Source organism: Engystomops pustulosus, chromosome 6 (assembly GCF_040894005.1).
Source record: "Engystomops pustulosus chromosome 6, aEngPut4.maternal, whole genome shotgun sequence".
NCBI classification, from domain to species: Eukaryota; Metazoa; Chordata; class Amphibia; order Anura; family Leptodactylidae; genus Engystomops; species Engystomops pustulosus.
In genome coordinates, this window is record NC_092416.1 from 10,622,482 (window position 1) to 10,688,068 (window position 65,587).

The window sequence follows — 65,587 nt, forward strand, 5'->3', positions numbered from 1 at the left end:
TTATTGTACAGGGACGGGGAGGAGATAAGCTGTGACATCATCTATTGTCAGTAGTGATGTAATGATGGGTCAGTGTTATCTATATAGAGGTCATTGTACAGGGACGGGGAGGAGATAAGCTGTGACATCATCTATTGTCAGTAGTGATGTAATGATGGGTCAGTGTTATCTATATAGAGGTTATTGTACAGGGAGGAGGAGGAGATAAGCTGTGACATTATCTATTGTCAGTAGTGATGTAATGATAGGTCAGTGTTATCTATATAGAGGACATTGTACAGGGAGGGGGAGGGGATAAGCTGTGACATCATCTATTGTCAGTAGTGATGTAATGATAGGTCAGTGTTATCTTTATAGAGGTCATTGGTCAGTGAGGGGGAGGAGAGAAGCTGTGACATCATATAAAGCCAGCAATGATGGGTCAGCAGTGTCTTAAGAAAACAATCCTGCACAGAATTAGAAGTGTCAGAGTAGGGCTAAGTTTACTGAGTGAGAAATGCAGGATATAGCGTGTTCACCAATTATAGACTTTGTTGTGAAAACTTTAAAAGAGGACAAAAAAAGTCAGACAAGTAAAGTTCAAGATAAAAAATCTTCTAGTGAACTCTCCCAGGTCAGTAGACACAGCTCTGGTTACATGATGGAGAAATACTTTCTTGGTTCCTTCATTTGATGAGAATAGACTGTGAAGTAACATAGAAGGGAAGTTTTTTTCATTTCAAAAATAAAAACCACTTCCTCATTTTCTTGATATGCAAAACTCCAGTCCCGGCTTTGATTAAGTAGCGATCGGACATTAGATGCACATCCACCAAATCTAAAGCAAAAGCCCCAGTGTGTATATAACACAGGAATTGTAACATTGAAGAAACTGATGTCCACCCCAGGCAACTCAAGGTAAGATAACACTGAGGGCAATAACAATTTAGAACGCGTAGCACTGCTGAATATTCTGTATAAGGATCATCACTGGATAAGTAATGTCATGTATGTACACAGTGACTGCACCAGCAGCAGAATAGTGAGTGCAGCTCTGGAGTGCAATACAGGATGTAACTCAGTATCAGTACAGGATAAGTAATGTCATGTATGTACATAGTGACTGCACCAGCAGCAGAATAGTGAGTGCAGCTCTGGGGTATAATACAGGATGTAACTCAGGATCAGTACAGGATAAGTAATGTCATGTATGTACAGTGACTGCACCAGCAGCAGAATAGTGAGTGCAGCTCTGGAGTATAATACAGGATGTAACTCAGTATCAGTACAGGATAAGTAATGTCATGTATGTACACAGTGACTGCAGCAGCAGCAGAATAGTGAGTGCAGCTCTTGAGTATAATGCAGGATGTAACTCAGGATCAGTACAGGATAAGTAATGCCATATATTTACACAGTGACTGCACCAGCAGAATAGTGTGTGCAGCTCTGGAGTATAATACAGGATGTAACTCAGGATCAGTACAGGATAAGTACCGATCTCGTATTGAGAACTGGCGTCCCATAGCGCTTCTCAGTGCAGACAGAAAGGTTTTGGCAAAGGTGCTGTTTAATCGGCTGGTGTAGTTTGCGCCCCAGCTCCTTTCGGGGGCCCTGCACTGCTCTGTTCCAGGCCGCAGTACATTTAGTGCTGTGCTTTGTGTCCAGGAGGCAGTGGAGCAGGGCAGGGCTGATAACTGGAAGGGGTATCAAAAAGTGTTTGATCGGGTTAACCACGAGTACCTCTGGTCTGTCCTTCTGAGATATGGCCTGCCGGGGGAGTTTGTCAATTGGCTAAAAGTTTTGTACGCAGAGGCAGAGAGTTTCCCGCTTGTGAATGGTTGGATTGCCAGCTCTTTTGAGGTCGGGTCTGGCGTTCGCCAGGGTTGTCCTCTGAGCCCACTACTGTACGTGTTCGCGATCGACCCATTCCTTAGGAGGGTTGATCGTGGGCCATTGGTGGGAGTCGGGATGGATCAGATAGCACTGGAAGACGCTCTTAGAGTGATAGCGTATGCCGATGATGTCACTGTTTTCGTGTCCTCGGGAGGGGAGGCACAATGGGTGATGTCAGAGGTTGACTGCTACTCAGAGGCTTCTGGGTCCAAGGTCAACCAGGATAAGTGTGAGAGTCTCTGGCTGGGAGAGGGAGGTCCAGGCTTTGATCTCCCGGAGACTCTTCCAGGGCCCCAGGACTTCACCAAAGTTCTGCCAAGTTTGGCCAGGGGGATTACCCCATGCAAAACTGGGATGGCAGGCTTAAGATCGCCTGCCATCCCAGATTGGTCTTTGACCCTCAGAGAAAGGGTGAACCTGATTTCCTGCTCCCATTGCTGATTTATCTGGGCAGTGTGCGCATCTTACCAGAACCCCTCTGGACTCGGGTGTACAGTCTGTTCTTCCAGTTGTTACGGGGGAAAAGGCTGAACCTAATCAAGAGGGAGATTACTTACCGCACGAGGAGACAAGGAGGGTTGTGTATGGTCAACCCTGTGGTATTCCTAGTGAATACCTTTCTTAAGATCAATGTTGCAAACCTCTGGAAAGAGAGGGCTCCTCCGTGGGTATACTCCTGCAGGGGATGGTTTCGGCCTTTCTTCCAGGAATGGGAGACAGGAGGGCAAGTGAAGGATCTTCGCACACCGCATGGGCATCTTCCGGCTTACGCTACCCCGGTTCTGAAGGTGATTCGCCGGTGGGGTCTGGGAATGTGGGAGATCAGGACCATGTCGAGGAAACTCCTTGACAAGAGGGTTCTGTTGACCCATTTCCAGAAGCCTCTGGCCCTCAGGGATTGCCCAAGTCGGGATCTGAGGGTGGGTTTGAGTTTATTGAATTCCATCAGGATCCCCTTGAAGTTTTGGGACGTGACTTGGCGCTGCTTCCATGGAAAGCTGTGTGTGAGGGACAATCTGAAGTGTAGGAGCTCTGAGGAAAGGGGTTGTCCCCGGGAGGAGTGCGGTGGCCTGCTGGAGAGCATGGACCACTTCCTGCTTCAGTGCCCCTTTAACACAGAGGTGTACAACCGGGTGGGCGCTTCCATCCATTGGCCCGGGTTGGCCGGTCTCTCCTATGCGGAGTGGGCCTATGGAGCATTCAGAGGCCTGGGTGGCCGGGACCGCTGCACGTTATTCCTAGTTAGTCTAGTGGTCAGGTACCACACGTGGAACGCACGGTGTTTAGTATCGACGCAGCGTAAAATCCTCCCGGTGGATGAGGTGGTTAGGAACATTGTGGGTGACCTGGTGAAGGTGCGCTCTCTGGAGTATGAGAGGCTGGGCACGGGGAGGGCCTCTCTCCTTTGGAGGGGGTTCTCCTTTAGTGTCCCTTAGTCTGTCATCTCCTCTCCTGGTGTTGGGCTGATGCTGCACTGTAGATTTTTGTTTTGTGTCCTGAGGTTATAGTGATGTAGCGCTTGCAGGCGCCGAACCTGGGCTTTATGTGGTTTGGATTGATGTTGTTGAGATTTTATTTGTATTCTGTTTTCTTTATGTTGTGTTGTAAATACTGTATATATTGTATATAGTGGGGTTTGGGATTAGTGTTAGGTTGGGAGGGGGGTGATGGTGGTTGGGAGGGGGGTGATGGTGGTGGGATTTACGAACTGTTGGACTCTATGACCCTGGGCACTGGTCTGGACTACTTAACGCAAACTTTGGACGTTAGACCAGTGTCTGGGGGGAAGGGGAGGGTGCGGGCGAGGGATTTAGTTTAGTGTAGTGTTGTGTGTATTTGTTATTATATATTGAAAAAAAAAAAAAAAAAACGGGTGTGGGATGTGATCTGTGTGGGGTGGTTTGTTATTAGAGGGTGTGGGGTGGGTTTATGTATATTTATAGTCATTTATGTTTTATTTGTGGGTGTGGCTTGTCTTATTGTTTATTGGTTTGGTTTAGGTTGTGATAATCAGTTGGGTGGGGGTTGTGGTGTTTATTCATTTTAGTGTATTGTAAGTTATTGTTTTTACTAGGTGTGAATGTGGCTGGACCAGCAGGTAAGATATTGTATATATTGTATATAGTGTATATTATGTTTTGTTTGTATTGTTATGTTTTTTACTTTTATATAAAATAAAAGATCTACAGGATGTAACTCAGTATCAGTACAGGATAAGTAATGTCATGTATGTACACAGTGACTGCACCAGCAGCAGAATAGTGAGTGCAGCTCTGGAGTATAATACAGGATGTAACTCAGGATCAGTACAGGATAAGTAATGTCATGTATGTACACAGTGACTGCACCAGCAGCAGAATAGTGAGTGCAGCTCTTGAGTATAATGCAGGATGTAACTCAGGATCAGTACAGGATAAGTAATGCCATATATTTACACAGTGACTGCACCAGCAGAATAGTGTGTGCAGCTCTGGAGTATAATACAGGATGTAACTCAGGATCAGTACAGGATAAGTACCGATCTCGTATTGAGAACTGGCGTCCCATAGCGCTTCTCAGTGCAGACAGAAAGGTTTTGGCAAAGGTGCTGTTTAATCGGCTGGTGCAGTTTGCGCCCCAGCTCCTTTCGGGGGCCCTGCACTGCTCTGTTCCAGGCCGCAGTACATTTAGTGCTGTGCTTTGTGTCCAGGAGGCAGTGGAGCAGGGCAGGGCTGATAACTGGAAGGGGTATCAAAAAGTGTTTGATCGGGTTAACCACGAGTACCTCTGGTCTGTCCTTCTGAGATATGGCCTGCCGGGGGAGTTTGTCAATTGGCTAAAAGTTTTGTACGCAGAGGCAGAGAGTTTCCCGCTTGTGAATGGTTGGATTGCCAGCTCTTTTGAGGTCGGGTCTGGCGTTCGCCAGGGTTGTCCTCTGAGCCCACTACTGTACGTGTTCGCGATCGACCCATTCCTTAGGAGGGTTGATCGTGGGCCATTGGTGGGAGTCGGGATGGATCAGATAGCACTGGAAGACGCTCTTAGAGTGATAGCGTATGCCGATGATGTCACTGTTTTCGTGTCCTCGGGAGGGGAGGCACAATGGGTGATGTCAGAGGTTGACTGCTACTCAGAGGCTTCTGGGTCCAAGGTCAACCAGGATAAGTGTGAGAGTCTCTGGCTGGGAGAGGGAGGTCCAGGCTTTGATCTCCCGGAGACTCTTCCAGGGCCCCAGGACTTCACCAAAGTTCTGCCAAGTTTGGCCAGGGGGATTACCCCATGCAAAACTGGGATGGCAGGCTTAAGATCGCCTGCCATCCCAGATTGGTCTTTGACCCTCAGAGAAAGGGTGAACCTGATTTCCTGCTCCCATTGCTGATTTATCTGGGCAGTGTGCGCATCTTACCAGAACCCCTCTGGACTCGGGTGTACAGTCTGTTCTTCCAGCTGTTATGGGGGAAAAGGCTGAACCTAATCAAGAGGGAGATTACTTACCGCACGAGGAGACAAGGAGGGTTGTGTATGGTCAACCCTAGTGAAATCCTTCATTAAGATCAATGTAGCAAACCTCTGGAAAGAGAGGGCTCCTCCGTGGGTATACTCCTGTAGGGGATGGTTTAGGCCTTTCTTCCAGGAATGGAAGACAGGAGGACAAGTGAAGGATCTCTGCACACCGCATGGGCATCTTCCAGCTTATGCTACCCCGGTTCTGAAGGCGATTCGGGGGTGGGGTCTGGGAATGTGGGAGATCAGGACTATGTCGAGGAAACTCCTTGACAAAAGGGTTCTGTTGACCCATTTCCAGAAGCCTCTGGCCCTCAGGGATTGCCCAAGTCTGGATCTGAGGGTGGGTTTGAGTTTATTGAATTCCATCAGGATCCCTTTGAAGTTTTGGGACGTGACTTGGCACTGCTTCTATGGAAATCTGTGTGTGAGGGACAATCTGAAGTGTAGGAGCTCTGAGGAAAGGGGTTGTCCCGGGAGGAGTTCGGTGGCCTGGCTGAGAGCATGGACCCCTTCCTCCTTCCATGCCCCTTTAACACAGAGGTGTACAACCGGGTGGGCGCTTCCATCCATTGGCCCGGGTTGGCCGGTCTCTTCTATGCGGAGTGGGCCTATGGAGCATTCAGAGGCCTGGGTGGCCGGGACCGCTGCACGTTATTCCTAGTTAGTCTAGTGGTTAGGTACCACACGTGGAACACACGGTGTTTAGTATCGACGCAGCGTAAAATCCTCCCGGTGGATGAGATGGTTAGGAACATTCTGGGTGACCTGGTGAAGGTGCGCACTCTGGAGTATGAGATGCTGGGCACGGGGAGGGCCTCTCTCCATTGGAGGGGGTTCTCCTTTAGTGTCCCTTAGTCTGTCATCTCCGTTCCTGGTGTTGGGCTAAAGCTGCACTGTAGATTTTTGTTTTGTGTTCTGAGCATGTAGTGATGTTGGGCTTGCATACTCCGAACCTGGGCTTTATGTGATTTGTATTGATTTTGTTCAGGTTTTGTTTTGTACTATATTTTATTTATGTTATGTTATAAATACTGTATATAGTGTATATAGTTGGGTTTGGGATCTAGTGTTAGGTTGGGAAGGGGGTGATGGTGGTGGGATTTATGAACTGACCTTGGACACTGGTCTGGACTACTTAACGCAAACTTTGTACGTTGGACCAGTGTCTGGGGGGAAGGGGAGGGTGCGGGCGAGGGATTTAGTTTAGTGTAGTGTTATGTGTATTTTGTGTTTGTTATTATATATTTAAAAAAAAATAGGTGTGGGGTGGGTTTATGTATATTTATGGTCATTTATGTTTATTTGTGGGTGTGGCTTGTCTTTGTTTATTGGTTTGGTTTAGGATGTGATAATCAGTTGGGTGGGGGTCGTGGTATTTAGTGCTTATTCATTTTATGTATTGTAAGTTATTGTTTTTGCTAGGTGTGAATGTGGCTGGACCAGCAGGTAAGTTAATGTATATATTGTATATTATGTTTGGTTTGTGTTATATATTGTTATGTTTTTTACTTTTTTATAAAATAAAAGATCTACATGATGTAACTCAGGATCAGTACAGGATAAGTAATGTCATATATGTACACAGTGACTGCACCACATTCACTCCACCTCTATAATCCAGGAACAGGTTGTAGTCTTTGAATTGTATGGTTTAGGGTTTTGGAAAGTATTAAACTATTGTTTATAAGGTCTCATAGGATTAGAAATGCAATGAAATGACTAATGAGCTACACAATGGGCTTGTTTGGCAGCCACATACCCGGGCACTTTGCCATCATTCAGTCAAACATGAACTTCTATCTTTAGAAAAGTAATATACAGTAAGTTATCACATGTTTATCTAAAACCAGGACCGTGATCCTAAAAACAGAACCAAATATACAGAAAGAATAAAAACCAAAGATTCGCTGTGTTTTGATGTCCCAGCCACAAAACAGACTTCAAACCATTAGAAATGCATTGGCTCAGGAAGAAGGAACTTAGATACCCTGGATTATGAATCCATTTGTAACACAGGGGCAGATTTACTTACCCGGTCCTGTCTCGATCCAGCGGCGCGTTCTCTATCGAGAATTCGGGTCTTCCGGCGATTCACTAAGGTAGTGCGCCCGATGTCCACCAGGTGTCGCTGCTGCGCTGTAGTCTGTCGGAGTTCGCTGGAGTTCACGTCCTATCTTGGGTGCAGGTAAGCGCGTGTCAAGTGACACATTTTTAAAAATATTCCACGTTTTTTCCGAATCCGTTGGGTTTTCTGATGGCCACGCCCCCCGATTTCCGTTGCATGCATGCCGGTGCCGAGGCACCACAATCCAATCGCGTGCGCCAAAACCCCTGGGCGATTTGGCGCAAATCGGTAATTTTTGGAAAACCTGACGAAACAGCGATTCAGGCCCTGAGTAAATGACCCCCACTGAGTCCTCTTGGGCCCATTGGACCGTTTCTCTGAGAGCCCTAAATGCAAATCCTACCTGGGGAACAACATTTCCAATCTTAGAATAAAACACACACCCAACCCTCCCACCAATCTCCTCCCCTCCCACCAATCCCCCCCCCCCCTCCTCTTCACCTGTAAGTTTCTCCTTCTTGTTATTTCCTCTTATTTCTCCTTTGTCAGATAACATTAAAGGGATAAGTTACACTTGTTTCATCCGACAATAACACTGTGTATAATGTTTTGTGTATCTATATCATTGCCACTTACTATGTGTAATAATTATTTCCCTCCGTGTGCAATACAGCGCAAATCTGACCATATTTTTTTTCACAAATCAATAACTCTTGGGAGCTAGAAAAACTTTGCCTATTATCCTGGTGTGCAGCATTTGCTATCCTTGCTATCCTCCTCAGTTTACCCTTCTCTAGCACTTGCTTGTCTCCCGGCTGTGCTGTTTTCTCTTATGATCTGTAGAGTTGTAAACAAGATACAGTCTGACAAAGGGGAGGGGCTGTGACTGTGCTCTGTGTGTGTGGCAGAGAGAGATGTAGAAGAGATCTGCCCGGTTCCCTATAATTCTCTTCATCCCAGTCTTTGTTTCTACAGCACTTTCTCTTTCTCACTTTCTGCACCTCATACTGCACCCCACCCCGCACCTTCTATTCAGCACTTTCTGAACAGTGCAGGAAAGTTATTAACACATAAACCCTTTCCCAACACATGCCATAATAGTATGGAGCGGTAGAAGAGTACTCAACTGCGTGCACCATACTATTACAGTGCCGGTGGACCAGTGGGCTTTTGTTGCCCCCCCAGTTCATGATCGCTGCTATTGGATGATCAATGCTGACCAATAGAGTTACTGCATCTCTTTATTCCTTGTGGTTTACAGAAATAAGGGGTAAAAGTGACCTTTATGGAAAAATGTTCACCTTTTCTTTTTAGGGTGTACTTTTCAAATTGGTGACACTTGTTTTGTTCTACTCCGGCTCTCCAAATGCACATGTAAAGGGTTTCTGTCAAATTTGGCTTATAAAAGGCCGACATCCCTCTTTCCCTTCTGAGCCCTACAGAGTACCCATACAACATTTTATATACACATGTGGGGCAATTAGGGGTAAAAGTGACTTTTTCGGAAAAATGTTTATCTTTTTCCTTTTTGGGGCCTAATTGAATCAAGCAATCAAACACTTGTTGGGTAAAATACACATATTCCACTTTGTTAAATTCTCCAAGGGGTGTACTTTCCAAAATATTGTCGGGGCTTTCCTCTGTTTTGGTACCAATAGGGCTCTTTAATTGCATCCTGACATAAGAAAACTTTTTCAGCCATATTTGTCCTCCAAAAACTAAACAACGCTCTTTCCCTTCCCAGTGCCCCCCTGTGCCCGTAGAGCAGGGTACAGTGACACAATGGGTATTGGCACAATTTTAGGGTTCAATGAATATATTGTAAAATAAAATTACATTTCTGTCATATCTCTTCCATTTATTTTTCACCCTCATGAAACACTCATAGGGTTAACAAACTTTCCAAAGGTTGTTTTGAATATTTTGAGGGGTGCAGTTTCTAAAATGGGGTCATTTGTGGGGGGTTTCTATCATATAGGCCTAATAAGGTCTCTTCTAACTAAATTGGTCCCTCAAAAATCTGGTTTTGATCATTTTTGTGAAAATCTGATAAATCACATCTAAAGTTATAAGCCTCCTAACATCCTAAAAGTAGGGAAGATTTTTCAAATCATTTTATGGAGACGTATAGAAAATTTAAGTTATCAAGTAATTTTGGTGCTATAACTACCTTTCCAAAATGTAAAAAAAAATTGATTAGGAAAATATTTTTTTTTTTTCCACATTTTCAACAAATTTCCAGTTTTTTAAAATAAATAAATACTAAACATATTGCTTAAATTCCTGAACCAACATAAATTACAATGTGTCAAAAAAACCAGTCTCAAAATCACCAGGATATGTCAAAGTATTCCAAAGTTCTGACAACTTATAGCATAGACTATACACTTCAAGTACTGTTTTACTGCTGGTTTTTACTACTTACAGAATGCTCCATACTTCCCTATGTGCTAAAAGCTGCCAGGTTAGTCATCACATACATCCTGAATGTCCACTCTGCAGTGTTCAGTGGATTTACTTGTAGGAATTGGCTGCTAAATCACTGAATGTTAGAACTCAATGTATAATGGGAATTGAGGGCAACCTCAATTTTACTCAATTTCATGGCAGATACAGGAAGAGGTCTAACAAGTTTTCTTCAGAAAATAATATTCAAGAAAACAATATGTGCCAATATTAAGTAAAAATCATTGTAACATCAGAGATAAACTTTAAGCATTTTTTGCTTTACTGTAAGGTCCTACAGTGACCACTTTGTTCTCTTTTAATACATTTATAACTGTTGTTATCATATGCAATTTGCATGTTTTAAAAAAGAAACGAGAGAGCGAAGTAAAAACAACTGTACACAAACCTCAATCACCTGGAGGAACATTTGAACACCAGAACAATGAGAGTCAGATAAAGTCATAGAGAGAACCAGGACTGCGAGTTATTGGTGGTTGTCCATGGTCCTACAAGATGTGGGCAGTTAGTTTTTGGATAGCTGTTGCTCGTCCACTTGCAGTTTTATTAGAGATCTTGTGGCCCGAAATGATCTCTACCTATTCTCAAACTCTAAATGAGTAAGGGGCCTCGGTCGCTAGCTTGGACCCACGGCAGTGAATGCGATCCGCCTAGTGCGCCAATTCTGGTAAGCGGAACTGACGCAGCCGGATGAACTATAACAGTGGTCCTACAAGATATGGAGCGATGTGGGAACATAGACTTCCACACATTGGTTTTTCATTTTGGAGTTTTTTATGATCAGGGAAATCATTTTCAGTGTCTTCTCTCTTCTATTTTAACCTAGGTCATAGAAGAACAAAACACCACGATGCTAGTGAAAACATTCAAGGTTTTGGTGGATAATTATTTGGTTTTAATTGTTTTTATATCGCGGCTGTGGAGAGGTAAGTACTTTTTATATGATTGCATATTATATTTGGTTTACCACCAGTGCCCTGTATCAATAGAATCTCCGGTCTCTGAGCAGAAGCTTCACTCTGTCTCCCTGTTAGTTCTTACAAATAGGAACAGCAGGCCCATGGGTGACAGAGCCTCAGTGGGCCCCTTTGCAGTGAACTAATGTGATGGCATTAACAATTCAGAAGCGAAAACAGTCTCCAGTCCTTTAAAATATTCCCTAGTTTTTCATCCCAAGAAGTATAGTCATGGTCAAGGCAGTTTTGAGGTAATTTAACCAACAGGACAAAACTTTATATTTTGCCCCCCTCCCCCTGTTACAGGCAATCCTTTTGATTATGCATTAGCTTATACCCTGCAATACATCAATTCATAGCGGGACAGGTAAAAAGATATAAAAAAAAAAAAATTAAACTAATAAATTGAACCTGTTACACTTGTATATACAACAAAAAAAGTCCATAATGACCCGAACAATAAGAAAACCATAATTGCACCCACACGATGAACGCCGTACGATGAAAAACGTAACAAAATAAGGAAATTTGTAATTGCGGTAATTTTACTGACATGTTGAATAAATGTAACATATTACTTCGGGTATATGGTAAACACACACAAAAAAAAAATCAATTACATTGTTGACGCTTTTTCTACAACCCCCCCCCACAAAAAAAGTTAATACATTTTCAGCAATAAGGCATAACCACCCCAAAATAGCACCACTGCAAAAATGCATCTCATCCCGCAAATAATAAGCCCTCGCAAGGCAACATTAAGGGAAAAGCAAATATTGTAAAGCTCAAAAAATTGCGCCATGAACCAACTAACTGGCAGCTACTGGGCGCTCCTTCCCTTCTGCGCCTCGCTGTGTGCCCCTACAACATGTAATGTCCACATGTGGGGGGGGGGGGGGTCTCTGTACTCGGAAGAAATTGTAGAACAAATTTTATGAAAATTTTTTATCTTTTGTGAATGTGTAAATTTTACGGCGAAATGAACGTATAACCGACAAAATGTGACCATTCTAAATTTAACCTCTATTTTGATTACTATGAAGATCTCAAGCTTCTAATGTTATATATTTAAAATTTCATTAAAAACAGTAATCACCCCCAAAATAGTCAACTCTGAAAATATGGGAAACCGATGTCCAATTTGTAAGCCGTGTGGCATCAAAATAAATTATCCAGACATTTCAATAATTATGAAAACATAAAGCGGACTCATGGAAAATGTTATACAGCAAATTATTTAGGTGGTAAATCTATCTGCCTGAAAACTAGGTAATTTTGAATTTTGAAAATGGCAAATTTTTCTTAAAAGTCATCATTTTTTAAAATATTTTTTTTAAATAAACGCAAAACTTATCAGCCGAAGTTTACCACTAAGATGAAGTACAACATGTGATGAAAAAACAATCTAAAAATCGCTTTGAAAAGTAAAAGTGTTATAACCATATAAAGCGAAACAAGTCAGAATACAAAAAATTGGGCTGAGCCTTAATGGGGTTTTCCCATCTGGGCATTTACATTTAATTGGATTCATTTGCCAAATTTAAACATTTCTTCAATTGGATGTTATTAAAAAAAATGTTCCTGTGTGAAGATAATTTCTCATAAATGTTGCCATGTTGTCCCTTAGAAACGATATAGCTTCCTTGGATACGACCACCTCTGCTGGAGGGATTGCACAAAGAAACAAAAGGTGTTTGTATATGAAATGTCCAGGAGTTAGTCCAGGTCCTGCAGCCGTCCTGTGGTAATGATTGCTGAAGCCAGGAGGTCAGACAGGGCTCAATAGCGCATGTCTGGCCACTGCTGCCAAAATGTGAGGTGGTCGTATCCGAGGAAGCCATCTTGTTTCTAAGGGACAGAATGACTACATTTATGAGAAATTATCTTCACACGGGAACATTTTTTTAATAACATCCAACTGAAGAAATGTTTACATGTGGCAAACGAATTTATTTAAATGTAAATGTCCAGATGGGAACATCCCTTTAAGCTATGAACTGGCTGAAGGAATTAAAGAGCAGAATAAGGAACTACTGGGGGTTTGTGGGAAAGGAGTAAAGAGACAATGTTTTCTAGTAATACATGACATGAGGGAAATGTTGTCTTTTGACATATAAATAACAGTTTTATACTTCTCTAATAAATAACGTTCCTAAAATACTTTAGGTATGTAAATCAACAATTAATGGTAATCAATGAGTAATCAAAGGATCAATAATATGCAGAAACATACAAAAACGTACGAAACATGCTAAATAATTTACATAAATATACATATACACAGGTAGACACATCATCACACACACAAAACACTCATTACATGGGCTTTGGTCTGTAGACCATTGGGTTGGTAATCCAGTGGGTTGGGGAAATGGGAGGAACCATCTCAGGATTCCTACATTTGGTCCACAGCAAACCTGACTTCATAACGAAACCACTAATTTGTTGTTTTTTTTTTAATTTTGTCCAGGTAATGTGTGTGAGAGGTACCCTGGATATAAGATCACCACGAGTCCATATGTGACGGTTCAGCGCGGTCTTTGTGCTCACGTCCCCTGCTCATTCACCGTACCCAGTGACCAGAAGTTATCCAGGAATACTGTTGCCATTTGGTTTCATTTCATCAATCGATATGCAGTTATTTCTGCAAAGAAATCGAGTAAATTCCATCAGGCATATGGTCGCCTCTTCCTGAGCGGAGACGTGTCCAGCGGAGACTGCTCCTACTACATAGAAGATCCAAGACCTGTAGATCAGACTACATATTTTTTCAGATTTGAAGATGGTTCCTTAATGTTCTCCTATGGAGATATCAAGCCTTATGTAACGATTACTGGTAAGTGTCATGTCAACCAGAGGTGGTCACGTGTAGCTACACGTGATGTCTCTGACTATATTATTACTTTCTCCACGCTCTACAAACTCAGGATTGGCTGAGATAAAAATAAATGCTATGCTAGGATATATCATGAATACCTTGAAACATATCTATATCGAAAACAATGGTCTACTCCAAGCCAGACACTTATGGTTGGTGCTCCTCGCATGTCCGTTGGTGGCAGCCATCAGCTAGCCACAAAATTGGCAGCTAGCTCACGGCTGCTGTAGACATGCATTACACTTGGACGGTGCAGTGAAGACACTGGGGTACCTTTACTTAACCGGTCCTGCGCAATCCCCGATTCAGGATGTCCGCCGGAATGCACATCTGCCACGATTCACTTAGATTGTGCTCCCGATTTCCTGCTTGTGCCGATCAGGTCCGCCGGAGTTCACCTTCTTCTTCGTGGTGTGTGTAAGTGCATAGCTTGCGACACAAATTTAAATGTTAAATCCCGCGCTTAGTCCGAATCCGTCGAATCGTCCGACGGCCCAGCCCCTGATTTCGGTCGCATGAAAGCCGGCGCTGTTGCACCAAAATCCGATCACGCGCGACACAATCCCCAGTGCGTCCCCGAAAAGTCGGAAAACACAACGAAAATGCGGCTGCGGGAACCTTAGTAAATAAGCCCCACTGTGTCTCACGGCACTGTGTCTGAGCCATCCACAGCTCCCTATGGAGAGTTTGAGGGTTGAGCAGCACCTCAGGTCATAGCTCACGGCTCATGTTTGTTTACACGGATGTGTGAACAGCAGGGGCGTAACTTGAGGGGGTGCAGAGGTTGCGGTCGCACCCAGGTCCAAAAGGTTTATGGGTCCCTTATGGTGTCACTTACCCATATGAGAAGACTATTATCATAAACCATACATTATAGTCGGGGGCCTGGCACAGTCTTTACACTGGGGCCCTTCAGCTTCTAGTTACGCCACTGGGGAACAGAGCTTTATACTTTTGAGTTGTGAATTGGTTTTTGAGGAGTTACAAACCAGTTAATCACTCGAGAGTTTAGAGGATATAAATATTAAAATATTAATACTATAGCGGCGGGCTGTCTAGAAGATACCATATTGGGTACTAAAGCTCTGCTGTATGTCGGATGGTCATGGGCTGGAGTAGACAAACTGGCACCAACATCTAATAGTAGATATGTAAAAATATTGACATTGATGTTTTTGGGGAACAACAGGGACTAGAAAAGTGAACCGGAATCACTGAAACTTTATTACAAGGTGTGAATGAGTAGGAAGGCTGCTTATCCACCTTTCTATTCTTTTTCAAATTACTTTTTACATTTTTTTCTTTTTAGAGCTCACAGAAAAACCTACAATCTCTTCCGCACGGCTGGTGGAGGGGAAGGAGGTGACATTGACCTGTACAAGTCCTGGGAGATGTCGAAATGTTACATCACAAATTTCATGGTCAGGAAACGTGTCCGGTATAAGACTGATGAACTATAACCTAACCCATGATGACGGCAGCCGATCCTTCCACTCCAATATCACATTCACCCCAGGAAAATCAGACAACAACTCCCCATTATACTGTACGGTGACCCTACAAACAGAAGACTCCACAACGGAGACCCAAACCTTGAATATTGAATGTAAGTCCAACATGTTGTATGATCACATATTGCAAATCGAGTTCTAGAGAGGTATATAATACATATCCCACTCCTAAAGTGGGTGCAACAGATAATGGGACCACCAGGGTCGGGTAAGCACCCTAAAAGTGCAAAAAGTGCAAAAGTTACATTATTAGCAAACAAGTTTTGCTTATTGATCTTCATCATTTAAAGATGAGCCTATTGGCGCACCATCATACACTGGTGCACTTATCTATCAGACGCTGGTGCACTTAGTGTATCTATCAGACACTGGCATGAAGTGCACCATCATATTATGGTGACCCCTCCCCCCAGCACGTGCACTGGCCTCCGGATAAATCCTTGTGGGCGGCTGTGGTGCCCTGTGCCATTGGGAACTTGTATGCCAGGTATGACCTGGTGTAGAAATGCAGCATAGCCTGCACCTGTAACGGGCACACGCTATCGACAGAAATGCCCTGTGCCGGCCCACCGAGCCAATTACCGTCCACCCCCCCCCCCCTTACACCCCTCCATGCTTACGGTGGTGTAATGGTGAAAATAAGAGCAATTCTGTATCATGCACCAAGAATTGTGCCTTTATCGGGGCTTCTACTCCAGATTTTAGGCGTTCAAGCCCTGATAAAGGTGCCCTATTATGTCTTGTATATTTCAAATAACATTTTTCATACAACTTTATTGCATTTTTTTTGTCTCCTAGATTCTCCTTCTATAAATATCACAATTGAAGGTAAATTGATGGTAATGTAGCATTCATAGTTAAAAGGGTTTTATGGGCTAAAAATAGGTAAGAATAGGTGATCAGAATGGGGGGACCACTATAGGGTGATGCTCCATGGCAAAACTCAAACCCAGACGGATCCTAAAGGCAATCTGAATTGAATTGTGCTCAATCTGACCTAAAGAATAAAGGTTATGTGTTACTTGGAACATACATTGAAAACCAAAATTGCACAACAGTGTTTTTTTTCCCAATGTACTGCATTTGGAATTTTTCGAGCAACTCATGCAATGTTGCATTGAATCTTATGGTGAACTACTCAGCTGAAATTGACATAAAAAAGGCTACCAGTATATTGTCGAGCAGCTAGACACCTTTTTAATCATGTTTCTTTTATGATACTGTGTGGGGGGAATCATCCAGAAAATCTAATTTAAACTGTGATTTAATATTGTTGTATAAAGTAATGGGGGTGGAAAAATTGGCACTGAAGTCAAGCTCTCCCTGCCTCAGGATACCCCCTTTGCTTTAATTGGCAGCTCCGTGTATGGGGTTATCACTAGTCCCTCTCCTGAAGGCTGTTGAATTATGTGAATCACAGCAGAGGTGGGGAGAGCTTGACTTCAGTTCTCCGCCTCCATGACTTTATGCCACCAAATTAAATCTCCCTTCAAAGCCGGTTTTCTGGATGATGTGACTACACTGGGCTCTGTAAGGACCATAATCTGGAAGATGTTACGCTGCTTGACGACATACTAATAGTGGTGTACTTGGTTGATTTCTGCTGACGGGTTCCCTTTGAATACTGATACAAGTAAGTTTAATTTGCCCTCATACAGCTCCGTAAAAGAAAAAGGTTACTGCTTTTGGAAGGTGCAGAAGGAAAACACATAAAAGGTTGTGTTAAGTTCAAATGAAGAAAAGTTCAAGGGGTATTAATATTTTTGCCACCACTGTATAAAGGGCAGAGATAGACAGAGGTAGATGTAGATCCATAGATCTATGGATATATAGATAATTTCCTATATTTGGCTCTCCCAGGTGTGGAAACAAATGAAACCACCGTGACTGTGAAGGACGGGGATACTATTACTATGAGATGCTATGTAGACAGTAACCCCAAAGCCTCCATCACTTGGTATAAAGAAGACGCGGTGGTCAACCGGACTAGAAGCTTCCAGACCATCAGCCTCACACTCACCAATGTTACCCCAAGTGATGCTGGGAGGTTTCTATGTTCTGCCGAGAATGAGCATGGGGTCGCACGTAGGATGGTTCACATCATATATCACAGTAAGTATATAGCGTCCTGGACATGAATTATGACTTACCTGTGACTTTAACCCATGGACTTGTATGGGGGGTGTTCCGTTCATTTACTAACTGAATGGACAGATGTGGTCAATATTTGTAATGGAACATACTGCTAGTGTAGGAGCGTTAATTGAAAAAAAAAAATCTAAAAACTGCAGGAAAGAACCGTCAGCAGAAGCCTTTGTTTACCATCTACCATGAGCTTATGCAATCCAAAGTCAAAGGTTTTTTCCATCATGTGCCAGTCTTAATAAATACCCCCTTTATCTGTAGTATCCGCTCCAGTTTTATTACTAACAAATACTGGGGTAAATTATTGATCAGAATAATTTTGTCTGAAACTGGTCTCAAACTCATAGGGACTTGCACTTATCTACACAATAATTATACAATTTTTTCTTGCCATTCCAATCTTTGTGAAAACTGGCTAAAAGATGTATCAATTTTAGTAATATGTTCCTGAATAATAGGCATCTCTGAATAAATGCAGGTTTATGCCGGGTTACAGAATGACTTGGCTGGACGTGAAGGATCGACAATGATAGTGAGATAGTGAGCTGAGGTTAAACGCCCTTTCTAGCCTTCCCTGCCTAATTGCCATACCTACCTTAAGAGGTAGGTAACAACTGGTTGACGAGACTAAGACTAGACAATACAAACATCTAAGCAAAGTTGACAATATATGGGTCAGAACCAAGCGGACAAATACAGATTTTATGTACGGAAACACAAATGGGCACAGATGTTACACAAAGTGGACTGAGAAACAGCAACCTACTAATGTATTCATGTGTTGGTCAAATATGACAAAATAAATATTGATGACAAAATAAAAAGAATGCAAAAAATTTTTAAAAATCTAACAGAAATAAATATAATATATTATAAAATATAACATGAATGTTGTAATTTACCTTGAATATTCCTCTTTTATAGTAAGCAAATAGGAACTTTGCTGCAAATGTTCATTTTGAAATGGAATTTAATTTTAAATAAAGTTGTGAAAAAGTCTTTTTGTCTTTTTTTTTTTTTTCAGGTACCAAGTCCCGATTTAGCAATGTGATGTTGGGGGCAGTAGGTGGAGTCCTTCTGCTGGTTCTGATAATAATAGTAGGAGCTGTGATAATCATATACATCAGAAAGTAAGTCTGGAAACAGTTGTTCTATGTAATCCTGATACAATAGTGTAGATAAACCTGCACCCTGATAATCTAAACACATACCCAGCATACAGCATCTCACAGCGCAGAGGGATCATGAAGTGTCTGCTCAAAGAGTCTCCGGTCACATTCTGGAATATTACACTGACCATCACTGAGTGATAGGAGCTAAAAGAGCAATAACACTGAGTAACATTGTAAAGTTTGGGGTTAAAAATTATCTTTATTTCGCAAAAATCACTAGGGGATTGAAATTTGATAATTTTCTTTCATAGGCGTTTTCTTCTGTGTGGCCTATTTACCAGTCTGTTTTGGAGAAAAAAAAATCGAAGTATAGTTAGTAGAGATGAGCAAGCATACTCATCCGAGCTTGATGCTCGTACTCGAAACGGGTCGTTGCTCGGACACATTTTATGGCAGAGCCTTGGTCCCCTTGGAGAATGCTCGAGTCTCCCATTGACTTCAATGGGGCTCGTTATTCGAGACGAGCACTCGAGCATCGGGAAAAGTTTGACTCGAGTAACGAGTACCCGAGCATTTTAGTGCTCGCTCATCTCTACAAGTTAGTAACAAAAGGATGAAAATATAATGTCATTTAACAAAGGAAATCTAGGAAATAAGCGCCAAATTGTAATATTTTTTTAATTCTGAGAGCATTTTGCTTTATATCATTTTCAAACACTATTTTTAAAACATTAATGAAGAGACAAATTTTTCCATCATAAAACACATCTGGTCCAGCTAAGACAATAAAAAAGGTATAAAAAAGTAATGAATTGCGGAGAAAGGGACAAAAAAATATAAAATAACCAAATAAAAAATTTAAATATTATTGTATTTTACCTTATATCATGTTTTTTCCCTTTCAGAAAAAGACAACTATATGTTAATGAAAACGTGAAAGATGTTAATTTGAATGAAAAAGATGATATATACTGCAGTCTAGGATTCACTACATCTGTAAGTGCTCCTCATCCCTAACTTCAGCTTTAAAAATGTTCTTCTGCACAAAAAGGGGGAGGGGAAAATATGTCACATAACCTGTAAAAGTATAAAGCCTTACTATAGAGCCAAGAATACAACTACTATAATACTGCCCCCTATGTACAGGAATATAACTACTATAATACTGCCCCCTATGTACAGGAATATAACTACTATAATACTGCCCCTATGTACAGGAATATAACTGCTATAATACTGCCCCCTATGTACAAGAATATAACTACTATAATACTGCCCCCTATGTACAAGAATATAACTACTATAATACTGCCCCCTATGTACAGGAATATAGCTACTATAACACTGCACCCTATGTACAGGAATATAACTACTATAATACTGCCCCCTATGTACAAGAATATAACTACTATAATACTGCCCCCTATGTACAAGAATATACCTACTATAATACTGCCCCCTATGTACAGGAATATAACTAATATAATACTGCCCCCTATGTACAAGAATATAACTACTATAATACTGCCCCCTATGTACAAGAATATTACTACTATATTACTGTCCCCTATGTACAAGAATATAACTACTATAATACTGCCCCCTATGTACAGGAATATAACTACTATAATACTGCCCCCTATGTACAGGAATATAACTACTATAATACTGCCCCCTATGTACAAGAATATAACTACTATAATACTGCCCCCTATGTACAGGAATATAACTACTATAATACTGTCCCCTATGTACAGGAATATAACTACTATAATACTGCCCCCTATGTACAGGGATATAACTACTATAATACTGCCCCCTATGTACAGGAATATAACTACTATAATACTGCCCCCTATGTACAGGGATATAACTACTATAATACTGCCCCCTATGTACAGGAATATAACTACTATAATACTGCCCCCTATGTACAGGCATATAACTACTATAATACTGCCCCCTATGTACAGGAATATAACTACTATAATACTGCCCCATATGTACAAGAATATAACTACTATAATACTGCCCGCTATGTACAGGAATATAACTACTATAATACTGCTCCCTATGTACAAGAATATAACTACTATAATACTGCCTCCTATGTACAGGAATATAACTACTATAATACTGCCCCCTATGTACAAGAATATAACTACTATAATACTGCCTCCTATGTACAGGAATATAACTACTATAATACTGCCTCCTATGTACAGGAATATAACCTCTATAATACTGCCCCCTATGTACAGGAATATAACTACTATAATACTGCTCCCTATGTACAAGAATATAACTACTATAATACTGCGCTCTATGTACAAGAATATAACTACTATAATACTGCTCCCTATGTACAGGAATATAACTACTATAATACTGCCCCCCTATGTACAAGAATATAACTACTATAATACTGTCCCCTATGTACAAGAATATAACCTCTATAATACTGCCCCCTATGTACAAGAATATAACTACTATAATACTGCCCCCTATGTACAAGAATATAACTACTATAATACTACCCCCTATGTACAGGAATATAACCTCTATAATACTGCCCCCTATGTACAGGAATATAACTACTATAATACTGCCCCCTATGTACAGGAATATACCTACTATAATACTGCCCCCAATGTACAAGAATATAACTACTATAATACTGCCCCCTATGTACAAGAATATAACTACTATAATACTGCCCCCTATGTACAAGAATATAACTACTATAATACTGCCCCCTATGTACAAGAATATAACTACTATAATACTGCCCCTATGTACAGGAATATAACTACTATAATACTGCCCCCTATGTACAAGAATATAACTACTATAATACTGCCCCCTATGTACAGGAATATAACCTCTATAATACTGCCCCCTATGTACAGGAATATAACTACTATAATACTGCCCCCTATGTACAGGAATATAACTACTATAATACTGCCCCCAATGTACAAGAATATAACTACTATAATACTGCCCCCTATGTACAAGAATATAACTACTATAATACTGCCCCCTTTGTACAAGAATATAACTACTATAATACTGCCCCCTATGTACAAGAATATAACTACTATAATACTGCCCCCTATGTACAAGAATATAACTACTATAATACTGCCCCCTATGTACAAGAATATAACTACTATAATACTGTCCCCTATGTACAGGAATATAACTACTATAATACTGCCCCCTATGTACAGGAATATAACTACTATAATACTGCCCCCTATGTAGAGGAATATAACTACTATAATACTGTTCCCTATGTAGAGGAATATAACTACTATAATACTGCCCCCTATGTACAGGAATATAACTACTATAATACTGCCTTTATGTACAGGGATATAACTACTATAATACTGTTCCCTATGTACAGGAATATAACTACTATAATACTTCCCCCTATGTACAGGAATATAACTACTATAATACTGCCCCTATGTACAGGGATATAACTACTATAATACTGCCCCCTATGTACAAGAATATAACTACTATAATACTGCCACCTATGTACAGGAATATAACTACTATAATACTGCCCCCTATGTACAGGAATATAACTACTATAATACTGCCTCCTATGTGCAAGAATATAACTACTATAATACTGCCCCCTATGTACAAGAAAATAACTACTATAATACTGCCCCCTATGTACAGGAATATAACTACTATAATACTGCCTCCTGTGTACAAGAATATAACTACTATAATACTGCCCCCTATGTACAGGAATATAACTACTATAATACTGCCCCCTATGTACAGGAATATAACTACTATAATACTGCCCCCTATGTACAAGAATATAACTACTATAATACTGTCCCCTATGTACAGGAATATAACTACTATAATACTGCCCCCTATGTACAGGAATATAACTACTATAATACTGCCCCCTATGTAGAGGAATATAACTACTATAATACTGTTCCCTATGTAGAGGAATATAACTACTATAATACTGCCCCCTATGTACAGGAATATAACTACTATAATACTGCCTTTATGTACAGGGATATAACTACTATAATACTGTTCCCTATGTACAGGAATATAACTACTATAATACTTCCCCCTATGTACAGGAATATAACTACTATAATACTGCCCCTATGTACAGGGATATAACTACTATAATACTGCCCCCTATGTACAAGAATATAACTACTATAATACTGCCACCTATGTACAGGAATATAACTACTATAATACTGCCCCCTATGTACAGGAATATAACTACTATAATACTGCCCCCTATGTACAAGAATATAACTACTATAATACTGCCCCCTATGTACAGTAATATAACTACTATAATACTGCCCCCTATGTACAAGAAAATAACTACTATAATACTGCCCCCTATGTACAGGAATATAACTACTATAATACTGCCTCCTGTGTACAAGAATATAACTACTATAATACTGCCCCCTATGTACAAGAAAATAACTACTATAATACTGCCCCCTATGTACAGGAATATAACTACTATAATACTGCCTCCTGTGTACAAGAATATAACTACTATAATACTGCCCCCTATGTACAGGAATATAACTACTATAATACTGCCCCCTATGTACAGGAATATAACTACTATAATACTGCCCCCTATGTACAAGAATATAACTACTATAATACTGCCTCCTATGTACAGGAATATAACTACTATAATACTGCCCAGTACAAGAATATAACTACTATAATACTGCCCCCTATGTACAAGAATTTAACTTATTGATGTTAAACACCTTCTAGGATGTTAATTCACCAGAAGATTCTCCACCAAAAGGCCTCCAGTCGTCTGCAGGAGATGACTCTGTCTACAGTGACGATCTACAATATGCAAGCGTTGCCTTCTCCAAACTGAAATCTAAGCAGATTGTCCCTAAAAACACAGAGACAGAATATTCAGAAATAAGGAAATCTCCACGTTACTAAATTAAGGGGATATTCTTATTATGGTATTTTATAGTTGAGGTCTGAAGATCCATCCATCTCATTGCCTAGCGGTGGCCTGGAGCTCAGAAACAAGTAGACTCATCTCCACTTCCTCTGCTGGACGACACATACTGTACGTTTACCTAAGCTGGAAATGGGGAACCCTTAGTCACTGCACTGGATCATATTATTCTCCCTTATACAGAAATACATCAGCCTCCAAGTCCTTCCTCATCTTCACCTATAACAAACCCAACCTGTTCTCTTCATTCCTCTGATGACCACAGCTCACATTATAACCTAAACCTAAATCTGATACTTTTTTGCTGCACAACTTCTATGGAATGTGCTACCACATTTTTTCAACGAATTCCAAAACATATACAAGAGAATCCCGTAACAGACACAGAATTGAGAAGAATATGGGCTTCAGGGTTCTTGATGAGACATGATTCAAGCTCAGGTATAGGATATAGGATCAGGCTGGGGTTCAGGATTTCAGACTCAGTTATAGGACCAGGTTCCTCATCAGGCTTGGGTTCATAATTTTGGATCAGGCAGGATTCAGGCTCAGGTATAGCTTTAGGGTTCCTGATCAGACTTAGGCTCAGGGTTCTGGATCAAACAGGATACAGGCTAAAGTACAGCTCTACACTTCTTGTTAAGACTGAGGCTCAGGTTTCTGGAACAGGCAGGATCCAGGCTCAGGTATAGGTTTAGGTCCCTGATCAGGCTGAGGTTCAGCGTTCCAGATCAGGCAGAATTCAAGCTCAGGTACAGCTTTAGGGTTCCTGATCAGACAAAGACTCAGGATTCTGGATCAAACAGGATACAGGCTAAAGTACAGCTCTACGCTTCTTGTTAAGACTGAGGCTCAGTTTTCTGGAAAAGGCAGGATCCAGGCTCAGGTATAGGTTTAGGCTTCCAGATCAGACAGGATTCAGACTTAGGTACAAGTTTGCAGTTCCGAATCAGGTAGGATTCAGGGTCAGGTACAGTTTTAGGGTTCTCGATGAGGTCAGGGTACCACATAAGACTGAAAATAGGCTCAAGCACAGGTTTCAGCATAACACATATACCAGTACTATTAATCATAGGAGAAGGTACAACCAGCTCTGAGTGAATGGAGTATAGCATTTTAAAGTCATTCCTGGAGGCCGCTCTTGCAACCAGCGACCCCATCGTTCAGCTGATGTTGTCTTACAGTTTTGGTGATTGTTGCTTTTCCTCCCAGATCTCTGATGTCATTTCAATTTATCTTGTGGCCTTGTACCAGTAAATGAGGCTGCAATACCACACACAGCCACTATAAAAAGTGCAATAATGTGCCTGTTAAGGAAAGAAGATGCCCCTTTGCTGAAGTTACAGTAACACATGAATAGTCCTTGTATATGCTCTTTAATGATATTTATATGAAGTTATTGACTGTGTAATAGAGCACCAGTAAGAGCAAAAGACAAGACACACTAGAATGGTCAAAATACCCCAAAAGAGAATTCTCCTTTCACTTCATGATTTATTTTTGATACAAGATGAGTGAAATTGCAGAAGTTCAACCTTTAAGTATGAGTAATAACTGGAAGTCACCGCTAGATGTCAATATCTCATACCACAAAATGTTGTCTGACCTCTGATTTGTTATTTATAGTAAACTTTTTTGAGGTTTCCTAATTATCATTGAGTGATGGTTTATTTCTAGATCACATGATCACTGTAAGATCCCTATTGCACCACCATCCAAAATAGCAACCGGAGTAGAGTGAACAACCAGTTGATCGGTGGCATCCCAGAGGTCGTAATGTCATTGATCAAAAAGTGATAGCATATCCTACTTTTTGTGGATACAAAGTAGATTTGTTATGACATTTTTTTGGAAAAAAATAATTAAAAAGATTAATAATAATAATAATAAAAAAGAGGAGTATGCCTTCCCATACATCCAGGCAACATACTCCACCTCCTATGCCGTATTATAGGTATTACTTTATGTTTTAGATAATAGATAATAGCTGTTAAATGTTTTTCTGTTTCCTATGAAAAATTTTGGGAAAAAAATCAATAAAAAGATAAAAAAAAAAAAAAAATTGATTTGTTAATGCCAATCTAGTCCTCAGTACCTACATCCTGTCCATAGAATAATTTTCTTTCAACTCACACGCTGCCCTTTTCCGCTTGCGTTTCCATCTATTACTCCTCTCTTTCTTTTTTTTTCTAGTTTTCTGTGGAACAAATTACACATTTTAGTGACACCAATTAAATTTATATGCAATGCCCTGGGAAGATGGAAAAAAATTAAAAATTTTGTAAAAAAAAAATCCAGTTGCACCAATTTCTTACGAACGACTTTATGACTTTCAATGTCGGGTCTAAATTGCACATCCCATATAATCTGTGGGGATTAGGATTATAAAGATACCAAATGTTTATAGTTTAGTAGTGTTTCAAAATTGTAATAAAACTTCAAATAATTAAAAGAAAAAAATTGCCCATGAAAAGACATATTGGGGCAGATTTATCAAGCTGTCTGAAAGTCAGAATATTTCTAGTTGCCCATGGCAACCAATCACAGCTCAGCTTTCAATTTACCAGTGCTCATGAATATTTTGAAGGGGAGCTGTGATTGGTTGCCATGGGCAACTAGAAATATTCTGACTTTCAGACAACTTGATAAATCTGGGCTCATTCTGTAGCCCATAAGGTTTTTACACTTCTGTGTAAGGAGCTGTTTAAAGAAAACCAGTCACCAGAATTTTACCGCCCTGACTAAAAATCCCTGCCGATAAAGGGCTGCAAGTCCTCCCCATATCGCCTAAAATTAGCTGCCAGGGAACCCCTGCACCTTAATTACAGTCATTTTTCTGATATGCAAATTAACTTTTCTGACTTATGTCTTCTGGCTTTGATTCTTCTCCCTCCTGGGCTGCCGGTGAACCACGCCCCATTATTTTGACTTACATTATTTTGAGCTACATTCATGTCATGTGACCAGAGTGACATCATCTCAGTTTACACAACAAATACGTAAATGGAGCTAATATTAATCTGTAGTGTGGTCTAGGACTAGGAGCTCTCCTTCACTCCCCAAACGCATCAAACGAATAGTGTCCAAGAGCAAGTTTTCTGGATAAAATCTTCCTTTTACTTCATAATTTCTCGTAAAACATTTACATTTTTTGATAAATTGACCATATATTCACTATGATAAAGTTCAAAGAGCTTGCATTCTCAGACCACAAGGTAACGTGAGTATGTTAACATATTTGTAAACTTATTTGTAAACTCATAAACATAATCACAGTCCATCCTTTGAATGTCCTTTAAAACAACTCACGTATCCTGGTGCATGGAAGGAGACCCTAACTCAAGCAGCCGCCTCCCGAAAGTGCTGTGAGCATCACAGGTCCTTTAGCCTCCTAACATTAGCAAACTGTAGGTGGATGAAGAGGAGTAGAAATCCATGGAGTCTACTGCGATTTCATGTCAGATACATACATGGGGTACATTTTGCAAATGTAAAGGGTACAGGACCTTTGATGACATCACCCTGTTCACATGACATAAACAGCTGAATAGTAAGGAGGCATAAGGCATGGGGAGGAGTAGATGGGCGGGGCGAGCAAGACACAACCCTTTTATTCCAGGTAATATAAGGTAAAATTGATTTATAGGATTGTGAGGGAAATTATTATTTTTTTTAATTTGGGGAAATTGCAGGGGTCACCCGGAGTGCAATGGGTAAGCCTCACCCTGGGAGAACCACCTTTGTGATCATGGTATCTCCCCTGCCAGGTAAGTATGAGGGAAACAATTTTAACTAAACGAAGGGTGTCAGGTAGTGAATAGGGCTCTATGGGAATCTGTCACTGGCTGTATATGTGAAAATGTGGTGACAGGTTCCCTTTAAGGAGTCATTTTTTGGGACCAGTTTATGTTTTCATTGATACCATCTTGGTGTTCATCATGATTATTGGTCTTCACATGTTTATGGATCTGTTTATTGTTATTTGAGGTTAAGGGAAACGGGGAAGGGGGGGGGGGTTTATACTATATTTAGCCCTGTAAGATTCCTGTACCCAAGTGCTGATCAGAGGGTCCTGGTATCTGATTGATGCTCACAGGTGACTTCAAGATGGTGGTTCCTTTGTGCCGTGTGCCACTTTAGCAAATAAAAGGTTCCCAAGATCAGTGCAAACAGTGATTTCAGATCTGATCAGCCGATGTCTGCATTATGACACAGTAGACACCCACCACATTCTTATTACATTCTGAATTGGATGACACTCATCTATTTTTGTGTTATACTTGATCATTTTAAAAAAGCAAAAAGTGTTTTTGCTCACTTCCTCAGTCTTAGTTTAAAATATCACAAAGTTACTTCCCGAGCCTCGTCAAAAGCCTCTTACTAAACCAATTCCCTACACTGTACTCACGAGATACAAAGGCATCGAAACAGCACTGTCTACAGTTGGGAATCTGTTCCAATATACACTGGCTTGACATTAATCCTGCTTCCTCTCATTAGACTATTTGAAAATGTCATGCTTGATGCTAAGGGGGCTGCCTTACAAGTTAGTCAAGAGGCAAAGTTTTTATTGTCCCATCCTGGAAAACATATTTGCTTATTTCCCAGAATCCCACAGTGGAGCATCCATGGCTATACACACCTGCAGAGGAGGCCTAAAAAAGACAAAGGGGCAGATTTACTTACCCGGTCCATTCGCGATCCAGCGGCGCGTTCTCTGCGCTGGATTCGGGTTCGGCCGGGATTCATTAAGGCAGCTCCTCCGACATCCACCAGGTGGCGCTGCTGCGCTGAAGTTCCCCGGAATGAACTCAAGTTCACCAACCTATTCCTAGTGAAGGTAAGTGCAAGCTCCGCGACACTTTTTTAAAAAAAATGCGGTGGTTTTTCCGAATCCGTCGGGTTTTCGTTCGACCACGCCCCCCCCCCGATTTCCGTCGCGTGCATGCCAGCGCCGATGCGCCATAATCCGATCACGTGCACCAAAATCCTGGGGCAATAGAGGGAAAATCGTTGCAAATCGGAAATATTCGGGTAACACATCGGGAAAACGCGAATCGGGCCCTTAGTAAATGACCCCCATTGTCTTCATGAATCTTCCTCTCACCCAGCTAAATCAGTTAACTAAATTAGCTACATCAGTTAACTGAAAAGACATCAAGAATGCTGTCTACATTTGGAAATGTGTGTGATAAATGATAATCTGATATATGATTGGCTTTAATCCTGTATCATGTCACTAGGCTCGTCCCATCCAGGAAAATATGTTTTCATTTTGTTTGAAAATATCCAATACAGTTAAAAATGCCCCACCCCATTGTTCATTGGCTTCCAAGTCTCAATGTCCTGCACATTATTATTGGTTAGAAGTTTGATTATCTTGCGAGTCCCTACTTCTTTTTTGTAGACCCGTGTCCAGCATTAAAAAATCATGAGACCTTTTTGTTTCACATATTTATTTTGAACACTTCCGCCCATCACACATTGTGCTGACTTTCTAATAATGAAACCTAAATTATCTTACAAGTATGATGGTGTCTTCAGATCTGCTTCTTCAAGGCCGGTTTAATCAACCTGTGGTTTTCTGTGTTATTTCCTCTGTCTCTTCTGGATGTTCTTCTGTGTAGACAAATGTAGACCATAAGACCAAGGAGGCTCAGGACATAGGGTGACTTCTCCTAGATGTATGATTATGTATAGTGAGGACTTGGAAGCAGGATGGGAATGTCTAATAATCAGTCCATAAGGACTGATCTACGTCATGTGGTCTGGAAAGTGCTATGGAGAAGTGGTGGTGGAGGAGGAGGAGTTACTGGAGGTCTGAGGCTCAGCTGTATCTGGGTGGTGATGTGACTTGGCAGGAGGCGAGGCTTATCGATGGTAAGTCAAGGACTTGTATGCAACAGAAGAAAACTCTGCCCTGATGCCATTTATACTTTTTACCAGAAGTCAGAACTATAGGTAAGTAGTTAAGGTGATTAGATAGTAGAAACCTAGTATTTAGGTATCTGTCTGCTGTCGAGTTTTCTAATTTGGAAAACAAATTGTTTTGCCCCTTCCTTTGCATCAAAACTGTAAAGTTCTAGATGGGATTTGATGGAGGTTTTTTAATTTACTAAAAATGATCTTTCTTATTCTAGTTTCTTTTTTGTCTCGTTTCTTAGTCTAATTTGTCGGATTTTCCTTGGGTTAAATTGCACCTGTGTCTGTTAGCCTAACATTGCTTCCTGGTGTGGAGGATGTGACTTTATTTAAAAAGTTGCAAATTCTTGTGCATAAAAATTTTAAATTAGTTGTACTGCTTCTTACTGCCAAGTTCACCACCTGAGACCAGGGGAGAACAGGGGAGACCAGGGGAGACCAGGGGAGACCAAGGGAGACCAGAGGAGACCAGGGGAGACTAGGGGAGACCAGGGGAGACCAAGGGAGACCAGAAGAGACCAGGAGAGACCAGGAGAGACCAGGGGAGACCAGGGGAGACCAGGGGAGAACAGGGGAGACCAGAGGAGACCAGGGGAGACCAGAGGAGACCAGGGGAGACCAGGGGAGACCAAGGGAGACCAGAGGAGACCAGAGGAGACCAGGAGAGACCAGGAGAGACCAGGGAGACCAGGGGAGACCAGGGGAGAACAAGGAAGACCAGGGAAAAACAGGGGAGACCAGGGGAGAACAGGGGAGAACAGGGGAGACCAGAGGAGACCAGGGGAGACCAGGGGAGACCAGAGGAGACCAGGGGAGACCAGGGGAGACCAAGGGAGACCAGGGGAGACCAGAGGAGACCAGGAGAGACCAGGAGAGACCAGGGGAGACCAGAGGAGACCAGGGGAGACCAGGGGAGACCAAGGGAGACCACAGGAGACCAGGGGAGACCAGAGGAGAACAGGGAAGACCAGGGAAAAACAGGGGAGAACAGGGAAGACCAGGGAAAAACAGGGGAGACCAGGGGAGACCAGGGGAGATGGCCAGCTGGATCCGTTAGATAAAAAAAGTGAAGCCATCGAGTTGTGATTCAAATAAGAAAAAGTCGCAGACAAATGCACAAATTCACCAATGCTCAAAAATCTTTGACTTTTTCGTTATAAGAAAAAAATAAGAAAAATAAATATAGATCTCCCCTATAGGTGTGGTCTTCATATGTGCAAGAATATAAAAATAAGGTAATATTTTTGGGACTCCTTGAAAGGGCTCCATTCACACTTCTTACATAGAGGCTCTGACTTGTCAGAGATCTTACTTAAGGAGAGGAAACAAAGCCAAAAGTCCTTCACATTTAATGATTACTTCATTCGTTTACAACAAGATTTATAACTTTTTTGCCAAATGGCAGTGACTAACGCTGAGGACAGGAATGTCCCCACATGGGGCAAATAACTTATAAAAGGACAATCTGGCCAAATTGCATGTAGAACATTATTTGGTTATAAACATAATGTCCAGCTGGGTTCCAGCACCTTCATTGGATGACAAGGGATAATGGATGGGTTTCTCTATCCATGTCCATCTGGGGTAGCGGTTGGCACCCCACTACCTATAATATTTGGAGCCAAAAATTGTTGTAATAAAGCAATTGATTTTTTTTCTCTTCCATTTGAGTATATTTGTACTATTGCTCCACCCATCCCTATTCCTGTGACTATCTGAAGACACCAGCACCTCTCAGGACCGATGTTGGCTATCATCTAACTTCACATCCCATTAACCTCTTTCTGCCCAGGCCTTGAAAGGCTTTTATGACTAAGGTAATTTTGGCAAATTTTCCTTCTTATTGGTCTAAGGGACATAACTTTCTTTTTTCCGGCATTATCGTAAAAATGTGCAGTGTTTTCTTTTATTTGTGATATATAGGGATAGTTTTTTATGTAATGCGTTTTATATATTTTTTTCCGTTCTCAAGTTAACTCAAAATCACCCTTATAAATGAATTTCCTGGTGTTTGATGGTCGTTTTTTATCTATAATATGTATAGTCTCGGGCAAACCAGCGACTGTGGCATTGTTTTATTGAAGTGTAGCAAGGGATTGTTTTATTTTATTGGGAAATATAAAGCTTTATTTTTAAATGTTTATAAATATTGTGTGTTTGTTCTTTTTTAACTTTATATGTCCCCCATGGGGGACATTTCACTTTTTTATAAGAGCTGCAAGAGCGATGTCTGGTTACAGTGGTACTGGGTCTGATCAGGCAACAAAAATTTCCCCTGATAAAGATATTGGTGTCCTCAAGACCTTTGAAAGCCATGGTACAGCACAGAGCAGGAAATTACTACTTGAATTGCTGTGGCGGCACTTTGCTATATATACCGTATATACTCGAGTATAAGCCGACCCGAGTATAAGCCGAGACCCCTAATTTTACCACCAAAAACTGGGAAAACCTATTGACTCGAGTATAAGCCGAGGGTGTAGTATACAGCCAGCCCCAAGTTGTATACAGCCTGCCCCCCTCATGTATACAGCCTGCCCCCTCATGTATACAGCCTGCCCCTCATGTATACAGCCTGCCCCCTCATGTATACAGCCTGCCCCCTCATGTATACAGCCTGTCCCCTCATGTATACAGCCTGTCCCCTCATGTATACAGCCTGCCCCCTCATGTATACAGCCTGCCCCCTCATGTATACAGCCTGCCCCCTCATGTATACAGCCTGCCAGCCTGCCCCCTCATGTATACAGCCTGCCCCCTCATGTATACAGCCTGCCCCCTCATGTATACAGCCTGTCCCCTCATGTATACAGCCTGCCCCCTCATGTATACAGCCTGCCCCCTCATGTATACAGCCTGCCCCCTCATGTATACAGCCTGCCAGCCTGCCCCCTCATGTATACAGCCTGCCCCCTCATGTATACAGCCTGCCCCCTCATGTATACAGCCTTCCCCTCATGTATACAGCCTGCCCCCTCATGTATACAGCCTGCCCCCTCATGTATACAGCCTGCCCCCTCATGTATACAGCCTGCCAGCCTGCCCCCTCATGTATACAGCCTGCCAGCCTGCCCCCTCATGTATACAGCCTGCCCCCTCATGTATACAGCCTGCCCCCTCATGTATACAGCCTGCCAGCCTGCCCCCTCATGTATACAGCCTGCCAGCCTGCCCCCTCATGTATACAGCCTGCCCCCTCATGTATACAGCCTGCCCCCTCATGTATACAGCCTGCCCCCTCATGTATAAAACCTGCCAGCCTGCCCCCTCATGTATACAGCCTGCCACCTCATGCATACAGCCTGCCCCCATGTATGTTGAGCACATTTAAAAAAATAAACTTAATTCTCACCTTCCGGCGATACTCACCCCCGATCCTCTGCGGTGGCTCTCGATCCCCGGCAGCGTCTTCTGTCTTCTCTTGCCGGCGGAGGCGCGTCCATGCGATCTCCCCGGCGGAGCTCACTATGATGCGGCGGTGTCGCCGCTGATGACGTCACACCGCTGCATCATAGTAAGCGCCGGCGGGGAGATCGCATGGACGCGACTCCGCCGGCAAAAGAAGAAAGAAGACATCCGCAGCCGGGGATCGAGAGCCACCAACGAGGATCGGAAGCCGGCGCCGTGGATCGGGGGTGAGTATTGCCGGAAGGTGAGAACTAAGTTTATTTATTTAATGTGCTGAACTTCGGGAGCCGCCGCCGGGTATCGGGAGCCGCCGCCGGTGGATCCGGGCACCGGAGGGTGAGTATTAAAATTTATTTTTTTTAATTGACTCGTGTATAAGCCGAAGTGAGGTTTTTCAGCACATTTTTTGTGCTGAAAAACTCGGCTTATACACGAGTATATACGGTAAGTGGGTTTTGGGTTGCAGTTTGGGTACTTGGTCTCTAAAGATTTCCTCTTCTTCCTCTTTCTCCTCCTCATCCTCCTGTTTCAAAGCTGTTTCCTGGCTTGACAGTGCAGTAGCAGACCACTGGTTCTGGAAACCACTTTTCGAGCCTTGTGTTGGCGCTGACCATATTGCTGTTATATTGGAAGCAGTGCAGCCCTGAACAAATGCCCCTCATAGAGGCCCAGTTATTGGTCGTGAAGTGCTGCTGCTCAATACTTTGAATCACCTTTGCGTTCTGGTGCTGGAATTTCACAATTAGCTTCTGCTGCTGACACACCCATTCCATCATATGAAAAGTGGAATTCCACCTAGTCAGTACATCACATACATGGCCAAAGTTCCTCTGCAGAGCAGATAGACGAGCAGCAGCAGATTGTGAGCACCGAAAATGTGAAAACACGGCATGTACCATAAAGTGCAGCTCCAGCAGGTGTCTAGAGATGGCCACAACTTGCCGGGCTTGATGTTTAGTGGCAGCAAATACGGATCTATCTGATCCTAGTCCATACCTCCCATGCATCTGCTCTTTTACCCAGATGGATAAGTTTTACAACAACCTGCTGCCATTTCCCCATGGCTTTGCTAAAGATGGTGCTGTTGGAGCTGCACTGAATGGATGAGAAAGGAGGGAGTGGAGTAGCAGGCAACTGGAGGCTAGGAGTGATGTCAGTCAATCCCGAGTGAGGCAGAATGTGATCCAGAGTGCCTCCGGACCACCTGCCAATACATGTACCCATTGGGTAGTTAAGGAGATGTAACATCCTTGCCCATCCTTACTGGTCCACATGTCAGTTGTGAGGTGCACATCAGGACTTATAGCTTTGACCACAACTTGTTGGTGAAGGGCTGGGATCGCCTGCCAAAAATAGTCATTGTGGCTGGAAAATTCAAACTGTGGGACAGACATCGCCATTAGATCATTAAAACTGTCAGTCCCCACAAGCCTGAATTTCAAAATGCTCCTATTTAGTAACGGAGCTTGTGCATGTGATGGGCCAAATGTTTACTTTCTCTCCATGATTTGGTTGAGGTAGAGCTGAATGGATGGTGTGGACAAGCTCCGTGATGGTGGTGGTGGTGGTAGTGGTGGCAGCGTCACATCCTTTGTTTTTCTGATTCATATATTAGTGCATGCTTTTCACTATCAAACTTTTCTGATTCACGTATAAATGCACACTTTTCACTGACAACAACACTTCAAGTATTACAGTGCACTATTCATACTTTCTTATTCAAGTGTTAGTGAATGCTTTTAATTGACAAGTGAAAACACTTTTCTGATTTCTGTACTTGTGTGCACTTTTCAATGGCAAAAACTCTTTTCTTATTCATATATTACTGTGCGCTTTTCTAATCACATATTAGTGTGCACTATTTACTGACAACAAAACTTGTCTTATTTATGTATTAGTATACACTTTTCACATTCACATATTAATGAGTGCTTTTCACTGACAACAACATTTTTCCAATGCACATATTAATGAGCATTTTTACTGAGAACTAAACTTTTCTTATTTACATATCAGAATGTGCCTTTCATTGACATTCTGATTCACAAATAGACATTTGTCAACACACTGTGGTTATAGTCAAGTGTGTAGAACGCATAGTCAACCAATGTGCTTCAGCACTATTCACTATTTGTTCTACACACGTCCTTTTTGTACAGTGCTTTGCCAATAGATCCTTTTTTTTTGCATCATACCAAAGTGATGCACGGTCTATTATTGTTTTGGGTGATATTGGGGTTGGATATGCCTATTATTAATCTTATGTGCCCATCATTTACTTGAAAATTTTCTGATTCACAACTTATTGTACACTAATCACTGAGAAGAGCACTTCTATGATCTACGTTTTTAGCATGCTATTCACTAAGAAGAGACCTTTCATGAACTACGTATGAGTGCGTGCTATTCAATGACAGAAGCAACATTATAGTCAAGGAATGATTGATGATGATATCTGGAGCTGAAAACTAAACAGAGACTGGACCTTCAAGATCTTACTAGATGGTGCAGTACATGCTAATAAACAGGTTTGGCCTTTGCAAGTATTGCTGTATACTACTCTATAATCATTAAAAATATCCCAGCACTGATTAAAATCTTCAGAGTGCCCTTATAAGGGCTATCAGATTTTTACCTGTCCCTAATAATAGGAGCAAACATATAAATGCGCATACAGTGCAACTACTTGTTAGATATAATAAAATCAACAAATGAATACAGTACTAGATGGGTGCAAATTGTAAGAACTGCTGCCAGTTTTTCAGCTGCCAGACAAGTAAGTCTTCCCTGTCACCTTTTTGGGTCTCTCAGAGTCTGCTAGTAGGTTTCTGATAGCGGGTTTTCCCTTGTCAGGGCAGTATATCTTCGTAGACAGGGCCATATCCCACAGGGACGTCGCAGGGGTAGGTCTCCACCACTTACCCAGTCTGACAGCTAGCGACAAGACTGGTTGCGGTTTGCGCTTTTATTTGGTCACCAGGTTCATGAGTGCCAAACCTGTCAAATTCAGTTATGACCCAAATTGTGCGTTTCAGGTTCGCTCATTACCATCTATAAGTTTTGTAAAATTTGTAGAGACACTATCTTAACCCCTTAATGACCGCCCTATCGGCTTTTTACGGCGGTCATTAAGGGTACTTCTTCTGACGCTTACGCCTTTCTACGGCGGCGCGTCAGAAGAAGATTTCGGGACATCGGGTCTCGCTGGTGCCGGTGTCGGGCTGTGATCTTACAGCCCAGACCCGGCACTAACACCCAGGATCGGAAAAACATTGTTCCCGGGTGTTTAACCCCGTATACGCTGCGGTCAAGCATGACCGCGGCGTGTAAGCGTGTCCCACGTGGATCGGACCCCCCCGGTGTGCTTACTGGGGGATCCTATCCCTCCTGCCGCAGCCCCGGGTTCCGACGAGTGACCTGGGGCTTCCAGCTCCTCTACCCGCCGGGTTCTGCCTTCCTGGCAGAACCCGGCTGTAAGTAACTGAGCATGCGCAAGTGTATTGCAGTGTAAAGGCTTGAACAAGCGATCGGACGATCGCTTGTTTAAGCCAAGAAGTAGAAAATGTAAAAAAGTAAAAAAATATATAATATATAATTAAATAAATAAATAAAATAAAAGTCCCATAATCTCCCCAGTTACACATGAAATGCAAATAAAATATATAAAACACAAAAACACGTACATATTTGGTATCACCACGTCCGTATCAATCTGTACAATAAATCTAAATCAATCTTGAACCCGCTCGGTGAACGACGTAAAAAAAAAAACCTCAAAAAACTTCCCGTAATATACAATTTTTCATCAAACACCATCACAAAAAATGTTCTAAAAAGTGATCAAAAAAAGTTACGGTACCTAATATGATACGACTGAAAAGAACAACTCCTTTTGCAAAATATAAGCCCCCAACAAGGTCTGACAACAGAAAAATACAGAGGTTATGGCCCTAAAATTTGTCAATAGTAAAAACAATGCGATATTCTCCAATATTGGTTTTGCTCAGGAAAATTGAGCAAAGATGAGAAAAACTATATAAATGAGGTATCACCGCAATCGTAGTGAACCAGAGAATAAAGATAAAATATTATTTTTATGTTACGGTGAGGGGGGGGGGGGATGCTAAAAATCCAAAATAAAAATTGATGATTTTGTTTGTGTCCCCCTTGAAATAGTTAATAAAATATCATGAATAACTATAGACCCCCAAAATAAATTATCTATACATTGTATCTCATCCCGTAAATAATAAGCCTCATATGTTCACATTACCAAAAAAAATAAAAATGTATAGGTCGTACAATGTGACAATACAAATCTGCTGTGAATGGCGCCTCCATTCATCCTATACTCGGCCGTGCGCCCGTACAGAAGTTTACCACCACATATGGGGGATCAGCACTCGGGAGGAATTGGGCATCAAACGTTGCAGAGCATTTCATCATTTAATTTATTCTGAAACAGTTTGGCCTAAATGAATGTATTTTCCAAAAAGATTCCATAGTTTCTAAATCGCAGGTCCATATTGTTTTAACCCATGTGAAACACTTAAAGGGTTAATGGACTTAATAGAAGTTATTTTACATATGTTGAGGGGTCACGTTTCTAATTTATGGGGTGTTACTATTATTTAGGCCTCTCAAAGTCACTTGAAAGCTGAGTTGTCCCTCAAAATGTGAGTTTTGGCAATTTTCATGAAAATGAGAAAAATGGCACCTAAAGTTCTGCGCCTCATAACATCCTAGAAACATGGGAGGACGCATAAAATATCATCCCAACATAAAGCAGATATTCCGTAAATGTTAATTATCAAGCTTTTTGGGTAGTTTTACTTCCTGTCTGGAAAGCAGAACATTTCAAACTTTTTTTACAAACTTTTGCCAAATTTTCACTTTTTTTCAGAACGAATCACAAAACTTATCACTTAAATTTTGTAACTAACATGAAGTACAAAGTGTCACGAGAAAACATTCTCAAAATCACCTGGATATGTTAAAGCGTTCCGAAGTTATAACCAATTATCGTAAGACAGGGCAGATTTGAAAAATCTAGTCTGGTCATTGAGCTGAAAACTAGTGTCGGTGATAAGGGGTTAAAATAAAGAACATTATAGAAGTTTTCTAGAAAATGAATAAGAAATGTTGGTGAACCAGAAAGACGCTGCTGCTACAGATGATGTGACAACTTTGCTTATTGTGCATGCACAATGCTTTTAGGTTTAGTACATATACAAGTGGTCCCCTACTTACAGACAACCCGTAGTTAAAGACGAATCCCTCTGGCCACTGTGACCTCTGGTGACCTCTCTGGATGTTACTATAGTCCCAGACTGCAATGATCAGCTTTAAGGTGTCTGTAATGAAACTTGGACGCATTGCAGCTAAAAATTTTTAAAATCCAATTGTCACTGGGGCAAAACAATATTTTGTCTGGAGCTACAATTAAAAAATATACAGTTTTGACTTAAACGCAAATACTACTCAAGAACAAACCTATGGAACCTATCTTGTACGTAACCCGGGGACTGCCTGCATACCGTCCAGCAAGGGCAAACATTTAACTACCACCTAGAGTTACCGCATTTTTCAGATTATACGGCGCACCATCAATAAATCCCTGTTAAAATGTCTAGGTTCATATATAAGGTGCACCTGATTATAAGGGTGAATGACCAGCAGGTGGCAGACCTGTGCACAGTTCAAGGCAGCTGCTGTCTGTAAGTACAGTTCATATATAAGGTGCACTGGATTATTAGGTGCACCTTTGATTTCTGAGAAAATCAAAGAATTTTTTTGTGCGCCTTATAATCCGAAAAATATGGTAAACAAGCCCCACCAAGCTGACAAGGAAGTTGGATGGCGTGAACTTAAAAGAGAAACCAGCATGATAAAATATAAAACACCCATTTGGTTATTTAGTAACATGACATCATCAAAAAGAGTAAATGCATCTCCAGTACTATAAGTTCATATAGGTAGACAAAATAAATACGAACCATATATAAACTCCTATACATCAAAGATCAATATTAAAAAGGGTAAAACAGTAAAAAAGGCAATAACAAATTAAAATAACAAAATAAAAACATACCGCGGGTTTATACTGATTATATTGCCTCATTTAGCCCATTAGGTGTTAAACTACAGTGGGTAGGTTATCCTTACTTTGTTTCATTGCAGCCAATTGGTAAGATCAAAAAATGTTTCTTCTGATCTGCCTTGGGATGGTTCTTCTCCTTCATTGGAGTCCAACTGTGTTTTATTAAATTGATTGGACCTCACAGCTCACTGTGCATGTCAGAGCATATGAGAATTATGAAGTCAAAGGAACTGCCCGAGGAGCTCAGAGACAAGGCACAGATATGGCAAAGCTAATAAAAGAATTTCTGCAGCATTCAAGATTGCTAAAAGCACAGTGACCTTCATAATCCTTAAATGGAAGAAGTTTGGCACAACCACAACTCTCACTCGACCTGGGTTCAGCCAAACTAAGCAAACGTGTGAGAAGAACCTTGGTGAGACAGAACCTCAAGACCCCTGTGGCTGAGCTCCAGAGATGCAGGAGGGAGATGGGAGTCACCTATCACTGCAGCCTCCAGCTGTCGGGGGCTTTATGGTAGAGTCCGAAGCTTCTCCTCAGTGCAAGACATATGAAAGCCGCATTCAGTGGGCAAAACACATGAAAAACCAGGTGCCACTCATCACCTGCCAAATACAATCCCAGAAGTGACACATGGTGGGGACAGCAAATGAGACAAAGAGAAAAAAACTTAAAGGGGTCTGCATACTTTCTACACCAACTGTATTTAATGTAGAGATCCTATACCAGTGGCGGCGAACCTATGGCACGGGTGCCAGAGGTGGCACTCAGAGCCATTTCTGTGGGCACTCAGACCATCGCTCCAGGACAGAGTTCACTAAATAGGACCAAATCCACCTGCACTCCCAGGCAACTTTCATTGGCTGTTTGGAACTGCAATGACTTAGGAGGTCATCCTGCTGGACCCACCATTCTTCTACAGAGAGACCCTGGAGAGAAGCTACAATGAGTCTGAATTTGCCCTCCTTCTTTCAACTGTATTAGTGGCCTCAGGGGGTCGATACGATTGAAAGATGAGGAAGAACAGGTGCAGTAAGTTACTGCTTAAAATGCCATGTTGGCACTTCATGGTAAATAAGTGAATTTTGGTTGTAGTTTGGGCACTCGGTCTCTAGAAGGTTCGCCATCACTGTCCTATACCATTTCCAGTTCATAAATTACCTAGTTTATCACCTGATGGTCTCTGTAAACAGAGACAGCAGAACCAGAAGCAGTTGTGGTGGCTGAAAGCTACATCCAAGGCTCCTATAGAAGGGAATAGAAACTATAGATGCAGGTACAGCTTCCTGCCCCTACCTAGGACATGGAGTCAACTGCCTCTGACTCCAGGCCAAAGAGCCCATCAGTGTGGAGACTGAGCGATAGCCCCCCGATGATCACACATTTATGATGTATTCTATCAATAGGCTTTGCTGCCATTCTGATTTCGGGGAAACCCTTTTTTAAAAGTAGAGACATCTATTGATAAGCTGTAAGTGCAACACCAACACCCATGTGCATCTAGAGTACTAAAAAAAGACATCTGCAATCCAAATAAAGCATAAAGTCTCCATCTGATGCTAATATATCACCAAACACACAGTTTGAGTCTAATAAAACAATTTTGTTACAAGCTTCTTGGTTGTAACTAGATGTGCAGTGCTCAGATCTCTCAGGTATGTGCATATGAGGGATCGGCTGATTTACTGATACATGGTGAATTATTTTGACTTCTGCTTTTGTAAATTACATAATACATAACTTTTTGGAAAAAGCTTTATAAAAGCAATTACAGGAAAGATATGATACAGACACGACACTCGCAACACCCTGGTAAGATACTACAATCTATCTGAAGTTGGCTTGAAGGGCTTGTCCAAGACTACCTAAAAATAGCGAGGTGGCCTCGCCCAATGCTTCCGGTGTCCCATGCAGCTCTCTCCGTGCCAAGTCCCTGTTTGTTTACAGGGGCACAAAAGCTCCACTCTTGCAGCTTTCGGCCGGCCTACTCATCACCATGTCCAAGCACCTGCAACACTGTTGGGACAACAGCAAGGTGGGAGCCGGATGAGGTAAGTACTAGTTAATTTTTTTTATGCATCCCACCGCTGGCCACCTTGCAATTTTTAGGTAGTCTCAGAATACTTCTTTAATTGGTCTGGAGCTAGAAATCTTGAACACTTAGATGTCTCCTTTTTAATGTCAATATCAATTGGGTTCTCTCTGTATGAAGGGCCCTAAGGGAATACGATGGGACAACTTTCATTGGACTTATTAAGCTGCTTTATGGAAGTCTGATTGATTTACATTCCACATAGTCTATATGGGTAATGGGAAGTCGGTGGCCATTGGGTTGTAAACTGATTGTTGGGTCTATAGTGGTGGCCAAGTTTATGATGATGATAAGTAATGTACATTGCTGCAGCAAATGCTGAGTTGACTTTTTTCAATGGCCTTTGTTGGGCTATTATCAACATGGCTACTCCGAACCATCCATTTTAGATTCACGCTGAACAGTCTGGGTCTCAAAAGCCCACGCCATAGTACATTTACACCATAGCAATCAGGCAGTTGAATGTTGGCTTCCTGCTGCAGGCTACTGCAATTGTCCCTTTAGAGAAGACTGGAGCATTATCTCTGTTTCTGTAGATATTAGAGGCCACAGCAGGTCAGCCGTCTTGATTTATCCTGGTGATCCCGTAACTGGACCTGTTATTGTCAGGGTTCAGGTAGTGAGAGGCCGTGCTGGGTCTGTCTGATAATCTTCTCTGTAGGCTTTGAGTCTGTAACCAAGCTCCTTTGTTCCCAGGATCACTGGGAATCCAAGTTCAGTGACTACAACCAACATCCTTCAAGGTTCTGGAAGATTTGTCAAGTTTCTTTCGTAATTTGATGTCCTGTAACTGTAACTTTTAGTTTTTTGCATGCTGTAATGTAATGAATGAGAAAGATGCTGCGGCTTCAAAATCCTGATGAAATCTTGATCTTTCGTTATATATATATATATATATATATATATATATATATATATATATACAATGTGGGACCATGGATGTGATTGGCTGAGAGATACTGGGGCATATTTACTTACCCGGCCCATTCGCGATCCAGCGGCGTGTTCTCTGCGGTGGATTCGGGTCTTCCGGCGATTCACTAAGTTCCTCCGACGTCCACCAGGTGTCGCTGCTGCGCTGAAGAGCATCGGAACGCACTGGAGTTCACCGAGCCATCCTGGATGAAGGTAAGCGCGTGTCCCGCGACACTTTTTTTTTTTAATGCGGCGGTTTCTCCGAATCCGTCGGGTTATCGTTCGGCCACGCCCCCTGATTTCCGTCGCGTGCATGCCGGCGCCCATGCGCCACAATCCGATCGCGTGCGCCAAAATCCCAGGGCAATACAGGGAAAATCGGCGCAAATCGGAAATATTCGGGTAACACGTCAGGAAAACGCGAATCGGGCCCTTAGTACATAACCCCGACTGTATATTTCCTTACTGTTCTCTATGTGTTCTTCATGTTTCTTTGTTTTCTCCATAGTTCATCAATGGATCAGAAAACTACGTTATTCATTCTATTCTTGCTGAAAGGTAACAAGTCTTCTGGATTTTACTTACCCAAAGAGAGACAAAACCCTCTATCTTATCTGAATGGGCGGGAAAGGGGGTGGTAGGAAAATATTCTGCAATGTTGAGGCTTGTAATGTGTCCGTGTAAATTGAATCAGATTTGCCGTTTTGGCAGAGCTGCCCCATAATTATATCTTTTCCCATATTTACATTTTACTGTAGGTCACAAATGTCTAAAGAAAATAATTTTTTTCTAACAATTGTTCATAGTGCAAACACGACACACTTATCGTTTTACTTGAGACCACTTGGGACCCAACAGTTGGACAATCCCTTTAACCGACCATGCAAATACATAGAAAATTGGATTGAGGTTCCAAGACTGTATCTGGACTTGGTACACGAGGAATATGTCCTTACAATGCTGTGTTGTTAATGTCTCGATAGAAGTGCTTCCTAGCCTTTCCCAACTGTTCTGGGTGATTGCTGTAGTATTCGATCTAAAGGCAGAGGGGCGAACAGTGTGGACACGCCCCCAGTGCACCAAGTCCTGCTACAATCCTGGAATATGAATACATTGTTCATGGTCCTGCTTTTATAAACAACAAATATAAAGACCATACCGATAGCTGTATTGGGACCGTGATCAAAATTGGGCAATTTTCATCACTAGAAGGGGCATTGTTGATAAGCCACAATACAAAGGGTTGTTAATTATATTGTATGAGGCTTCTAGATCTAGGAATATAATACATCTCTTGTAACTACCTCTCTCTGCACTCCCATTTACCCACGGCACCACCTGTCACTGCCAGGCCGATGTTTACAGAGGCCGAAGGTGCCATCCGGGACACTGCAGAACATCTGCTAGAGCCTGAAAATAATACTGCAACAGGGGCCTGGCCATGGTCAGACTGGCACCAGTGGCCTCTGTACACCAACAGAAGCCCGGGAATGATGGGAGGCGCCGTGGGTGAACAAGAGTGCAGAGGAAAGAGGTAAGTATATTAGGTATATTTTTTTCCTAGACAGCTCTTTTAATATTACTTTCAGAGGAGGAATTTTGTTCTTGATTTACTAAGAGGTCCCATTCGTTATGGAAAGCAAACTGCACCTTATTCCTCCCCCCACCACACATACATGTCAGAAGAGTGGTGCGATAAACCCACAAAAAGTCACAATTCCTGGAAGTGTGCCAGGAATTATGACTTTTTCCACGGATGTTATGACAAAAACTGGCCTGATAGACATGAAATTGTACAAAAAAACAACTCTACCTAAAGATATTTGGAAATGCTCAGTGACAAAAGCAATGACCACCACATCGGATACACCTCTGCTTCACAAAACAAAGTACCTTATATACTCGAGTATAAGCCTAGTTTTTCAACACAAAATTTGTGCTCAAAAACCCTAATTCGGCTTATACTCGAGTCAACTAAAAAATAAAGTCAAAACTCACCTTTCTGACATCACCTGTAGGTCCTCTTCTGTCTGAGACAGTCTGAGACAGAAGAGGACCTATGGGGGACGTCGGAAAAATGAGTACAGTGTTATTTTTTTTCCTACTACAGGGGCTGGGCAGGCTGTATGCTACAGGGGCTGAGCAGGCTGTATGCTACAGGGGCTGGCAGACTATATACTGGGAGGCTGTAACCAATGCATTTCCCACCCTCGGCTTATACTCGAGTCAATAGGTTTTCCCAGTTTTTTGTGTTGAAATTAGGGGTTTCGGCTTATACTCGGGTCGGCTTATACTCGAGTATATACGGTAATAAAAAAAAAAATTAAAAAAGGATGACTTCCATTTCTTCTTGAGACTGTCTGATATTGAAACTCCATGAAACCGTGAATGCACTGCTCTACTATATATGACTTGTAGACAGGAAGGGCTCTGTTTTTTGAGGACAGCAATTCCTAGTTCAGTAAACTATAACTGATCTAAAATTTTAAAAAAAGCTACATTTATAATTTTTTTTAAGTTGTTGATATTGGATATATATTTCCTCTCTCTAGGCCTCCTCTGCACTGCAGATCAGAATCACCTTACAATTCCTAAGAGTATTTCAACAATAAAAGATTCCTGTGTGGTTATCCCCTGCAGTTACACCTATCCCAATCCTAAGTTATCGAGTGGGGAGATTTCGGGGATATGGTATGCCGCCATTGATAAGCTCAAGGGACATATAAAATTTCTTAGTAGCACAAAACCTGAGGATAATCCCCACTTTATAGGGGATCTTGGCACAGGGAACTGCTCCTTAATAATACACAATGTGCAGCCTGAAGACCCGAAGATCTACTATTTCCGAGTAGAGATGAAACATTTTAAGTTTTCATACTCACCTACTGTCACATTAAATGTACTAGGTAAGTGAATTGTAGAATTATTTTACTGGGGTGCTCCACTATAGACGGGTTATTAGGTTTAGCCTTCTGTAAGAATCTCTTATCTGAACCTAATTTATTGCTCTAGAATTTGAATTGACCTAAGTGATCAATCCTTCATGATAAGTCACCAATATAAATTTCAAAAAAGAACTTGATAAGCTGTGACATCATCTATTGTCAGTAGTGATGTAATGATGGGTCAGTGTTATCTATATAGAGGTCATTGTACAGGGAGGGGGAGGAGATAAGCTGTGACATCATCTATTGTCAGTAGTGATGTAATGATGGGTCAGTGTTATCTATAAAGAGATCATTGTAAAGGGAGGGGGTGAAGATAAGCTGTGACATCATCTATTGTCAGTAGTGATGTAATGATCGGTCAGTGTTATCTATATAGTAGTCATTGTAAAGGGAGGGGGAGGAGATAAGCTGTGACATCATCTATTGTCAGTAGTGATGTAATGATGAGTCAGTGTTATCTATATAGAGGTCATTGTACAGGGAGGGGGAGGAGATAAGCTGTGACATCATCTATTGTCAGTAGTGATGTAATAATGGGTCAGTGTTATCTATATAGAGGTCATTGTACAGGGAGGGGGAGGAGATAAGCTGTGACATCATCTATTGTCAGTAGTGATGTAATAATGAGTCAGTGTTATCTATATAGAGGTCATTGTACAGGGAGGGGGAGGAGATAAGCTGTGACATCATCTATTGTCAGTAGTGATGTAATAATGGGTCAGTGTTATCTATATAGAGGTCATTGTACAGGGAGGGGGAGGGGATAAGCTGTGATATCATCTATTGTCAGTAGTGATGTAATAATGGGTCAGTGTTATCTATATAGAGGTCATTGTACAGGGAGGGGGAGGGGATAATCTGTGACATCATGTATTGTCAGTAGTGATGTAATGATGGGTGTTATCTATATAGAGGCCATTGTACAGGGAGGGGGAGGAGATAACCTGTTATGTCATCTATTGTCAGATTGTCTATCTAGAGAAAGTAATAAAACAGGTTCTCAGGTGAACCAAACATATTTTAAGCATTAACTTATATGTTGTGGCATTACCATTAATGTCCAAAGTGGAAACTACCCTCAGATTTGCCCCTGGAGCTTCTTTTTCAGAGGGCATTTTGGACGAAACGTATAAAAACAAAATATAATATTAACTAACTTTAAATCTCCATAAGCTGACCTCCACTAAGGCCCATGATGACTTAATTCTACATGCTAATCTCATTTAATGTTTTATGTTTAGATTATTTATGGAAACAATCAAACCATTAACTACTATCTTTCTTTGTTTAATTGAATTCAGAAAACCCTTCATGTCCCACATTAGTGTTTCCATCTCAGACCATCCCAGAGGCAACCAAAGTTTCTCTGTCATGTTCTACCCACTACACATGTTCGGCTGATGTTGCAGTTTTGGTGTGGTCTTCTCAAGAAGGACAAGTTATTGTTACACGCAGCTACGAAGGTGATGGAGTGTGGAAGGTGGAATCCAAGCAAACATTTAATGTGTCCAGAAATCATGATGGGATGTCCATTGGCTGCCACGCGAGCTACTCTTCAGGAGTCAAGTCACAAGTCATGAAAGCCAATTTAAGTATCAGCTGTAAGATTTGTAATTTAATGTATGTTGAAAATTCATTGCACTCTAATGGAGCATAGAAGATATCATAAAGATCTAGATCTAGAACTTGTCCCGAGATGTCCTCATTATATGCTCTTCTTGAAGGAGATGAGAGCAAACACCAAGTTTCTCTCCTATGTAGGTTAGGGTTAGGTAGTTAAAATCAGCACCTGAACAGAGGCTATTGTAATCAGGATCAGACTGGCCCACCAGAGTACTAGAGGCTCCTCCGTTGAGACCAGGGGATATTGCTTGTAGGATAATCCACAAATATCATGGATTATTAGTCTTTTTGGTCATTTAATATAGACATTTAACCAGACCTTTGTGAATGGAGGGATGGATTCATGGATTTATGGATGAATGGATTCAACGCTATCACCATTGGTGGGCAACAGTCCAACAATAATTGGAATAGTTTCTTTATGGTCGCTCACGTTTGTCTATTCCACTCTAAAGGGAATGCCCCAAAAATTGTCAAAACTTTTACTCATGTGATTTTTCCTTGTGAACAGATGAAGCATCATGTTGTTGTTATACACATCCATCACCATGATGATTATTACTTCATTATTATTATTATTATTTATTTTATGCTTCTTCTAAATCCACTGACTAATTTCTTACTATTTTAGATAAGCCAGAAATTCTCAAGGAGTCTAAATGTAAAAAGAACGGGAGTGCAATATACTGCGAGTGTACGGCAATGGCCCATCCTCCAGCAAGTATCAGCTGGAACAGCACCGGTATCAATGTCACCGAGACGTCTGGATTCTCTATAAATTCATCTTCTGGCTACAAGGCAATGTCCAGGCTGGAAGGAGCAGCGATGTCACCTGGAGATCTTTGGTGTACAGCTGAGAACATGGAAGGCTCAGTGTCCCAGAATCTTCCAGTCTATGGTAATATGTGGTCACCATGTACCAATGATGTTATGTGAATCTAATGTCCAGCTCCCCCACATTTCTGCTGCTCTTATCAACTGATAAACAGAGAATAGAACAGGAGGCAGACTGCACCATTCTTAGTGTAGTGGCTCATCTATGATATATTATTTAATGTTCAATAACTCTAGAAAAGCCACAGGGGTCATCTCTGAAAGCAGCACGACAGGAGTGTGAGTGGAGGTTCCCGGCAAAATCTACTAAAATCCTGCAATGGTCCATAAATAGTTATTTGTCCTACGCTCCAGTTGAGCCTTTTCTCCTGCTGTTCCTTGGGATTTCTCGGGCTGAAACTCATAGCTCTCAGCCATATGTGGTATTACTACCTGGGCCCAGTGACATCCTGTGGCCAAGGGCAGCCCTATGTGCAACTGGAGCCCGTATCATGGTTTACCCTCTCCCCATTAGCTGCTTCCCATTGATCGTTACTAGAGATGAGCGAACATGCTCGTCCGAGCTTGATGCTCGTTCGAGCATTAGCGTACTCGAAACTGCTCGTTGCTCGGACGAATACTTCGCCCGCTCGAGAAAATGGCAGCTCCCGCCGTTTTGCTTTTTGGCGGCCAGAAACAGAGCCAATCACAAGTCAGGAGACTCTGCACTCCACCCAGCATGACGTGGTACCCTTACACGTCGATAGCAGTGGTTGGCTGGCCTGATCAGGTGATCCTGGAATAGACTAGCCCCTGCCTGCGCTGCTCGGATCATTCTGTGTCTGGATGCCGCTAGGGAGAGAGCTGCTGCTGGTCAGGGAAAGCGTTAGGGTGTTCTATTAGAATAGTGTTAGGCAGGAGTGATTCTACAAGAACCCAACAGCCCTTCTTAGGGCTACAATAACGTTATACTTTTTTTTTTTTATTTGCTTGTGGCTGGGCTTGCTGGCACTAGTAGTGCAGCTAGTACCATATTGTGAGGAATTTGCAGGGGGACTTGCTACCGTTGTGTTTAGCTGTTAGTGACACACATATCCACCTCAAACACCAAAGTGGGAAAATTTATTAGGGGTTGGATTTCAATTAGGCACAGTCTGCCATTTACTTTTTATTTTACGTTTATTTTTTCATAACTCAGCGTCATCTCATCTGGCATAGTAGTGTGCTTTCATACTTGGCTAGAAAATAGCCATAGGAGAATCCAAACGGCTTACTTACACCTACAATAGCGTTATATATTTTATTTCTGGTTGATCTGCTGGTGGCTGTCCTTGCTGCAGTGCATCTACTAGCAAATTGTGAGGAATTTGTAGTGAGACTTGCGACCGCTGTGTTTAGCGCTTAGTGACGCACATATCCATCGCAAAGACCGAAGTGGGAAAATTTATTAGGGGTTGGATTTCAATTAGGCACAGTCTGCCATTTCCTTTTTTATTTTACGTTTATTTTTTCATAACTCAGCGTCATCTCATCTGGCATAGCAGTGTGCTTTCATACTTGGCTAGAAAATAGCCATAGCAATAGGATAGCATCGTTTGGTTTTAAAAACTAAAAAACACACAAAAAAAAATAAAACACAAAAAAAAGTAAAAAAAAAATTAAAGTTATAACTTTCATTTTCAAAATGTTTAACCCGAGGGCTAGGGGAAGAGGACGAGGGCGGGGACGTGGGAGTCCAACTACTGCAGGGGTCAGAGGCCGTGGTCCTGGGCGGGGTGAGACACCACCTGCTGATGAGGGAGCAGGGGAACGCCGCAGAGCTACACTCCCTAGGTTCATGTCTGAAGTTACTGGGACTCGTGGTAGAGCACTGTTGAGGCCAGAACAGTGCGAACAGGTGATGTCGTGGATTGCCGACAATGCTTCGAGCAATTTGTCCACCAGTCAGTCTTCCACGCAGTCCACCCATGTCACCGAAATCGGCACTCCTCCAGCTCCTGCACCTCAGCCTCCTCCCCCCCAGTCTGCCCCCTCCCAGGAAAATTTGCCATTTGAACCGGCATACTCTGAGGAACTGTTTCTGGACCCTTCCCACAGTCACAAACCACTTGTCCAGTTGCTGCTGAGCAATTTTCCGATGCCCAGGTTTTCCACCAGTCGCAGTCTGTGGGTGATGATGACCTTCTTGACGTAGTGGAAGAAGTGTGTAAAGAGGTGTCCGACGATGAGGAGACACGGTTGTCAGACAGTGGTGAAGTTGTTGTCAGGGCAGGAAGTCCGAGGGGGGAGCAGACTGAGGGATTGGAGGATGATGAGGTGACAGACCCAAGCTGGGTTGAGAGGCCGGGTGAACACAGTGCTTCTGAGACGGAGGAGAGTCCTCGACCAGAACAGGTTGGAAGAGGCAGTGGTGGGGCCAGACGGAGAGGCAGGGCCAGAGCAGGTGCATCAGCGCCTGTGTCACGTAGTGAAGCTCCCGTGGCGAGGGCTCCCGCGGCGAGGGCTAGATTTTCAGAAGTCTGGAGGTTCTTTAAGGAAACACCGGATGACCCACGGACTGTGGTGTGCAACCTTTGCCAAACCAGGATCAGCAGGGGTTCCACCACTACTAGCTTAACTACCACCAGTATGCGCAGGCATATGAATGCTAAACACCCGAATCAGTGGCACCAAGCCCGTTCACCTCCGGCCGTGCACACCACTGCTCCTTCCCCTGTGTCAGCTGATAGTCAGCCCCCTGCCCAGGACCCTGGCACAAAAACCCCATCGTCGCCTCCACGATCCTCCACAGCATCCACCAGCGTTCAGCTCTCCATACCCCAGACGCTGGAGCGGAAAAGAAAATATAGTGCAACCCACCTGCACGCCCAAGCCCTTAATGTCCACATCTCCAGATTGCTTAGCCTGGAGATGCTGCCCTATAGGCTAGTAGAGACCGAGGCCTTTCGCAACCTCATGGCGGCGGCCGCCCCTCGGTATTCGGTCCCCAGCCGCCACTACTTTTCCCGATGTGCCGTCCCAGCCCTGCACCAGCACGTGTCAGACAACATCATCCGTGCCCTGACCAACGCCGTTTCTGACAAGGTCCACCTGACCACGGACACGTGGACGAGTGCTGCCGGGCAGGGCCACTATATATCGCTGACGGCACATTGGGTTAACTTGGTGGAGGCTGGGACCGAGTCTGACCCTGCGGCTGGTCATATACTGCCGACGCCGAGGATTGCGGGGCCTACCTCGGTCCAGGTCTTTCAGGCCTACTATGCCTCCTCCTCCTCCCACCCCTCCTCCACCTCCTCCTCCGAACTACCATCCGTGGGCATGGCGCCATCAGTCGCTAGCTCTAGGCACAGCAGCAGTGCCGTCGCTAAGCGACAGCAGGCGGTGCTCAAACTGCTGAGCCTAGGCGATAAAAGGCACACCGCCCAAGAACTATTACAGGGCATCACGGCGCAGACTGATCTGTGGCTGGCACCGCTGAACCTGAAGCCAGGCATGGTTGTGTGTGACAACGGCCGTAACCTGGTGGCGGCTCTGCAACTCGGCAGACTGACACATGTGCCATGCCTGGCCCATGTGTTAAATCTCATAGTTCAGCGTTTCCTCAAGACATACCCCAATCTGTCTGATTTGCTCACGAAGGTGTGCCGCATCTGTGCGCATTTCAGGAAGTCCAGCACAGATGCTGCCACTCTCAGGGCAGCGCAGCGCCGCCTCCAACTGCCCGCTCACCGACTGTTGTGCGACGTGCCCACGAGGTGGAATTCAACATTAACCATGTTATCCAGAGTTTACCAGCAGCGCAGAGCGATTGTAGACTGCCAGATGTCAACTTCCACCAGAACTGGTAGTCAGGTCAGTCAGCTTCCTCAAGTCTACAATGAGGAGTGGACGTGGATGTCTGATATCTGTCAGGTGCTGAGTAACTTTGAGGAGTCAACACAGATGGTCAGTGGCGATGCCGCCATCATCAGCCTCACCATCCCGCTGGTTGGCCTGTTGAAAAACTCTCTGATCAGCATGAAGTCGGAAGCTTTGCGCTCGTCACAAGAGACGGGGCAAGAAGATTCCCTTGTTGATAGCCAAAGCACCCTCAGGTCTGTTTCTCAGCGCATATCGGAGGAGGTGGAGGAGGAAGAGGAGGAGAATGTTGGCGAGACACAAGCGGGGAGCATTGCTCAGACCTTCACTGTTCAGCGTGTATGGGCAGAAGAAGAGGAGTTGGAGGAGGAGGAGATGGACAGTCAGGCCAGTGAGGGGAGTGAATTCTTGAGAGTTGGGACTCTGGCGCATATGGCAGATTTCATGCTAGGCTGCCTATCCCGTGACCCTCGCGTTCAAAGAATTTATTCCAGCACCGATTACTGGGTATTCACTCTCCTGGACCCACGGTACAAGCAAAATCTTTCCACTCTCATCCCTGGAGAGGAAAGGAGTGTGAGAATGCATGAATACCAGCAGGCCCTGGTGCACAAGCTGAAACAGTATTTCCCTTCTGACAGCGCTAGCGGCAGAGTGCGTAGTTCTGCGGGACAAGTAGCGAGGGAGAGTAGGCGAGCGGGCAGCTTGTCCAGCACTGGCAAGGGTACGCTTTACAAGGCTTTTGCCAGCTTTATGTCACCCCAGCAAGACACTGTCACCTGTCCCCAGTCTCGGCAGAGTAGGGCTGATCTTTACAGAAAGATGGTGAGGGAGTACGTAGCTGACCATACCATCGTCCTAAATGATCACACAGCTCCCTACAACTACTGGGTTTCAAAGCTGGACATGTGGCACGAACTGGCGCTGTACGCCTTGGAGGTTCTTGCCTGCCCTGCCGCTAGCGTCTTGTCCGAGCGGGTTTTCAGTGCAGCTGGTGGCATCATCACCGATAAGCGTACACGCCTGTCGACTGACAGCGCTGACAGGCTGATGCTTATTAAGATGAATAAAGCCTGGATTTCTCATAATTTCCAATCTCCACCAGGTGAAGGAAGCTCAACCTGAATAATTTATGCACTCCTCCTCCTCCTCATTTTCCTCCTTCTCCTCCTCTTTGTACACTAAAGCAGAGGAAACTGGCTATTTTTTGACAGGGCCCACTGGCTCTAGCTATAGTACTTTATGCATTTAATTTTTCTGGAGGGCCACCTACCCGGTCCTCTGTTTTAAACAATTTTTGGGAGTGCCACATACAGGCACTCAATCTATTCAATTTTTCTGGAGGGCCACCTACCTGCTCCTCTGGTTTGAAAACTTTTTTGGACTGCCACATACAGGCACTCAATCTATTTCATTTTTCTGGAGGGCCACCTACCTGCTCCTCTGGTTTGAAAACTTTTTTGGACTGCCACATACAGGCACTCAATCTATTTCATTTTTCTGGAGGGCCACCTACCTGCTCCTCTGGTTTGAAAACTTTTTTGGACTGCCACATACAGGCACTCAATCTATTCCATTTTTCTGGAGGGCCACCTACCTGCTCCTCTGGTTTGAAAACTTTTTTGGACTGCCACATACAGGCACTATCCAAATTAAATTGTCTCCATAGCAGCGTCCACACGTTGTCTCCATTGCTACCTCCAAAAGTCGTCCATACATCGTCCCCTTATCAAACGAGGTGTGTCAGGCAGAAATTTGGGTTGTTTTCATGGATTCCACATCAAAGTTGTTAACTTTGTCGCCACCCTGCTGTGTTATCCACAAAATATACTGGCAAACTTTTACCATTTAGGGATATTATTTCAGCGCTTCTTGCGCATCTGTTTACATTCCCCTCACCCGCCATATCCCAAACTTATAAGAACGCTACTACACTTAACTTGGTGCAGGCTGGGACCGAGTCTGACCCTGGGGCTGGTCATATACTGCCGACGCCGAGGATTGCGGGGCCTACCTCGGTCCAGGTCTCAAAGGCCTACTATACCTCCTCCTCCTCCCACCCCTCCTCCACCTCCTCCTCCTCCGAATTACCATCCGTGGCCATGGCGCCATCAGTCGGTAGCTCTAGGCACAGCAGCAGTGCCGTCGCTAAGCGACAGCAGGCGGTGCTCAAACTGCTGAGCCTAGGCGATAAAAGGCACACCGCCCAAGAGCTATTACAGGGCATTCCACATCAAACTTGTTAACTTTGTCGCCACCCTGCTGTGTAATCCCCAAAATATACTGGCAAACTTTTATCATTTACCGATATTATTTCAGCGCTTCTTGCGCATCTGTTTACATTCCCCTCACCCGCCATATCCCAAACTTATAAGAACGCTACTACACTTGTTCTTAGACAAAAGGTTCTTAGAAGTGCTGTTTGGGGAGTAGCCTAGAGACAGGGGCTTGGATTGGCGAAAGCTCGCCTGGCAGCGGAGCGCCAGCTCCATGCCAAGATCCAACTAACATAGTTTTAACTGCAGCACCTTTAATCTACTACTAGTTCACTGCCTCCATACATGGTCCCCTTATCAAACGAGCTTTGTCAGGCAGAATTTTGGGTTGTTTTCATGGCTTCCACATCAAACTTGTTAACTTTGTCGCCACCCTGCTGTGTAATCCACAAAATATACTGGCAAACTTTTATCATGTACCGATATTATTTGAGCGCTTCTTGCTCACCTCCTTTGGTTCCTCTCTGCCACCCATTGGTTTGAAGCCTGAGTCCATTTAGGGTATGTCGCCATGACACTCTCTAGCCTGCTGCCGCTGCATCTGCATGCCATCCCCTATAGTGTCAGGGTCAATTATTGCATGTTTTATATGCTATCTAGCTTCATTCTGTCACTCTGTCATGGCCATGCTGTTGCCCATAATTTTGGCATAATGGTGCGATTAAGCAGCCTCAGAGGCATCCATGCATGCTGCCCCTGCTGTTTCCTGTCCATTTCCGTGGTGTTTCCATCCTTTTCTGAGGTTCCCAGGTGTTTGGCCAAGCTTCCCTGTGCAGAGCCTTGGTCCCCTTGAAAAATGCTCGAGTCTCCCATTGACTTCAATGGGGCTCGTTATTCGAGACGAGCACTCGAGCATCGGGAAAAGTTCGTCTCGAATAACGAGCACCCGAGCATTTTAGTGCTCGCTCATCTCTAATCGTTATTGGAGCCCAATGGGGATTAGTTGGGATCCTTCTGTCAGGAGAATACTCCTTATCCAGTACAGCAAGACCAGTAATTATGTATTTCAAGTAGTCACTATGAGGTTTTCCAGTTCTAATCTACATTGTTAGGGGATTTTAAAATTAAATTAAAAATGTTTGAATGTTTTTACAACAAACAGTAAAACAAAGAACTTCCTTATGCTGCTGCCTCCATACATTGTGATTTCTATATTGTGCTCTTTAACTACAAATCTGTCAGGGCATGATAGGTAATAAGATAACTGGAGCTGTTTGCACACAGTGGGGCGGATCCGCGGATCGCATTTCCGTCAGACTTCCCAACATTTTCGGTATTTGCGCCGTTGTGACAGGGATTTAGCAGGGGATTGTGTCACACGTGATCGGATTTTGGTGGCAGCGGCTTTCATGCGACAGAAATGGGGTGGGGGTGTCGAACGATCCGACTAATTCGGACTGAGCGCGATATTTAAGATTCAAATTGTGTCGCATCTAATGCACTTACATGCACCAGGAAGAAGAAAGTGAACTCCGGCGGACCGGCGCACGATCTTAGTGAATCGCGGCATAGTTCATTGTCATTGAACAATGCACTTTCGGGAACTCCGAGGGAACGGGTAAGTAAATGTGCCCCAGTGTTGGGTATTGTCCACAGAGAGATGTGTTAGTATAAGCAAGATAACATTTTACAGAAATGTAGGTAGAGATGACACACACAATGGTGTCTCCCTGGCTAATTATAGCCATGGCTAGTTGCTAAAGGCGTCAATTTGCCGGATTGGGTGTTTGGCCACCGATCTGGAAATGATAATGTCCAGGTCAGGCGGCCAAACCCGTACCCCGAACCTTGACCATTGGGTCTACTTATCTGTAATTGTAGTTTCTCCTAGTACACTGGCGGGAGGGTTTCCTCAAATTTTTTTCTAAACGGCTCCACAGCCCTTCCTCATTTGAGTGTCTGCCTCAGTATTCTAACAGAAACCTGCTACTGCTTTTACAAAGGTTGGAGCTGTGGAGCGGCTATAAGAAAAGCAGTCTGTTCTCAAAGTCCAGCTGCAATCCTGAGATATACACCTACACTTGTATTTCCCAAGGTATTGTTATATATTTCTCCAGGGACAATACATAACACTGTCAGCAGTCTTCATGGCCACATATAAAGATAGGGGGACATTTATCATTGTGCGTTGGCATATGATAAGACATAAGAGCCATGTACTTCCGGTGCTCTAGCCTCCCGATGTACTGGATGGCCAGCTGCGCTATTGTGATATCACCAGCGACTGCTCAGACTTGAGTGTGGTCCTGCCCTATGCTGGCCCAATCCGCTTCTGGCCGAGCCCCCTTTACACCACTCTACACTTGGTGTGTAGGAGGTAGAAAAGGGAAAATATTCAAAATCCCTGGCAGTTCATGAGGAATTGAGATTATTTTAGGACATCAGAACACCAGTATACAAGCCCTGATAAATGTCCCCAGTTGCATAACTGTGAATGACACACTTTCGTACCTTTGAATCTGCATTATATTATTGTTTATTTCATTATAATTTTTTGTGTTACTTTTTGGATTATGATATTGTTTTATTTAATGAACTTTCATTTTAGAAAAGCCGCAAATCCTCCAGGAATCTCACTGCAGAAAGAACCTGAGTGGAATATACTGTGAGTGTTCGGCAATGGCCAATCCTCCAGCGAGTATCACCTGGAGCAGCACCGGTATCAATGTCACCGAGACGTCTGGGTTCTCCATAAAGTCATCTTCTCATGGCAATAAGACAGTGTCCAGTCTGGAAAGTACAGTGATGTCACCTGCAGATCTGTGGTGCACAGCCGAGAATACGGAAGGCTCGGAAACTCACAATTTCTCAGTTCATGGTAATATAGCTTACTCTTCGACACAACATGAAGCTTCTAGGCTTCACTGTAATTTGTAACCCCCTGTAACCCCCTGTAACCCCCTAAAATTTATTTTTGGGTCCAATTTCTTTTTAAAGCGGCTTTGAAAGGGCTTATTTTAGATCCCCCTTTTAAATATTGTTAACTAATTCTTGTTTCCCGGTTATGCAAATGAACTTAAACAAAATAAAAGGAACAATTCCCAGTGTATTGGACATCCATGACACAATCTTTCAATATGAAAAAAAAAAATCTTTAAGATGGTGGTACCCTTTATTTATAGAAGAATATAATGAAAAATTTATTATAAATATAATTATTACAGTAATCTCATCCAATTTTTCCATGCACAATATAATTATATCATAATGTAACAGCAGTAAGCGATGAAAATACATTGAAAATGGCCTGGAAAATGGAAAAGTGGACTTTACACTTAATTTTATGCCTATCTTTGAGGATAAAAAGTAGCTGTTGGAATAGCTTACACGGTTTTCATTATTTTTAAGTGGACTGGATGAAGCCTGCCCTTATTGGAGGAGGAATTCTTGCAATTATTTTTGGTGTTGCTTCTGCTATCATTGTGATCACTAAATGCAGAGATAACTGCAGGTAAATATTATACATATTATATTATCTAATGGACGCTGAGATGGGTAATTATACATTATACACACTGGGGGCTAAATGAATTTTGATTGGGAGATAACTGTACATCCTATTGGCTGGTATATACGCAAGCTACAACATACTATTGTGCGACTGCCACAATAGTGAGGCCCAATCTTTTCCAGTTATGACCTTGTTATAATGGGGATTAGAACTCCAGGAAGACAGAGAGGACAGTGAGCCCTGAACTGACCCCAAAATACTGTCACCTGCCTACTTGCCTCTGCGTATCCCAATGATATGGGGCAACCACTAGGACATCTCCTTCCTAGATCTCAGTGGAGACACATAACAAGACAAACAGACAGACGAAAACAATAAAGTGTAATGAACAATCGGGGTTTACAACCGAGAAGGCAAACAAGGGCGGAATGGCAATTTTAAAGAATAGTCAATGATACAAGCCAAAGATCAAGTATCAAGAGTTGTAGCAGAAGCAAACAACAGCAGAAGTATGAATAGAGCCAGCTAGGAATTTGCCCAGCAAAGGGTATAGTAAGAGCCGCAAAATTATAGTGAGAAGAAACTGTACCCGAGGTGTTTGGAGATAAAACTCACAATCAGATGGAGTTAACTTTTGCCAGGCACAACCATGAGTGTGGCAAATACACCACTAGGGTCCAATTCACACAGCCGGACTAATAAAGAATTGTAGCCTGAAATATTTCTTACTTGTTACTCGTTTTACTTTCCATACATTAATTGATTTATATTATATTTTTTGTAGATCAAAAGGAAAGAAAACATCAAACCCAAACAATTACGCAATAGAGAACATAGAACATGATAAAGCTCTCAGGGGCAATAATCGGATGATGAGGAATACTGGAAGTATTGGCGATGAAAATGTGTATAAGAATATTTCATATGAGGTATAGCACTTCCTATTTTGTAATCATGTAGGTCTAATGCTTATCTTGAGTCACTGTAGAAGAAATTATGTAGCGTTACATACCAATAAATGAATGGTCAACCGGGAGTTAATACATTGATGGACCGGATCTTGTGAAGGAGGAGCTTAAACTTTGTAGCTTCCTGACTCGAAAGTTTTGACTAGAATTCTCAGTCTAAGGCCACATGCACATGACTGATGTAATATTATACTATTAAAAACATAAAAACTATTTTAAACTGCAAAAATCTTAACGCAAAAAGAATGTTAAATCTTTAAAAAGGTGTAAATCTTTTGTACAAATCTTTTGCTAAATTCTGAGGCCAATAACTTTTTCACACTTTGCTTTGTAAGGTGTAATTTTTTACAGTACGTGCTGGCGTTTTAATTTTTATCAATTTGGGGCCTATACAACTGTTTGATTATTGTTTATTTAAATATTTATGGATTGAAACATGACGAAAAAGTGACAATTAGTACAATTGGGCGCTATTTTCCTTTATGGTGCTCACGTCCGGGAATAATCTTTTTTATATTTTGATAGATTGGGCATTTTGGGACGTGGTGATACCTAACATGATTATGATTTTTACTGTTTATTTATTTTTATATGTGTTCTAGGGAAAGGGGAGTGATTTAAACTTTTTAAACTTTTTTAATTTTTTAATATTTTTTTTTTACTATTATTTCAGATCCTCTACGGTACTTTAACCCTGCAGGGTCTGATTGCTTATACTATATAATCCAATATTACGGTATTGCATTACATAGCAATTTTACTAATGATCTCTAATAAGACTGTAGGCTGCCATGGCAATGGCTCACCACCCTCCAATGACATCACGAGGGAAGGGGGGGGGGTAGTGTTAAGCTATCCAAGATGGCGGCGCCTATCAACAGCAGTTAACTGTAGTGATGGATGCCAGCACTGACAGCGGCAGTAACAGGTGGGTGCCAGCTGTATTATACAGCTGACACCCGCTGTGTATGGAGAGAGCTCAGCCTGTGAGCTCTCTACTTACATCCCCGCAACACCAGGACATAATAGTACATCCTGGGGTTGAAGGAAATATACAACCAGGATCAAGGATTGTAAATCAAGCACACTTACATGAAAGTATGTGCACCCTGCTGGCAGGATCTTTTCTTCTTTTAGCTGCTTATGTCCTGTTTAAAAATGTAATTATGCAAATGAGCTTGAAGGGCTCCATGTTCCATGGGTATTAATGGAGTCTGAAGCCCCTTAGGTTAATTTGCATACATTTAAAAGCCTTTTTTCTTAAAAACAAGGGCATAAAAAGCTAAAAGAAGAGCAGATCCTGCCAGAGGGGGCACATGCCAGTATGTCAGTGTGCTTGGTTTACAGTCCTTGATCCTTGATTCAAATCTGAATGTTATCACCCACCGGTAATACCATCGATCTGTAGTGAGATCATGAGCAACAATTCTAGGAAAAGGTTTAAAAGATTGGAGAATCTGAGGGCTTGCTCAACCCTATTTAAAAACATGTTTTATAGGAAGCCGTCTGGCTCTGACACAGTACAATCCATTCAAATGGATGACAGTATTGCCCATTTAACTGAATATGGCCGTGTGCTACCCATATTAAAATGCTATGGTACTGGTAGCCCAAAGACATAAAACAACACTCTACGCTAGGACCACTTCCTATTCAGGCGCGCATGGTGCATTTAAACGCTTGATATCGGTTTAAAAACATAACGAAAGCAAGCGCCGGCACCAGCTCACCCTGAGCTGTTGCATTACATTTGCTGCTTATACCCACCATCGGAAGTGGTGGGTTTCCTTTAAATGGACTAATTGTTGGGTAGGACCTTTCCCATTCCTAGAACATTCTGGAGGGAGAACTCACACTGGCAGGTAACCTGATATGTTCTGCTGGTAGCTTAAACTTGACTTGAACATGATCCAACTGGAGGGCCATAAACCAAATACGAAACATAATGAAGAAGTTATATGATGAAGACATATAATATTTAGGAATTAGAAAGGCTTGAAGAGGTTAGGGGAGGTTTTGTGTGGTAAAATCTTGACAATTGAAGTATGAATACTCTTTGAAATTCTGAAGACCCTTTCACTTGCACTTTTTATATTTTCTAGAATGGAAATGATGACATGAATTCTGATGACTACATCAATGTAAAAGAAGACGGGATCTACGCCAACTACTGACCCTATACACAGTTGCATATCTACATATGGTTGGACCTGTTGGTTACTTTTTATACTGTTACTATAGTCCTCATTCTATTAAGGAGCATTACTGAGATTCTGAGAATTGAGCTAACCCCTGGCTGAGGTTTCAGTTGCTTTTAGTTATTTCCGGAACTTACTTAAATGGAGCAGAAAGAAATGGAGCAGGCCCCACTGTTGATCAGATAGGGGATGACAACTTGAGACAACCTCTGTAACATAGTGGGTACCCACACACCATGGGGTTTAAGCCTTTATTCTGCTCTATCCTCTGTACTTTGTAAGTGTCTTTAACTGTATATCCTTGTTTTTAAAAAAGACATTTTTAATTCTACTTCTTTGAACTCTGTGTTGCTGTTGGATATACAGAATTAAAAAATAACATAAATTGATAAGTTCTAGAATACATTTTTCTGTTTTTTTCATGCACACAGTAGGCACTTTCTTTCCATTTTATTAATTGTTTATTCAAACCCTGTTTTATATTGTTCTAATAATTTTAATAAAGAAAATGTATTTCTTATTTGCATTCATTGTACCTTCATTTGTAGAATTAATATATTCTATAGTTTGTTATATTTGTATTTTGGATGCAGTTATGCTATAATGTCCTATTTTTGTTCCTTTTTGTTTTTTTTATTATATAAATTTTTATTTATAGTTTAGCATATACAGAGTATAAAGGTTACATTCATACATAAAGGTACAACCATATTATATTAAGGAATATTCTAAGCATTAGCTATGACTTCTTGTTTACTATTAACATGACATATCATAGATTATATACATCCTCACTAGTTGTTCTATCATTTCTTTCCTTCTGTATACACCTCCCAAGTGGGTCATGGAAGTGACTGATTATATATTTACTTCTTAGGTTTGCTGTTTTTACCTTCTTTTTTGAATTATGTTCCCTTGTCTCTGTGAAAGTATTAAAATTCTACCAACTAACCCCTAAACGGGGGTTCAATAACTAAACCTAGTCAAACTTAACAAATAACAAAGGGTCTGATTAGTATTTCTCCTCCTTACCGAGGGAGGAGATTCTTGTTATATATATACTATATATATTATACTCATTTGTGTCTTCAATATACTTGTGTCATTATCCAGGAAACAATGGTTTATCTATTATGGCCTTTATTGGTCAACTATATGCTATTCTCTCTATCATTCCTTAGTCTGATAGACCTATTATGTTCGGGTCTAGCCTAGGAAAGGTTTTTAGCCAAGGCATCCACATTTTATTATATTCCCCTATAGAATTGTTTCTTAGGGCCAACATTTTTTCTAGAGAACAGTGTTCCGCTACTAATTCAATTAAGTTGGTAATTTTCGGGGGAGAAGGGTTTCTCCAATTTCTGGCGAGGAGAAGCTTTGCTGATAATAGTATATGGCCCACCACTTTGCGTGAACTCTTGTGAATCTTACATATACCAATGTTTAGGAGGGCTAGTGCAGGTCTAGGGAAGATTTGTTTTTCTGCCATTTTTGAGCAAAGCTCGAACACATCTTTCCAAAAAGGACTTATCACTTTACAGTTCCAAAACATGTGATGTAGTGTGCCTACTCCCCCGCAGTTTCTCCAACAGTCTTCTTTAGAGCCTGGAAAAAGTTTAGCTATTTTGCTTGGAACCATATACCATCTAGTGATTAGTTTATGTTGTACTTCCATTAGCCTGGCAGATTTAGAGGCCTTGGAAGACCAATAGTTTGCTTTTTTCCACTCTATATCTGAGATAACTATGCCTAGGTCCCTCTCCCATTTGTTTAAAGCTGAAATTCTCTCCGGAGCTTGAGCGGTTTTAAATGTATCATATATAACCCTTGTTTTTTTAAGTGTTTTACAAGGGGTGCCTTCTAGATAATTTGCCATATTCATCGGGATAGAAATTTTTGGGCCTTTCAATTCATTCACCAATGGTTTAATTTGTGCGTATAGCCTGTAGTCAGATTTATTAAGTGAGAATTTATTTCTTAGTTTGCAAAATGGGGCTATTGAGTTCTTTTCCCATAGTTCACTCACTGTCTGGATACCTTTCTGTAGCCAATGCTGTATGTCTAACCTCGGGTTACGTATTTTAAGAGTCATTAGAGGAATGTTAATCATCTTCAATCTTGGTGAGTTAGCTAGTGAAGCGGCCAAATATTGTTTCCATATATCTACCATAGCTCTTACTGTTGGCACAGCTTGAGAGGGTAACTGAATATTTCTCCATGCGGAGTGAGCTATAAGCAAATGTTGTAAGGAAGATCCACCTGCTAAATGAGTTTCTATTTGAGACCACGAGGTGTTATGTTGTGGACTACACCACTCTTTCCCTTGTTGGAGTATAAATGCTTTCTGGAACATGTATAAGTTTGGGACTCCCATACCCCCTTCTATCTTGGGAGTTTGTAGTGTTTTAGAGTTTACTCTAGGTATGTGACCCTTCCAGATATATTTTGACATTTGTTTTTGAAATTTTGCTATCATATAGTTAGGAATTGGAATAAAAAAGTTCTGAATACATATAATATTTTTGGTAATATCATCATCTTTTAGAGAGTGATTTTCCCTAGCCATGAGTGTTCTAATGAGCTTTTAGCATTGATTTCTGTTTGTATCTTTTGGTAAAGTGGGAGGAGATTGACTGCAAACATCTTTTTAAGAGGGGTGCAAATTTTAATGACTAGGTAAGGGACACTTTCTTTTTCCCATTTGAAAGGAAACTCTTTTGATATATCAGTCTTCAAATTTTGTTCCACGTTATAACCTAGCATAAGGTATTTGTTGGCGTTTACTTTATAATAGGAAATTTTTCCAAACTCCTCTAGCGCCCCTAAAGTGTGACGCAGGGACTTTATAGGGTTGGACAGAGCTAGGACAACATCGTCCGCGAAAAGGCCAATTTTATGTTGCCTTGTTCCGCATTCTATTCCCTCAATGCCTTGAGACTTTCTAATTGTCTCTGCCAATGGTTCCATTATCATTACAAAAATGAGTGGGGAAAGGGGACATCCCTGACGGGTACCGTTTGTGATCTTAAATGGATCAGATATAAAGCCGTTGGCCATAACCCTTGCTGATGGGAATGAGTATAATGCTTTAATGGCGTCTGCGATGGGACCTTTAAAACCAAATGTATCCAATGTAGAGAATGCAAATTGCCAATGTATCCTGTCGAATGCCTTCTCCGCGTCCAAAGTGAGGAGCAGAGAAGGCATCCGAGAGGACTCCATGAATGAGACCAGGTCAATGACCCTCCTCGTCCCATCTGGAGCCTGTCTCCCCTTCGTGAACCCTACTTGGTCTACATGAATTAAAGACGGGAGAACTTTAAGGATTCTATTTGCTAATAATTTGGCAAATATTTTTGTGTCGCAATTTAGTAGTGAAATTGGACGAAAGTTGGGTGGCGATGTGGGATCTTTTCCCGGTTTAGGGAGGGTGACTATTGTGGCTTCTACCATGACTGGGGGGATGGATCCTGTTGTCATGATTTCATTGAAAGCTTTTACCATATATGGGCTCAGAATTGGGAAGAAAGCCTTGTAATATTCATTGCCGAACCCATCGGGTCCCGGGGCTTTATCTTTTGGTGTGAGAGATACTATTCTCTCTAGCTCCGGCAATGTGATTGGGGAATTCAATGCTTCTAATTGTAATTTTGTAATCTTTGGAAGTTTTACTTTTTTAAGTAAGCTTTAATCCCTTCTGTTGTGGGTTGTGGGGTTTGGTCATCATCTTTTAAATTGTACAGCTTCTTATAGAAATCTTTGAATATGTTGGAAATTTTATGCGGGTGAGTTTCTTTTGATTGAGGGTTATCCGGGTTGATAAGATATGGAATAGATGATTTAGATTTTGGTGGTTTAACCTCGCGGACCATAAGTTTGCTAGGTTTATTAAAGTTTGAGTAGTATGATGCTTTTGAGGCATTAAGTTTTTTATTATATTGGGACAGTAAAACCGCCCTGAGAGTTTGTCTAGCTTCCATAAGTGCATTGTAAGTGTTTGGATTAAATTGATTTTGTAATGCGATCTCATGGGATTTTATGAGTTTTAGGCATTCATCTATTTTTCTCTCTCTAGTTTTTTTGTGTTGCGCACTTATCTGCATTAAAGAGCCTCTTACCGCAATCTTATGGGCTGCCCACAATTCGCTGTCTGTGATATTGTCTACTTTATTTGTTCTGAAAAACTCTCTCATGTCTCTCTCTATTTTTCCCTTGAAAGAGGGAAGGTGGAAAAGAAAGGGTGAGTTTCTCCATATCCTGTTGGGTAATAATTTTGGGGTCAAAGAGACTTCAAGAAAGATAGGGGCATGGTCTGACCAGGTAGTCACTCCCACACTTGACTTGATCACCCACGGTAATGTATTTCTGTCTGCTAAAAAAAGATCAATTCTAGAAAAAGATTTGTGCCTATGGGAAAAAAACGTGAATTCTTTCGAATTTGGATTGAGACACCTAAAGCAGTCGTATAACCCCTCCTTTAAAAGCCAATATCCAAGTGATGGGGGAGCCACTCTCTCCCTATTGGTGGAGTCTAGTTAACATTTAAAAGTTAAACCTCTGCAACAGATATGTAGCCAACAAAGCCTTGCGACGGTGTAGGGGACTCAATGATCCTGCTGCCACCATCTTAACAGGGCCCTGAAACTAAAACATCTATAAACAGAAAAAAAAAATAAAACAATCAATTAGCATCAGGAATGCAGGAGAAAAATATTCCTGCTTTATTGGGGGGTAAAGTTCACCTGGAGCTTTTCAGCCTGCTGACCGTGCTGTCTCAGTTGGGGTGATCATCTTTTTCAGGCGATTTCCCAGTCATTGGAGATTCTTGCCGTTTTCTGGTGCGTTGAGGGTTCCACTTGTTTAAGGCCCCAATCTTTCAGAAATGCAGGACCTTCCTCCGGATTCTTGATGGTATGGAAGACCCCATCTTTCCTCACCAGCAATTTCAGTGGGAAACCCCATTTATAGGGTATGTTGTTTGCTCTCAGTGTTGCCGTTGTTGCGCCAAATTTTTTCCTAGCTTGAAGTGTAGCTTGAGATAAGTCAACAAATAGTCTGATGCCCGAATATGGTTCCGGGAGATTTTGTGACTTGCGGGAAGCGGCCATTAGAAGCTCTTTTACATGGAAATAATGAAGCCTTGCTATTGCATCTCTAGGGAGGTTATCCGGAATTGATTTTGGCTTGGGTAGTCTGTGGGCTCTATCTAGGAGACATTCCTTCTTTGGGACATTTGGGAGAACTGTGCTTATTAGATTAGTAATGTACTCGCCCAGGTTTGCTGGTAACATGGACTCAGGGATGCCCCTGAATTTTACATTATGTCTTCTCCCCCTGTCTTCCATGTCTGCTATCTTTATCTTCAGCCTGTCCACCTCCTCCTCCAGCCCATAGTGTGTATCATTGAGCTCATTGTGGGAGCTGGTTACTTCAGACATTTTATTTTCTAGTTGATCCACTCTCCTGCCTAGCTCCTCCATAGAAGTATTTAAAGCTGATGTGACATG

At 42.1% G+C, this 65,587-nt stretch overlaps 2 protein-coding genes across 2 annotated transcripts; both read left to right on the top strand.

Annotated features, from left to right (window-relative positions):
• The first annotated feature begins 783 nt into the window (after positions 1-783).
• Positions 784-25,296, top strand: LOC140065373 (sialic acid-binding Ig-like lectin 8). Its single transcript, XM_072112969.1, has 9 exons — positions 784-897; positions 10,719-10,818; positions 13,319-13,684; positions 15,036-15,332; positions 16,036-16,065; positions 17,098-17,349; positions 18,407-18,512; positions 19,400-19,490; positions 23,301-25,296. Exons 2-9 carry the CDS (start codon positions 10,743-10,745, stop codon positions 23,481-23,483), a joined length of 1,401 nt encoding a protein of 466 aa, XP_071969070.1. The 5' UTR covers positions 784-897; positions 10,719-10,742; the 3' UTR covers positions 23,484-25,296.
• Positions 25,297-42,453: 17,157 nt separating this feature from the next.
• LOC140065374 (myelin-associated glycoprotein-like) lies at positions 42,454-60,262 on the top strand. Its single transcript, XM_072112970.1, has 8 exons — positions 42,454-42,500; positions 44,495-44,848; positions 46,192-46,491; positions 47,145-47,411; positions 56,012-56,281; positions 56,812-56,914; positions 57,699-57,843; positions 59,985-60,262. Exons 1-8 carry the CDS (start codon positions 42,458-42,460, stop codon positions 60,054-60,056), a joined length of 1,554 nt encoding a protein of 517 aa, XP_071969071.1. The 5' UTR covers positions 42,454-42,457; the 3' UTR covers positions 60,057-60,262.
• Positions 60,263-65,587: the final 5,325 nt, after the last annotated feature.

Bases quoted from the DNA above. Each gene is read 5' to 3' on its own strand.
- LOC140065373 (XM_072112969.1), top strand. From the start codon at position 10,743: ATGCTAGTGAAAACATTCAAGGTTTTGGTGGATAATTATTTGGTTTTA. The intron at 16,066-17,097 runs GTAAATTGATGG...TGGCTCTCCCAG, and splicing joins TATAAATATCACAATTGAAG to GTGTGGAAACAAATGAAACC. The intron at 18,513-19,399 runs GTAAGTCTGGAA...TTTCCCTTTCAG, and splicing joins ATAATCATATACATCAGAAA to AAAAAGACAACTATATGTTA.
- LOC140065374 (XM_072112970.1), top strand. From the start codon at position 42,458: ATGGATCAGAAAACTACGTTATTCATTCTATTCTTGCTGAAAG. The intron at 42,501-44,494 runs GTAACAAGTCTT...TCCTCTCTCTAG, and splicing joins CATTCTATTCTTGCTGAAAG to GCCTCCTCTGCACTGCAGAT. The intron at 44,849-46,191 runs GTAAGTGAATTG...AATTGAATTCAG, and splicing joins TGTCACATTAAATGTACTAG to AAAACCCTTCATGTCCCACA.